This window comes from Telopea speciosissima, chromosome 4 (genome assembly GCF_018873765.1).
Source record: "Telopea speciosissima isolate NSW1024214 ecotype Mountain lineage chromosome 4, Tspe_v1, whole genome shotgun sequence".
Taxonomy (NCBI): Eukaryota; Viridiplantae; Streptophyta; class Magnoliopsida; order Proteales; family Proteaceae; genus Telopea; species Telopea speciosissima.
In genome coordinates, this window is record NC_057919.1 from 29350492 (window position 1) to 29422580 (window position 72089).

A 72089-nucleotide genomic window follows, 5' to 3' on the forward strand; every position below is an offset into this window, starting at 1 on the left:
CAGTCGACAACGAACCAATGCGATTTCCATTGAACATACTTCGTTCTCTTTTTTTCAACGTTACCATAACTGAATACAGAGATCCTATATCCAGGGAAATCTTGAAGATAAATGGAATCGAGTCGAGTTGCTCTGTGGACGTCTTCAACTCGATGGATGTCAACAGCTATGCATCCACTTGCCAGTTGAGCGAGCGTTTTTTCAATTCAGACTTGAGATGCTTTTACTGCTATAGTTTGTGCCAATAGCTACCAGGGAGTGGAGAAAATCCAAAACAAAGTTTTATAACTTTGGGGTTGGATAGACAAGTGTATTTGGGGAATTTACACCTTTAACAAATGAAGTAAAAGGTTTCCGCCAGCTCGTAGATAAATATTTTTCCACCATTCGGATTCGTCAGAAGTTTCAATAAAGATCTTGCCAAAAAAAAAATCTCAAACCTCAGAGATATAGACACTTATTAGGTAATTGTGAGTGAAGAGAACGCAAAGCTGGCTCAGAAATCATACCCCTGAAGATCTTAATTTGAAATGACTTTGAAAAAACGCTCGCTCGGCTATCAAGTGGATGCATAGTTATTGACATCCGTCGTTTTGGAGACATCCACAGAGCAACTCCACTCGATTCCATTTATCTTCAAGATTGACCCGGATATAGGATCTCTGTATTCAGTTATGGTAACGTCGAAAAAAAGACAACCGGGTATGTTCAATGAAAATCGCATTGGTTTGTCTTCGGCTGAACGCAAATGTGTCTGGGAGGGAAATAAAGAAATTATTTGAAAGGAAAAAGGTAACAGCGCTAGGATTCGGCTCCTCTCCAGGTATCTTCAGGTGGTAACGACGAGAAGGAGAACTTGACGTTGGGATTTCTTTAGAAAGAATTCAAATTTCAAAAACTCGTTCTCTCCATCGCATCCCCAATACGAGTTCTTGTTATCCGTTAATCCAAACTATTAGATTAGAGCCCCTCCACGTGTCGTTAATCTGTGCCGCGCTGGATAATTTTCAACGCACCCCTATGCTGGAGGGGAGCCGAATCCATAATCCCCCTACTCACAAGATTCCCCCTTTGTTTTTACTCCTTTTTTTTTTTTTGTCTTTTCTCTCTGTCTCTCTGTCTCTCTCTTTTCTTGAGACAAAATAAAAATGGGGGAGAGGAATTTGTTGGCTTTCTCCCCCTCAATCCTAACTTAATTTTTTTATATATGTCTAAAGTGCTCCTCAACTACCCTTGACCACCTCTTTTTAAGCAAATAGAGTAACTTATCTTGGGTATCCTTTTCTCCCACATTTACGGTTTGACCCCTTGACTGAAGTGAAGTTACCATAATATCCTTGGTTTTGACTCAGCATTTTTCTTGCTATCCTTTGACTAATGTGTTGTTATTTTTTTACCCTTGCTTCAATTCTAAACTCACCATATAATCCTTTCACCAATGTGTTGCTACCATTTTACCCTTATTTGCCATCCATTTTAGCCAATAGTCATACATTCAACCACTTTGACCTTGGTACCTTTATTTATTGAATTTACAGTCTTAGCGTTTTACTGATTCTCTTTTTACCAATTACACATGATTCACCCTCCATTTGAAATCTAGCCCAATCTGCCACATGAGCATCCACCTCATTTCTCCCTTCTTCCACTTGGCGCATGTAAAGAATAAGAGTATGATGGGTAATTTTCTCACGTTATTATCTTGTGAGATGAGTGTTGTATTTATACTTAAATTCTTACAAATGGTTTTACAAGAGAACTCTATCTATTTGTAGAGTTTGGATAAAAGTGAACCAGCTAGAGTGAAGGGATAAGAGCTACAACGATTTGAACTTGTCAAACTATTTCAAAATTCAAATGTTTGTTGTAGCCGATTTGAAATTTAAATTTGTATTCCTTAACATCCCCCCCTCAAGGTGAAGAGGAGCGGTTGCAGATCTTCAGCTTGTCACGTAGGAATACAAAGTGAGCCATTGATAATGGTTTGGTGAGGATATCGGCTAGCTGGTCCTTTGTTGAGATAAACTTGACTTGGAGCAGACCTTGTGAAACAAGATGTCGAACGTAGTGGAAATCCACCTCAATATGCTTCGTTCTTGCATGAAACAAGCGATTAGCAGTTAAATATGTAGTTCCCAAATTGTCACACCATAGCATCGATGATGAACTACTTGTGACTCCAAGTTCACCCAAGAGAGAGGAGATCCAGATTAGTTCAGCTATGGCATTTGCCAAGACCCTGTATTCAGACTTAGTTGATGACTGGGCAATAGTCTGTTGTTTTCTGGCAGACCAGGAGATCAGATTATTTATCATATATATAGCATAGTTGCTTGTGGACCGGCGATTATCTACACAACCAGCCCAATCCGCATTGGAGAATGCCATTAATTGAGTTGTTGAATTTCTAGTTATAAGTAGCCCATGTGTCACTGTGGCTTTTAGATAACGCAGAATGCGTTTGACAGCTTGCCAATGAATCTCTGTAGGAGCCTTTAAAAATTGACATACCTTATTTATTGAAAAGGAGATGTCTGGCCTTGTTAACGTGGCATATTGAAGAGCTCCAACTGTGCTACGGTATAGTGTAGAGTCCAATAATTTACCATCATACTTAAAGAGACGAGCTATAGTAGCCATGGGAGTCTGAACGGGTTTTATACCATCTAACCCTATTTTCTCCAACAAACCAGTAATATATTTTTGTTGAGATAATAGAATCCCCTATGAATGCTTGAGCACCTCCACACCCAAGAAATAATTTAATGGACCCAAGTCACGGAGTGCAAATTCCTTGCTAAGAGCCGAATCACTTGTTGAACCAAAGGTAGTGTCGAACCTGTGATAACTATATCATTTACATATACTAGAATGTAGATACATTGGGCACCAGTATTGAAGATGAATAAAGATGTATTTGTCTTGGATCCCTTATATCCCAACTTAAGCAGGTAAGAGCTCAATAGTTCGAACCAAGCCCTTGGTGTTTATTTTAAGCCATAAAGTGATTTTTGTAGTTTACAAACATGGTGATGTTGATCAGGATCTGCAAAGCCTGAAGGCTGAGCCATGTAAACATTTTCATGTAGTGCTCCATGTAGGAAAGCATTACTGATATCTAATTGATGCATGAGCCAATTATTGGAGGTAGCTAAAGAAAGCACTGTTCGGATAGTCGTTGGCTTGAGTACTGGACTGAATGTCTCTGTGTAATCAATCCCTTCTTGTTGATTATACCCCTTGGCCACAAGTCAAGCCTCATCATACCTTTCAATGGTCCCATCAGCCTTCCTTTTTATCTTAAAGATCCATTTGGACCCAACCACATTTTGTCTTAGATTGGGTGGGACCAAAATCCACGTGTCATTTTGTCGTAAGGCATTAAACTCCTTTAACATAATTTCAATCCAATGTGGATATTTTATTGCTTCAGTGTAGCAAGTAGGTTCTCTTTCGGTTGATGTATGGGCTAGGAAAGCAGAAGGCATTGGATACTTAGTTGAGGGTTTAGGATTGGTCCTTAACTGCATTGGATGAGTTCTTCTAGGCTGCTCAATGGAAGGTACATAAGCAGTAACCGGGACATTAGGTGGGGTTTGCTGGATCGGTATGTTGAGGTAGTGGAGAGTCAGCCATATTAATAGGTAATTGGGTTGTTGGTTTAGCCGGTTCTGGATAGGTTTGGTGGGTTTGTTCAGTTGGTGTAGGTAATAATGTGAAAATGGTTATGGCTGGTTCAGGAGGTGATTGGGGTGGGAAAGGATGTGGTAACATACCTTGAAGATAGCCGTGTGCACCAGTAGGTCCCAATAATGGTGTGGGAGTAGAAGAAATTGTTAACCAAGGTGTGGGCTGCTGTTCTGGAAAAACAAAAGGCTTAAAAGATGCATATGGAAAAGATGTCTCAATGAAGTTAATATGTCTAGCAATGTATGTTCTTTTTGTATAGAGGTCAAGACATTTATATCCCAAATGATTTGAACTATATCCAAGAAAAATGCAAGGGCTGAATCTAAAAGAGAATTTATGGGAGTTATAAGGCCTGAGTAATGGATAAGTAGCACACCCAAAAACTTTCAAAAATTTGTAATTTGGCTTTATATGAAATAAAACCTCAAGAGGAGAAGAGTTTTTGAGAGTAGGGGTAGGGAGACTGTTGATCAAGAAAATAGTAGTTTCAAAGGCATAGTTCCAGTACTGTAATGGTAGTAAAGCATGAGCAAGAATAGTAAGGCCATTGTCAACAATTTGAAGAATTTTACGCTCGACAACCCCATTCTGCTCATGTGTATGAGGGCATGCAATACGATGAATAATACCCCATTGGTTAAGAAACCTATTCAATTTTCTATATTCCCCTCCCCAGTCGAACTGAAAAGCCTTGATTTGCTTTAAAAATTGACGGTCCACCATGGCTTTAAATTGAGAGAACATAGAACAAACTTCAGATCTCTTAGTTATTGGATATAGCTAAGTATATTTAAAGAAATCGTCAATAAAAATAAAAAAATAGAGATGACCATTAGTGGAATAAATCGGCGTAGGGCTCCATACATCACTAAATATCAGTTTTAAAGGTGCAGTACTAATACTCCCAGTAAGTGGTAAAGAAATGCGATGAGTCTTTCCCATAAAACAAGGACATTTATTAAAAATGGTAGATGAGCAAGGTAATGAACCAGAAGTGATGACATTACGAACAATACGATTATGTGGATGCCCCAACCGAGCATGCCATTCATCAATGGAATTGCTTGCACTGATGTTGGCTTCTTTTGAATAGGCTTTATTCGGTAGAAGAAGACTAGGAAGTCGATACAAACCATCTTTAAGGGACCCTTGGAGCAGCGACACCTTCACCACCTGATCCTTCACAACAAAATGATAATGATGAAATTCAAAGAAACATGAATTATCCTTAGTGAAATGATAAACAGATAAAAGATTTTTAGTGATTGCAGGGACATGAAGAAGATTTGAAAATAGAAAATTCTTATGAGATGGAGAAGCAAAATTAGAAGACCAAATGTTAGTAATAGATAAACTCATGTCATTTCCAACATGCAATTTATCATTACTAGAGTAGTTTGAAGAAGTCTGAAGCATGGAGAGATCAGGGGTAATGTGATTGGTGGCAGCAGTGTCAAGGTACCAATCCTTCAAGGTCGGTGATGGAGAAGGCTGAAGACTAGTCATGTTTGCTGCTGGCTGATTGGGTGTAGATGAATTTGAAGAGTACCGAAAGTAGCACCTACTTGTCGTGTGATTGAACTTACCACATTTTTAATAGCGATCCCTTCTCTTGTTACACTGTCCCTGGCCACGATAGCCTTGGTGAGGAGTTGATGGTATTGGGAGAATGCCTTGTTGCATATTGACAGAGGAGATATTTGGCTTGAAGGGTTCAGTCCGAACTTGAGTGAGATTAGCTTCAACAATTGTCTAAGCAGTCTTCAAGCGCAGCTCATAACTAATGAGAAGTCAATGAAGGTCATGGAAAGAGGTTGGCTCAAGTTTGGTTGCAAGATCACCCACTATAGGTTTGAAATCAGGTCCTAGACTTTGAAAAACAATAGCATTGAGTTCTACCAGAGAAAGAGGCTTATTGACAGCAGCTAATTGATCAGCAATGTACTTGACTTCTTTGAGATAGGTAGAGACTGGCTTTTTGCTTTTAGAGGTGCTCTGCAATTGCATATGAAGCTGGAGAATACTCTTATGTGAGAGGGTACCAAAGGCAATCTCAAGAGCATGCCAAACCTCAGCGGCTGTGTTGAGTCCAACCACATATGGCAAGACCTCAGGTGTGAGAGAAGAAAGAAGCCAACTCATTACTAGTTGGTCCTTGTAGATCCAGTCATTATACACAGGATAGACAGTGGTAGGAGAGAGCGTCTCAGTCGTAGTAGAGGAAAAGTTCGAGACAACAGTGGGAGAATTCATCGGTGGGCATAAGTTGATGCTATCAATATACCCTAGCAGATCATGGGTGCATAAAAGGGGCATAAGCTGGGTTATCCATAATAAGAAGTTATCAGGAGAAAGCTTCAACGTGATCTGGTACTAAAAATTAGGAGTTGGGAGAGATGAAAATAGAGAAGCGGAAGACATTATGGCCACTAAGAGGATCGAGTGGTAGATGATACCATGTAAAGAATAAGAGTATGATGGGCAATTTTCTCACGTTATTATCTTGTGAGATGAGTGTTGTGTTGCATTTATACTTAAATTCTTACAAACGGTTTTACAAGAAAACTTTATTTGTTTGTAGAGTTTGGATAACAGTGAACCAGCTAGAGTGAATGGATAAGAGGTTACAATGATTTGAACTTGTCAAACTACGATGACATGTGTCATTCTAATCATCAAGTGGGGTCTACACCTAACTTGCAATAAAAAATAGAAGAAAATATCTCCCAATTGCTACTAAACAGACTTGAGCCTTCGAACTATGAGTTATAAAATGAGTTAACAACCATTGTACAATTAAATCACATGACTTTCTTACGCCCAAATAAAAGCATAACACACCTAGTTTATGTTTTCTTTGTTTGTCTCAAGATTTGTAGAATTATATTGTGTACTCGCACTCTACACTATGATTTTTAAGGAAAAATACCATCATGGCGTGCTATGATAAATTGTATCATAAACCTTTAAATTTTCTAACCTTACATGCATATTGCTTTCCCGTCCCCGATGTCCATTGGAAAGGTACTTGTTATACCTAACGGTACCAACAACGCATTATAGGCCATTTAGTATGTACAAAGTATCACACTATACTAGTGGAACACTATTTCTTGTAGAAGCAAAAAAGAGAAAGGTGGAGACACTAATGCTAAGGACTCTAAGAAATCATAAACTCACTCTGGAGTGCTTAAAAAATAAAATACACTACATTTTTATAGAATAAGGGATTACAATAAAAACAAAAAGGAAACACATACCTAGAGATAAATTACATCTTAGAATTCTCATAAGTGATTAAAGACCTAACATCCAAGCACACGATCACAACTACTACAAGTTTTGTATTCAGTACTCTATGTTATGAACAGTCTCTCCCTTCCCTTATTTATAGGTGATGGTAGGAGGAAGGAAAACATGTATGCTGCGCACCAAACCTCTCTTTTCTATTTTAGTGTGTGCCGTTCATCGTGCGTGCACACCAACCTCTTATTTTTTCAAGTTCATGAGCGCCTCTTCTCAAAACTTCATTTGAACTTGGTTGCCGACATAGAGAAAGGGATAGAGAAGTCATAATTGACTTTATTGAAGAATGAATAAAGCTACTTTATTAAGAAAAAAAAGGATGAAGGTTTTAATTTTTGTCATGGCCTCATAAAACTCCCAATCCCATATCGACTACCCTCTTGGAACTGTCTACATGGACCTGTGATAACAGGCAGTTCATTTCAGAAGGCATGATATGATACAAAAAGTTCAATGATACCCAAATTAAACTTAATGAATATTAGTTGGTAAGATCAAATGAGTAGGTTTACTCTGCCATAGTTTATCACTTGAGATCAACAATGATGTAGCATATAGAACCTTAGAGCCCAAGCTCTTGAAGGTCAAAGGTTTTATAGGGGAGTTGCTATAGATAATTTTCTAATATCTGCCATGAATTAGGCCCCACATCAATTCATTGTTAACTTGATTCAAAAATGGCATTTCAAAATGGCTTTATTTACCAAGTGGCATTTTGGCTGAGATTTTGTCACAAAGATGGTGTAGTGAAAAACATGTATGGATTTGGCCACCCTCTATACATCTTTGAGAGAGAGAGAGAGAGAGAGAGGTTGTGTTTGGTATGTATTCCAAGTCGATAATACATTTTTATCATCTTAGAATGCATTATCGACCTAGACTGGATTCCAAGGATGCATACCAAATGCAACCAAAGTAAGCTGGTTACTAAACCAGGTGGTATTCCAGGACCTTCAGTTCCATCTTGAAAAGGATTAACAAGTGGTTGCCCAGAAATAAATGATATTTATATACATAAGAGGTAAACTAAAGATACACATGCTTTAGATGAAGACAGGAAAAAAAATCACGCTAGGGATCTAATTGTTACTTCGTAATCAGAATACGATTCTACTGTATGAAAAGACTAACTTTAAAGAGAAAACTTGCTCTTTATGCTTTGCTGAATTATCCTCTCTCTGGCCCATGTTCTGACTTTTAATGTGCGATCAGTACCTATCAAAATCATAGAACTCTATGTTCTTGTACTTTTGGGATATTATTTCTGCTTGAACTTTTCTTGCTGTGTCAGTTGCACATCCAACAAGAATCAGAACAGATGTGCCAGCAAAACCACGAAATGCAGTCAAATGTGTCGTTTGTTCAATCACAGCAGGACCAGCAGCCAGTACTGCCAAAAAAGCAGAACCAAGAACTGATATCCGGCTAAGAACCTGCATCAACCAAAACCTGTATCATACCAATGTTCATGAATTGAGGAGCCATAACAAGACCTGGTTGTATTTATACGTCCAGAGGGTTGCATTATATCCCTCCCCCCCAACCCCCCAATACAAAACAAATTTTATTAGAAAGAGAAAATAGCTACACAAACATATACCACTATAAAAAGACCACATTATCACTACTGAAACAGCCAGGTTGGTTTTGAATAACTCCAATATTTTGCAAATCTACAAGTAAAAATATGAAACTAAACATTCTATCATTCTGTATAAACCTGAGAGTTCAATGTTATGATCTATTTCCTCTCTTTTCCTTTTTGAATAAAATTATAATCTATTTCCCTGTGTAAATTTTTTGTTTAACTTGCTTATAAGAATCTTTAACAGCTCAAGATGGAAACCTCTTTTTGTTTGTGGAAAAATGGAAATATCGAAGGCAAAGTTCACTGTTAAGTTTTTATGTGCAAGAGATAAGAGCCAACAAAAGATGTAAATGAGACAATGATACTAATGTTTGCACATGCCCAGAAGATATGTTAAGACGAGTTGGCAATGAAGGACCAAATATATGATGGTGTGAAGCAATAGACCTTTTTACTACTTCATTGTATTAAAGAAATGTCCCCTCACTAATTCGTTCGAAAAAAACTTCTTTGGGATGATATAGCCTGGATGTCAACATTTTTATCAAGAGAGCTTGCACCAAAACAAGGAAGATGGCAACATGATTAAGTTGAGAACTAATTACTGATTGAATGATTCAAACTTTATGCAATCAGGAGCCACCCATATTCTGTAAGCTCTCGGGATCACCAAGATTTAAGGAATCACAACATTTCATTTTTCGTTAAGTTGATAAATACTCACAGTTTTAATACATGCAGCAGTGCTTTTCCCCGGGCGAACAAGTGGGATGGATGCACCTTGACGCTTCAACTGTTCACTCACATCATCAGGGTCCAATTGTAGAAATGTGTAGTAGTAGTTGAAGAAGGCAATTAATAGAATATTTGTAGGGAGATATAGAGCACCTAAAAAAATTCATCTGGTTTTGTTAAACATAAAAGCAAGTGCAATCAGATTCCAGTAAAGCAATAGAATCTTTAGGTTCAAATAATGACTTCTATCTAGAACAGAAAAGCAGAATGTTTATAGAACAAAAAGAATAAAAAACAGATCCTTTTTCTTTTGAGGAGAATAACATAATTAGTTATTTTCTTTTTTTTATTTGACAGATTAAATGCCCAAACCAAATAATAAACATGTAACCTATTGTTTTGACTATAGTTGAAGACTTGTTTCAGTAGTTACAGAGCCTTTGTTGTAGGATGGATGTGTGGCAGCTAAGTTTTCCTTTGTTTTTAGGTATAGAAATGTAGAAGTTATGGTGATGTTTTAGTAGTCATGGTGACATTTATAATTTGTGGTAGTGTTTAAATATTTGTTATGAGTCATGGTGATGCTTATCATATGTGGTGATGTTTAAGTTGTTAAGAAGTTCTACTGATGGGGGTTTCTTATTGCTGGTTATAATTGATGATGACTCTTATGAGTCATAGATATTATAAATACACTGCCAGGATTCACAGTTTGCATATGCACACAAACTGTGAGCTAGTTTTTCTTCACTTCTACTTTTCTTCTTGTTTCTCTACTTCTTCTTATTCTCATCTGATCCTGGTTATTCCAGTTTGATTTTGTCACATGGTATCAGGGCGATGAAGAAGAAAAATGGACAGAAAATAAATAGACAAAGGGAGATTGTTTCCTGTCCGGCTCCGGGAGCATACGCTATGCCGGCAGGAAACACCCACCCACAGCCCCCTTTGGTATAATTAAAGGGGGGGGGGCAGGGAGGTCATTACACGGGGAGGAGAGAGACAGAAATAGTGGTCCGCGGGCGTAGGGTGATCCTGGACAGAAAATTTCTCTCATAGATAAAATAAATAAACAAATCCCCTGGGATGCTCTGTTTTTAGTTAGTTTCCTGTAACCTGCAACTCCTCATCTCTTTCTCAATCCTGCTCTGTTTAGCCTGAAACACAACCCATCATCTCTGATCATCTATTTCTCATAAATCCTACCCATAAACCCTCATTTCAGACCCTGTTTCATACACAAGTTGATACCATACTCTGTTCTGGCCGCAGGCAATATCAGAGTCAGATCTCATCGCACCGAGTTAACCTTTGAGTTTTCCCTTCAACTTGTGACCACAGATAGACCCTGCCAGGAACCCAACTCGACCTCAATTTCAGCCCCATCCAAGCATTAGTTGTGAGCAATCAATTTTCTCCCATCAAGTCCTAGTTCTGCCCTACTTTCTGGTTTCTCAGTTTCAATTTGTTCTGTCCAGTTTCTGAGTTCACAGTTTGTAACTATTCATCCACCTATTGCTGCTCTGCGTTGTTGTGAATCCTTGTTGATATCATAGACAAACAAGGAGTTTATGGAATGATTGTGGATGTTCCCCTGCGATAGATCTGCAGGTTCCTGTGATTGGGAAATCTGTTTTGCTAAATGTGATGCTGTGATGTGATTTGGTTCTATTTGATGTGCTGTTCTTCTCATGCTCTGTGATAAGAAGATTTAATACATTGAGTAAGATTACCTCCTTGTGGCACCCCTGTTTTGGGATGTTGTTCTGATCAGACATTTGGATTGTGATATAATATACTTAAGTAGTTGACAGATCACTTGAGCATGGAGTTGTGATCTATTTTTAAACCTATGACTATGTTACTGCTCTTCTCTATGCTCTGCAAATTAGAGTATCATGGATATCTCTAAATCCAGCCCTTGGATTTTGAAGATTTTTGTTGGTCTCTTCTATGCATCAGATATAGCATTCAACCAAAATTTGATCTGGTTCTACTCTGTGGATTGTGATTTCTTAAAGTTCCTAGTTTTTAGAACTTTAAGTTTCTGTTTTCTTATATATTTACTGTTGTGTACTATCCAGCAGTTGGATTAAAAAAATTCATATTTTAGACATCTATTCTATTCCTAAGAAGGTATATTCGACCAAGGTTTGACTTCCATCTAAGGTGTTGAATTTGACTTTCTGGTTGTGTTTTGTTCGGCCATCTCTTTATGTCATGCAGTTGGAGTTATTAGTTGCTCTTGAATTTGTGCTCTTGGCTGTAGTCGTTATGTGATCGGGTTCTCGTTGTTATAATCTGGGATCTTTGTCAATGTGTGGTGCTACATGGTTTTTTTTTTGTGGGGGGGGAGGGGGGGAGGGATTGGAGATGTTGAAGATTAGTTTGAAGATTATCTGATTGCTGGAGCTCATTTGCCAAGTCTCCTTAGAGATTATTACCTGTCTCCTACTATCCTTCATGAAGATTTTTGCCTGCGTCTTCCTAGTGAAGATTAGTTATCTGCCTTCTTTTTAAAGGTTATTGCCAGTGTCTCTTTATTGAAGATTAATAGCCTTGTCTTCTCATAGAATATTTTTAGCCCGCAACGATGAATTAATCATCTTCCTCTGGTAATATTTTTTGGGCTTTTGTTATTGCTGTTGAAGTGTTCTAGTCTGTAGCGATGATTAATTCGTCTGCCCTGCTATTATTTTTTGGGCTTCTACTGTTGTTGCTGTGCCATTGTCTGGCCTGCAGATGGTGTTGTCTACTGCTCATATTGATATCTGGATTTCTTCATGACGAATTTGATCTGTTGCTGCGCTGGTGGCTGCTATGTTTTGATGATGCTGTGACTGGAGGGAAGTTCTTTTTATGGCTACTGGATTCTACAACTGATATATATGTCCAAGTCTGCTTCTGCTGGTTGTGTCTGTTCTTTTTGTTTATGCTCCAACTTAAGGGGCAGCGTTGAGGTTATGGTGATGGTTAATCGTTATGGTGATGTTTTAGTAGTCATGGTGATGTTTACAATTTGCGGTAGTGTTATGTGTCATGACTATATTAATCATATGTGGTGATGTCTAAGTTGTTAAGTAGTTCTGCCGATTGGGGTTTCTTATTTCTAGTTACAATTGATAATGACTCTTATGACTCAGAAATATAATAAATACACTGCCAAGACTCACAGTTTGCTTATGCACACAAACAGTGAGCTAGTTTTTCTTCTCCCCTATTTTCTCTTCTTCTTTTATATCTCTTCTACTTTGCTTCTTGTCTTCACTTCTTCTTCTCATCTGATCCTGGCTATTCCAATTTGATTTGTCACAAGAAAAATGAGTATTCTTGAAAGTAATGAAACCGAGTATGTTAACAGGACAGTAGTTATTACAAAACTAGGGTGTAAGCTGATTGAAGAAAAATAGGTTACCTGATCATGGTTATACAATAAATAAGGTCTAACTTTTGACAGTCTTTTCATATTTCCAGTCCCCAGTGCGGGCAAAGGAGAAGGGTTGGTGCATCAAGTTGGTAGTCATCATCATAAAAACACAGAGCCAAACCTTTTAGCATGAATCATGAACATTTACTTCAAGTTGCATTGCGGTTATGGAACAGGATTTGTGTAGCTGATCCCATTTAGATGGGATAAGGCATAGTTGAGTAAAATAAATTGGGCTCGGAAGGTGGAAGCAAACTTACGGTTTAAGTGTGCATCAATGTTTCAAACGTTGAACGGGGATGGCTGGGTAAGCTGACCAAGGACATGAAACAAGACTAGTAAGTTTGAACCTAGACCAGACCAGTATAAGATCAGGTGACCCAAATGATCCAATAATGAGTTTTAAATCCTTGAGACCAAGTCTGCTGCACTTTTAAATAATTGCTTGCAAATCCTTTATCAAGCGAGTATGATGTCAACTAGGTGGCATTGTTATAGTCTGAAACCAAGTTTCAGACATTAGATGATCATAACAAATCTTATACAACTTACCATGTGGTATTTCTAATTCCTTAAATGAAATATAATGTTCCAAGTCTAAAGCCTCATATGTTGTCAGATGCCAAAGAACCATTATTAGAAGAGAGACTAATTCATCAATGGTATGTACCAACAAAAAATTCTGACAGTGATTCTTTTACCTCCTGGATTTAAAGCAACTGCAGCTTGTTGCAAAGTTGCCAGACCTGTGAAGCGTGCTAGTGTACCCGGAAGAGCCAATGATGACGTTGAAAATATAATCGGCATCACTCCGGAACTATTTACCTGCTTGACCATAATTGTCAATTTAATGTTGAAAAGAGTATACTATATAATTGTGCAAAAATGGAAATTTTCAAGACAAGAGTGATGTATAAATAGAAATTTACAATTCTAGCACCACTCTTCTTGGCTGGGGGCAGTGGGAATCTGTGTAGACTGGACCTCCATCATATAACTTTCATGATGCTTTGATAATTCAAGAAAGTGGTTATTTGTTATAAAAAAAAAAAAAATACAATTCCAAGTTCAATATTATGTTTCACACACACCCCTGGATAATCTCATATCTAACTGGTACACTTTTTCCATCATGGATAAAAGCCATGTAAAGGCTTAGGTGGTCCTTACTAATAGCAGTTTGATTCATCAAAAAAAGGAGAGGGACAAAAAAAAAAGCATCCACATCTGAGGAAAAGCATAGAGAACTTGGAAATGATTTGCATTGCGGCAGACTTGACATGGAATTGGACAAGCCAGCCCTGAGAGTTTCAGCATACTGAGATGTCCTTACAGATGTGAAGCAGGAGAAAATTAAATTTCCTATATTGGAAATGTAGCTGCCTAAAACATGTAATGTTTTGTTTGTTGATTGTTTTCCAAATTTGATTATAAATTGTATAATTTCCTTAATTTGGTTGATAAGCTTCCTTGCATTTGTATACCGAATTTGTATTGTCTTGTCAAAATATATTGTAAGTATTGATGGAGTCGAACACGAATTAAAATGAATTAATTATTACGAACCTGTTCTAACAGCATCTCTAAGCATTAAAACTAAAATTCTATTGGGAAAAAAAAAGTGTCAACAGACAAGAACCAACTTCACAAACCTTAAAGGGAAGATAGGCAGATTTCTGAAGTCCCCCGCTTTTACTAATGTATCTTGAGGCATAGTTAAGTGGGATTTTCCTCTCAGCTTCCTGAAACACTTTGTTAAGACCATTGTTAATAAAGCTCTATCTTCAAGACTTCAACAAACAATAATGAAAAAAAGCACAAGAACTTACCTGGACATACACAATACCAAGGACTAGCAAGAAGAAAGAAATAACGATGGCAATGAGGCCAACATAGTTTCCATCCTGAAATGCTTCTACAACTGTCCTACCAAATGATGCAGGCAAGTATGAAATAATGCTTGTGAAGATCAGAAGGGATGTTCCATTGCCAAGTTTAAGATCAGAGATCCGTTCCCCAATGTAGGTTGTAAGGACTGAACCAAGAGTCAACAGTGTCACTGATGATAGCACCCACTGTGTACTGAAGTCATTGACATAAGGGCGTAGGTATACTACTTGACCAATAGCCTGGAAGAGAAATTACAAAGGAATTGTTAGAAAAGTTATACAGAACAATAATCAGAGTACACATTGTAAACAATGCTCAAGGGAGGCAACTTGGCATGAACCTGCTGACGGGTGCTTAGGTAGGGAGGACAACTGAACTATGTCATGAACTGTCAAAGAGCTTAATGGTTTCTTCTGAAGTTTTGAAATCTATTTATTTGAAATTCGATGTCAGTATATTTTCATGGGGCTCAAAACTTCTGCACATCTAGAAGGCTTCAATTTGATGTGTGTCTAACTTGTGTTTCTGTGTCATTAGCAATTTTTTTTATTTTATAATGTTCATGTTAGTTCCAAAGAAGGTCTAGAATTAGTATGTTTATCATCTCCTCACCTACATTCTACATAGTAAATTCAAAGAGTTTAGTGGCACTCCAGAAATTCTGAAAACTTTCATCGAAATAAAAGTCAGTTTTTTTATTTTAAGACGCAAAACTTCACCACATAATCTAGAAGTTTCAATTTGATGTGTCTAACATGTCTCTCCGTGCTATTAGGAATTTCAACTTTTACCAAAATGAACCTACTAGTTACGAAGGTGGTCTTGAACCAGTAGGATTATCCTCTCCTCACCTACATTCAATAAACATTCACAACATCTAAGAAAGAAGGACATCAAGTAACAGTCGCAGTTCCTAAATTACCATGAAACTTGAAAGAGATCAGAGAGTTTAGTTTTAACTTACACAAAACCCATCAATATATGGCACTTTACCTGTACTACTGCAAACCCAACTGAGGCATAGCGAGTATACTGAAGAACTTTCTTCCTCCCTGCTTCACCTTCTCGTTTTTGAAGTTCTTGCAACTTTGGGTAGATCTGTGTAAGAAGCTGAAATACAATCTGTGCATTGATATAAGGAACAATACCAAGGGAGCAGATCCCCAACCGACCTATGCCTCCACCTGAAAATGTATCCAAGGTGCCCAACAGACTGCTCTGATCCAAATTACCAACAAAAGCCTCTCGGTTGACGCCACCTAACGGTACATAGATTCCAAGTCGAGAAAGAGCTAAATACCCTAACAGTTTGAGAAACTTTCCAGGTAGTGGTCCTTTAAAAAAGTCACCAAAATCAATTGAACTGTCTTCGATTGCAGCTGCAAAAATCAAAGCTAGTCAGCAAGGAATAAAGGGCAAAGACACAGTATTGTAAATTTGACATAGTTACAGTAACAAAGTTATTGGTTAAGTACCAAACCTGCCACTCCCTTAGCTGAAGAAGGTTTGTCTCTTTTTGTACTTGATGTGCTCTCAAACATTTGGGAAAACAAGTCTGCAACACGTTGCCAAGGAGCTCTGAGATCCAAAGAGGGATCTAGATTGATACCCAAGGGATCAAAATCCGAACCATCACATCTGCTAAGAAATTATTGTTAACAAGAAGCCAAAAGGAAGGGACGAAATCAACTAAATTTTCTTCAGCAGGAAGATCTTTCACTTAACCACCAGCCAGCCAATGGCAGAGGAGAACATTTACAGTAACTGAAGTACTGAACTATGTTTCTTTATTCTATGGAAAGAGCCATAAGTACAAGAAGCCCGAAGCCTAGCAGTTACTATAGATGACATTGACAAATAATAGACTATGTTTTGAATTGGACGCGAGTAGAGCTGACAAATAGATTTGAGCTCAAATGGGCAGAGTTGCAGAGAGAGACCTCAATAATTTTCAATAATTTCTATAAAATTAAAATTACATTATGATTACCCAGAGCTAAGTTTCTGACAAGAAGTTCACAGATTCGAAAACTGAACAACAGAAGGCAAAGACAGAAGAGAAGAAACTACAAATAAGCGAAATTTCAAGAAAAAATAAAATACCCAGATAGGAAAAAGAATCCAAAAATACAATATCCATTTGGATTATTAATTTAAAACACAAACTGGAAGAGAAATTTAAAAGGGTACCTGTTGCAGGGAAGAGGGAGTTTCCAAGCGTAGTTGTTTTTGGTTTTCTCTCAACAGCAAAGCTCGCCCTGCAAGTCGAATTCCATGGTCTGGTAGAGGTTCTTCGATTGCAGGAGAGCGTAGGGAGATTGAATAAGACCGTTAAAGAAGCTTCTTTGACAGTTAACAACATTATCTCCGCTATCTCTCCTTCTCCCTCTACCTCTTCTTTTAGCCTCTCTCTCATCTGTCATAACATTGCTGAGAGATCAATCACCACAGGGATAAGCTCACTGGGTTCCAATCATTACCGTCAGATCCGAATCTTTGTATTACTCGTATCATACTGAAATTCAAATATTAAAGATTCTTATTGATACCAATCTGACGGTCGAAATCTCTTCCCCATTGAGTATATAGTCTCTTGGCAACGTTTCCAGTCGCAGAGACTTGACTTTGATAGAGACAGAAGCTGAGAGACTGAGAGACTGAGAGACACAGAGAGAGAGAGAGAGAGAGAGAGAGAGAGAGAAAGATGAACAAGAAGAAGATATTCAAGTTAGCAAAAGGGTTCAGAGGGAGAGCAAAGAACTGTATAAGGATAGCGAGGAAAGGGTGGAGAAGGCTTTGCAGTATTCTTATAGAGATCGACGCAACAAGAAGAGGGACATGCGTTCCCTTTGGATCGAAAGAATCAACGCTGGCACCCGTCTTCATGGAGTAAGTTTCTTGTGTATAATTTTTTTCTTTTATGGTTACCTGGGTCATCCATAAAAGTTAAAGAGAGGCTTCCTCATGAACTGGGTTTTGGATTTATGAGGAATTTCTGTAGTTTCAGACATGGATGTAGAAAGAACATAATGGATATACATGCAATCTGTTTGAATTATTTTCCCACTAACTTTTAGAAATGATGCATAATTCATCCTACTTCGACCCAAATACAAATGGTTTGACTAGAATATGTCATGATATTGTGTTTAGGTCATTGCTCTGATATCCTTAGGTGTAATCATTTCTCATACAGGGTTACTGTTTAACAATTTTCGTTTACAACAATTCAATGATCATTGATGCAGTTATGCATAGGAATTAGGATTTTTTTTTTTTTTGAGTTAAAATTTATAACTTTCTTTTTTAATTTTTGGTAGAGTCGTAGATAGAGATAGAGTAGAGTTTGTTTCAGTTTGAGCCCAATATAGAATCAAAGTCTATTTCACTTTCAAGATAGGATTAGGACCTATTCTATAAAACAACATATCTGGATTTTGGAAATTGAATGAAACTTTTTATGGGTGTGCTGCCAAGAGCTGCGAGTGTGCAGGTTCTGCAATCCCTCCTCTCTGTTCTTCTTCCTCCTTCCAGGTTAACTCCTCCTTACTCTCTCTTCCTTTTCTTCTTAATCTCTATTGTTAATTCTCTGATTTCCTTGATTATTTTGCTGCTTTGTTTATTGCTGTTGGGTTATTTCCTATCGCCATTACTGTTGGGCGGCCTGCAACGACATGATTGCAGAACCTTCAAATGAGTCCCTTCGAGCCTGAGTTTTTGGGCATAGTTTGCCCGCCCTTGGGCGACTGGCATTCCAGAATTTCATCCTTTCAAGGACCCCTCTAGTGAAAGATATCAACCTGACAGTAAATCTGGATCTGAAGTTAACGCCTTCCCTGGTTTCAAAATTCTTTTATTGATTCTTAGATTGCTAAGCTGAATGTTTGCTAGTTGGAACTTAGGGATCAGTGACTTAGCATCATAAATCTGAAATTACACAATATTTGATTGGGCATTATTGTTGCTGGAACAATTTGAGTAAAACTTGTTCATCATATTTCTTTCATTGAACACTTCTGAATGTATGCAAGGTGTAGTAGAACTAATGGTTGGGATTGTTCCATCACAAGGCTGTTGTCATCCTTCTTCTTTCATTAACGAAATTTGAACGATTTGTGTAAGCTGCAGATTAGAGATTCGACACGGAGAAGTGGAATTAATTGTGCTATCATTCCTGAAAAGGAGAAAAATTTGAACACATGAAACTCTCGACCATGGAAACAAATCTTGGCGGCTGAGACTCGGTTTCGCAGCTGACCGAGACAAAACCTTGGGGAGTTTAAAAATACCAGTTTCAAAATATTTCGGAAATTCGATAGTTTCGACCAAAAACCACCAAGTTTCGACCAATTTTAACCAATGTCAACCAACCCAGTTTCGGTAGTTTCGACCAGTTTTGACCAGCCCATAAAATGTTGAGTTTTACCCAAAAAATACCAGGTTTCGACCATCTGGCTGATCAAAACCTAGGTCAGCACCGAATTCTTTATCCTTGCTCTAGACTCAATAGTTAGTTCCAGGATAGTATGCACAATCCAAAAGGCCAAGAATTACACTAGATGAGCGTTTGAAATTTATTTGTAAGTAGTGAGCTTCAGTTCCTAATGTTAAATTTAGAAGAAACTGTGGGTTTACATAACTCAGGATGGTTGCTTCTACTACTTTAGTTTCAGGATTAATGAAACAGTTAATTCAAGTACTTAGGGATATATCAAAAGGTGTCTGGTTCTGTTTCTTTAGCTGCTAATTTGGGCTAGTGAACAAAGCATTCTTCAGTAAGTCTGGGTTATGTGAAGGGGTTTCTATTGCTTCTAATTGACTGTATGGAGCTGATGATTAATCTCTAAAATCCTCTGATTTTTGTCCTAATCAAGTTTTGAAGATTAGAGGTCGATGTCACTGATGATTACTCAACAGAGCCTTAGTCAATTTAGTCCCATTAATCAAGTAAAACAGTAAGATTTTTATGGTTTCTCAGTTAAAATTTGTTTGCATATGGTTTATATAAGTACTAATAAATGTACTGAGTAGTGAATTGAACTTGTTGTTGCACTTATGTCCCAAAAAATACATTATAGCCACTTGCAGTAGAATAACCAAGTCATATTAGTCCATCAGAAAAATAAGACAAGCTCATAGCTTCTAATTATTGCTGCTGGCTGCTTCTTGCTTCCTTTCATTGCCTGTTTTGATTGATGGGGTTGTACTTTGAATAATTTTCTGTAGTTGGAGATGTCTCCCTTCAAGGTCCTACATTTCCTTTGCAACTAAATGCACTAAAAATTATACTTTTTTCTTTGCATTACCCTCTGAGGGAAACCAAGCAGCTACTTCGAAAGTGCAACTTCTTTTTTCCCCTTTACTCTCCTTTTCTTTTCAATTACTAACTTTTTGTTGTAATATTGGGTGTAATATGGGTACATCATAATTGTCAAGGCGTCTAGGCGCCTTGGGCACCTAGGTGGACGCCTTGATTTTGGACCCTCTCTAACACCTTGGGTCGCCTAGACGCCGTGACAACTATGATGTGTATAAGGGTAAATCTGCCCATAGGGGCATTATTGTACTTGTACCTATATGTCACTTATTATAAATAGAATAGGGCTGTCATACCGGCAATCTAATCATTTCTCTCAATCAAACATGGTATCGGAGCTGAGTTCCACCTTAAAATCCCAGCTCTAGCCGCAGCCGACTCTCTCAACTCTCTCCTCCCTTGGTTTCACCTTCAGCCTCTCACCTTCTCTTCTCCGACTTCTCTCTCTCTCTCTCGCTCTCTCGTCTTCTACTTCTACTTTCGGCACATCTATCCTAGGCCACCGAGGGTCTTCCCCTTACCTATTGGGCTCTGAAGTCTCCCATGAATACTGATCTGAGACACCCATATGCCTAAATTGATTTTCTTTAGGGTTTTGAGATCAACTGTTTCGGGTTTTGAGGCCTAGATTGATTTTTCAGGGTTTTGAACCCTCTTTCAACCTTTTGTTAGTCCTTTGCGTTGATCATCGATCTCTTCAAGGTCTCATCTCTCCTTCGATAAACCTCTTTCTCATCAACCTGAGTGATTACTATGTCAGCTGACTCTATTTCATCCGCTGGAATTGAAGGATCGAGTCTTGGGACTCATAATGATTTTCCTTCTATTCCCTGTCAGTTCTGTTCGATTGCATGGGAGCAATTATTTGATGTGGTCTCACTCCCGTTTCCTCTCCATTGATTCACATGGCTATACAAGGTATTTGACAGGTGAAACTGCAAAGCCTACTACGGTTGATGCTTCACAGAGGAAGTGGAGTTCAGATAACTCCTTGGTCATGGCCTTTCTCATCAACTCTATACAAGCTTAGATTGCTTGAGGTAATCTCTTATTGGGTACTGCAGCCAAGATTTGTAAAGCAGCTTAGGATACATACTATTAGGTTGGGAATGATGACCAGGTTTATGAGTTGCGCAAGAAGCTTCATAAAACCAAGCAGAAGGACTTGACTCTTTCCATACTATTTTGAGTTGCGTAGGCTGTGGCAGAAGCTTAACTTTTATAACACTTTTCAGGCAACCTATGTTGCTGATGCTACTGCCTTCAAGAAACAAGAAGATAAGTTTCGGGTTTATGATTTTCTTGCTAGGCTAAATGTTGAGTATGATCAAATTCGGGCCCACGTACTTAGCCGGGACCCTTTCCCTACCTTAGAGCAGTCTTATTCAATGATTCAGTTGGAGGACAGCCGCTGCAATGCTATGTTACAACATACTACTCAGGACCGATAAACTTTACTCTTTGGGTCCACTCAGCTTCAAGGTGGTCCCCCTCGATCCAGTGATCGTTCTACTGATCGTGTCTGCTCTGATAGGGAACCAGTCAGGTGTAACTACCGTGGCAAGGAACTTCATACCAAGGACTTCTACTGGAAGCTGCACGGTCGACCTACCCCCTTGTCCTCATGAGGCCAAGGCCGTGGCCGTGGTCGATCCTCCCAAGCTGCACATCACACAGAGGCTTCTGAACCGGCTCATGATAGTACCAGTTCATCTCTTTCCTAGGATGAGCTTGTTATGCTTAGGTGTTTGATGAATCACTTGGATCCTTCCACTGCTCCCACTTCCGCCTCTATATCTACTCTGGTTTGCTCTGACTCCCACCTTGCTTACTCAGGAATTTCTTTTGGTGGTCATTGTGCATCGGTTGTCTCTCATCCTTGGATTATCGACTTTGGTGCCACTGGTTATCGACTGGCTCCTCTAGTCTCTTTTTCAGTATTCCCTTTGTTCTAGTAAAGACAAGGTGCGAGTGACCAATGGTCCCCTCTCCACTATTTCTGGAAAGGGTTTATCATTTGTTCTCCCTCTTTATCCTTACCACCTATTCTTCATGTTCCAGATTTTTCTAATAACCTTCTTTCTATTAATCGTCTTACCACTAATCTGAATTGTAAAGTGACCTTGCCCCTTCTCACTGTGTTTTTCAGGATCTGGTGACAGAAAAACGATTGGCTGTGGTAGGGTGCATGGTGAAGATGTGCCTCCAGCTTTTCCTATTCGTGGCTCTAACTCTACTTCTCTAGTTCCTTCAGTCTAGGGGGAGTCTTCTCCTGTTCACATTCAGCTTCCCATGAAAGTTTATGTCTATCATCACTGTGAGCAACAAATAGACACCACTCCAGTGGTACCTGTGACACCTGCACCACCACCTAGCCAGCTCCTAATCCAGGTCTTAACTCTTGGTCAGGTAATACTCACTCTGATTCTCCTATTCTCCTAATATTTCTGACCCATCTTGTGATTTACCCATTGTTGTTCGAAAGGGAACGAGATCTTGTACTTAACACCCTATTGCTAATGTGGTTTCGTACAACTCTCTTTCTCCTTCATATCATACCTTTGTGTTTTCCTTGTCATCTATTTCTATTCCCCAGATTGGTAGGAAGCTATCACGGAACTGTAGTGGAAGGCAACCATGATTGAAGAAATGCAAACCCTGAAAAAGAATGGTATTTGGGATCTGGTCTTTCTTCCACCACAGAAAAGGACAATCAATGCAAACGGGTTTTCACCATAAAGCAAAATATGGATGGGACAGTGGACCGGTACAAGGCCAGACTGGTTGTAAGAGGATTTACCCAAACTTATGGTTTGGATTACTAGGAGATGTTCACATCAATTGCAAAAATGAATACCATTTGTGTGATTCTTTCTTGTGTTGTGAATCTAAGATGGGATTTCAATAACTTGACGTCAAGAATGCATTTCTTCATGGTGAATTGGAAGAAGTGTATATTGAAATTCCTCCTGGTTTCTCGTGTCAGAAAACCAAGGGAAAGGTTTGAAAGCTCAGGAGGGCTCTGTATGGGTTGAAGCAGTCTCTTCATGCCTGGTTTGGGAGATTTCACAAAGCTATGGTGTCTGTAGGTTACACTCAAAGCAATGTTGATCACACCCTGTTTATTAGGCGGACTGGTTCCAAGATTGCTATCCTCATTGTGTACGTTGATGACATTGTTGTTACTGGGAGTGACACAGGAAATTTATCGTCTAAAGATTACCTTGGTCTGGAGTTTGAGATCAAGGACTTAGGTAAGCTGGGTTACTATCTTGGTATTAAGGTTGCTACCAAGGGTATCCTTTCTATCTCAATCATAGTTGTCACGGCCTCTAGGCGACCTAAGGTGCTGGAGAGGGTCCAAAAGCAAGTGACACCAAAATGGCGATCAAGGTGTCCAAGGCGGTCGCCTAGGTGACGACTAGGCAATGCCTTGACAACTATGATCTCAATGGACGTTTACCCTTGACTACCTATCTGAGACAGGGATGCTGGGTTGTAGGCCTTCAGATACTCCTCTTGAATCGAATGTTCATCTCACTAGTAAGACTGGTGATCCAGTGGATAAGGGACAGTATCAGCGATTGGTTAGAAAGCTGATTTACTTATCGACATTACCTTTGATGTTAGCATGGTAAGCCAGTATATGCATGATCCTTACTCCTCACACTTAGAAGTTGTGTTCCGGATCTTGCGCTACTTGAAGTCTGCACTAAGAAAGGGAATCCTTCTCTCTTCTTATGGCCACTTACGAGTTGAGGGCACTCTTAGATGATCGGTGATCTACCACCGGTTATGGCACTTTTGTGGAAGGCAACCTGGTTACTTGTAGGAGTAAGAAGCAGGCAGTTGTTGCTCGGTCCAGTATTGAAGCTGAATTTCATGCCATGTCTCATGGCATCTGTGAGTTGATGTGGCTTCAAGGTATCTTGAAAGACTTGGACCCTTGCTGTTTCCCTTCCTATGATGCTTTATTGTGACAGCAAGTCTATGATTAGTATTGCTAACAGTCTAGTCCAGCATGATCATACCAAGCATGTGGAGATTGATCGTCATTTCATCAAAGAAAAGTTAGATCAAGGATTGATTTTTATTCGTTTTGTAAAATCTGGAGATTAGTTAGCAGATGTTTTTACAAAAGGGTTAAGTAGAAAGTTGTTTTATCCTATTGTATGCAAGTTGGGCATGTGTGACATCTATGCACCAACTTGAGGGGGGGGGGGTAATATGGGTATCTGTCCATAGGGGCATTATTGTATTCATAGTTGTCAAGGCGTCCAGGCGCCTTGGTCAACTTGGGCTCCTTGGTCGCCTAGGCGGGCGCCTTGTTCGTCTAGCTGGTGTCGCCTTAAACTTTGGCCCTCTCCACCGCCTTGGGTCGCCTAACCGCCGTGACAACTATGATTGTATTTACCTACATGTCACTTATTATAAATAGAATAGGGCTGTGATACCGGCAGTCTATTCATTCCTCTCAATCAAACACTTTCCTTTCCCCTTCCCTTACAACCTGGACATCCAAAAAGAGCATAGGAGATGTGAGCATAGATGTCAAGAAAACAAGGACAGTTTTACTAATGCAGATTCCTACTTGAAGCAATTTGAATTGAATGTATATGAGTGTGAAAACACTTTACTTTCCCTTTCCCTTACAACCTGGACATCCAAAAAGAGCATAGAGGATATGAGCATAGATGTCAAGAAAACAAGGACAGTTTTGCTAATGCAGATTCCAACTTGAAGCAATTTGAATGGAATGTACATGAGTGTGAAACTGTCGATTAGATTACAAGGAGTAAGTGAATTGGATATTTGAAAATGTAATAGTGGCTGAGGTGAAAATCTGGATATGAACAGCTAGGTTATGAGAAAAGTATACTTTTTTCGATTCCCCCCCCCCCTTGTTGGAGCAGGTGGTTTCATATAGGGGTTCCTAATGTAATTATTGATGCAACTTCTTTCATGTTCCTACTTCAAAGTAGTTGGGGATTTTGGAAGATTGAGGGATTATCATGTGGAAGTTAAATGGTTTTTTAGTTCTCCAATGCACTGTGATGGGTGATTTTTTCACCTTTGGTCTTGATATTGGTGTGAATCTGCCAATCAGTTTCGTCTTGATACACTTGCACCTCATTTTCTCCTTCCAGCTCATCTTGGTTGAGATTGTTTTTGAATCTATGAACCTTCATCTCAGCTACTCATATTGGAGGTGGAAGAAGGGAGGAGTGGGTTATGCTAAGTCCTATATAACAAGGTGTTCCTTTAAGTCAATAGGTAACGATATGAGATCCCAGTACTAAGTTGATGGATTTACTATTACATAATTTAGGATGAATTACATAGAAACCTTGTGTATTGGTGTCAGACTCAGATACTAAGTTAAATAAGTTGTGCTTATCAGATCTGAGATATTAGCACATCCATACATCTACTCTATATATTGGGGTCTTTAAGGAGTGCTGCATGCAGATTTTATTGTCAAAATTATTTTTGGCTGGAAGAATGACAATTAATCTTCTGAAATCAGAAAAATCTCTGATTTCAGAATATAGGCAAAATAGGAGAGAAACTAAAACAGAACTCTGCTTAAATAGAACTGGTTTAGGGGGGGTGTAGGTAGGATGAACCCTAGGTTCAGGCTAAATTATAGTTCAAAATATCCTTTCGTTTTGGTGTTTCGACCAGGTCGAAATCATTGAAACATTGCGAGTCCAATGGAGCTGACTTGCATTGTCCTTCATCTACATGACATATACATGCCACGTCATAGTGTTCGAGAAGAAACGAGAGTAGTCCTCCACAGCTGCCTTGTAAATGGTCTCATCTACATATTGCATGTAACCTATCCTAGGGTATAGGTCACCATAATATGAAGAACCAACCATTGAGCCACTTTCATAAGATGAGAACAGATGCATGTGCGGCTGGTGAGCTGGGTAGGAGAAGAAGCTGTCGAGGAATGACCTGAAATAGTTGAATGTAGCCAAATCTTCACCGGTAAGCAGAAATTGATCTCTTTGAGTGATGTGGCAACCTTCAACAGTGTATTCCAGTAGTATGGATTATGGAATGGTGATGTGGCAAAAAAAATCAAGGTTCCAGCAATTTTCCCTTTCTCCAGGTTGAAACCAATGAAAAGTCGAAGTTTTGTCGAAATTTCGAAATCTCGCAAGACCGTGCCTTTTTATATAAGACTTTTTATCAATTCAGCGAGATGGTACAAACAGTACCGAAATCTCGCCGAAATTTCGGTCAAAACTGTGCAGGTCTTATATTTCGAATGTAATTTCGTTTTGAGCAGGTCGAGATCTCCGAGATTTTTGAAATTTCAGCTAAATTTCGCTGAGTTTTCGAACTATGGGCTAAACACCCCTCGAATAAGATCCCAAGCAAACCCAAATCAAAATATAGACAAAGTCAACCTTCTCAGATGAAGATGAGAATTTAACAATCTAATGGGGGACAGAATAGGAGACTCCCTTGAACATCATATCCAGCAGGTCTGTTCACAAAGCAAACCATTAAGTACCATTAAAAGGATAAAATTTGAAACATAAAATTGAGTTGTGAAGCCTGCACGGGGTAAACCTTCTCATGCCATAACCATATGCATCCCGGCTTTGTTTGTTAGCAGCAGGTTCAAGGTATCCAGCATGAGGTTCCTGAAATTTATCGTTACACAATCAAATAAACAATCAACTCGGAACTAGATACCCAAGAGCAAACAGAAACTGGATTTACCATATCTGAGTACGGACGCTTAGATCCAGAAGCAGCACCATACAGTTGGCCTTGGTACCTAGATGAAGATGCAGCATACCCCTGCGCATAAGTATTCCCATAAGTGGTAGAAGCTGCACCGTAGTTTGGCCTTGGCTTCCCAGATTGAGGTTTGTTCCTTCGACTCCCAAAACTATTGTTTGGTGGCCTACCATGCATATTGCCTACAGATTTGAAGGTAAAACATAGAGGAAAAGATAGAAAGAAATCAGAATTGCAGGGGGAAAAAGAGAAGAAGCCATGAGAAAAAGAAGAAGGGGGGGGGGGGGGGGGAAGAGTGCACACGCACAAACTCATAAAAATCAAGGTTCCAGCAATTTTCCCTTTCTCCAGGTTGAAACCAATGAAAAGTCGAAGTTTTGTCGAAATTTCGAAATCTCGCAAGACCGTGCCTTTTTATATAAGACTTTTTATCAATTCAGCGAGATGGTACAAACAGTACCGAAATCTCGCCGAAATTTCGGTCAAAACTGTGCAGGTCTTATATTTCGAATGTAATTTCGTTTTGAGCAGGTCGAGATCTCCGAGATTTTTGAAATTTCAGCTAAATTTCGCTGAGTTTTCGAACTATGGGCTAAACACCCCTCGAATAAGATCCCAAGCAAACCCAAATCAAAATATAGACAAAGTCAACCTTCTCAGATGAAGATGAGAATTTAACAATCTAATGGGGGACAGAATAGGAGACTCCCTTGAACATCATATCCAGCAGGTCTGTTCACAAAGCAAACCATTAAGTACCATTAAAAGGATAAAATTTGAAACATAAAATTGAGTTGTGAAGCCTGCACGGGGTAAACCTTCTCATGCCATAACCATATGCATCCCGGCTTTGTTTGTTAGCAGCAGGTTCAAGGTATCCAGCATGAGGTTCCTGAAATTTATCGTTACACAATCAAATAAACAATCAACTCGGAACTAGATACCCAAGAGCAAACAGAAACTGGATTTACCATATCTGAGTACGGACGCTTAGATCCAGAAGCAGCACCATACAGTTGGCCTTGGTACCTAGATGAAGATGCAGCATACCCCTGCGCATAAGTATTCCCATAAGTGGTAGAAGCTGCACCGTAGTTTGGCCTTGGCTTCCCAGATTGAGGTTTGTTCCTTCGACTCCCAAAACTATTGTTTGGTGGCCTACCATGCATATTGCCTACAGATTTGAAGGTAAAACATAGAGGAAAAGATAGAAAGAAATCAGAATTGCAGGGGGAAAAAGAGAAGAAGCCATGAGAAAAAGAAGAAGGGGGGGGGGGGGGGGAAGAGTGCACACGCACAAACTCATAAACTCAATTCATTCTTTTCCATTTTTCAATGATGGGGGATTACATCATATATAAAGAAAAAGAAAAGACTCCTAAAAAATTAAAACTTGGGTGCCTCTAACTAAAACTTATCCAAAGAGGGAAACTAAAAACAATTCAAAACCAAATATCCTACATAACTAACTTCTAAAATAAAGAGCGAATAAAATAAACTAAAACACATTATTTCCCCAAATAAGATAAATTCCTAAAATCCTAATAGATCCAAAAATTCAAATTGGACCCGATTCAAATGAGTTTGGGTTGGTCCAAGGTAGCGCACCAATTGGGTCAGCCCGGTCCAAGATTCTCCTGCATCACAATCACTCACAAATATATAGATTAGGTGAACTTTAGAATACAACAACAATCTGATGGTTAACTTAAGAGTAATTACAGAGTAACCAAATGTGAAACAGAAATTCAACAACAGGATAAAACTTAATTACTCAAGATCAGGAAATCAGATCAGCTTATAAAGTTGGTTGAGTGCCCCTCTTTTATGGGGTAGAATCAATGCTGAAAATTTCAGCCAGATCCAATGGACAAATCTGCTGATGTGGACAACTCCTAGTGGAACTAGGATAAGCTAAAACCACTCAAACAAGGCATCGTATGACTGATCTGATTGCAGATTTAATATGCCCAACAGAAACTCAGTATATGTTAATAATATCAGAATAAACAGAGCAGTAAATATCAGATATTGAACAGCCTTCATAGTAGCAAGAATCAAATCCCACTTGTAGTAGGATGTGTATCATTCACTCAGCAGATTCGGGAACTGATAACAGAATAGTATTTAGAATATAGACCATGAAGATTTTCTGAAATCAGAACACGAATCAGACTTGTAGAAGTCTAGATTCCAGCAATCCTAATATAAGTAGGATAACCTTATTGCATGGGAAAAAAGGAGGATAATAGAAAGAAGAAAGATAACTATGGCTTCCCACCAAGAACAAGGATCAGAATCTTACTGTCCTCCAAGGATATCCCACCCTCTACTGAATCGCACAACACTCCATTGCAGAGAAACAAACTTTTATTCATCAAATCATCCATGAGCCTTGGCTCTTTACAAGCTATTTATAAAAACTAAATCATAATCCTAATCTAAACAAGATACGGATCCGGGGTTCCAATAACCTGATTCGGATCACTTATGGTCCCACCCTTAATAATAGACTACTATCAATTGAAACGAATGGCAACCTCGTAATTTATTGGAGATTTAAATCACATGAAAAGGGTACAAAGAGGAAAAGTCATGGACAAGGTGAGAAGGGAAAACTTGGAAGAAAATATAAAATAGAGGATATGAGTGAAATAGAGATAAAGGAAAGGGTATTATTGGAAACTAAAAAGAATGAAATAAATGGATAATTAATAGAATCGTGGGAAAAGGGGAAAGACTACAATGTCCTCAACCATCGACGATAACCAGGAAGAGATAAAAAGAGAGGCAAAAACTAGTAGCTTGCGAGACTTTGAATCCCCTTTATACGATCATGGTTTGGTCTGAAATTCTTGGAGATGGAGAGACGTCGCAACTAGCAGTTCTCCTAAGGGCAACGAAAGATCTGCCAAAACAGCAAGCAAAAACAAAGGTTTAGAACCTGCAACTACTCTTAATGTAAGACTGGATCATGAAGGACCTAGCCCCAGGCAGGATCTTCTTAAACAAAGTTTAATGTTGGTTTGCTCTTCAAAAACTGGGCAACAATTGATGAACTTGTAATAGATATTCCTTAATCAATTGCAGAAATTGTAGCAGAACACACAATGAAATAGAAACAAAGAAGAAAATAAAAAAATAGAAGGATAATTTGGATTGAGCCTCTCACACTCTCTCCTGGGTCTCTCAACCACGGCCTCTCTCCGTATAGCACTGCATGTCACAGCCATCTGAGTCTCATCCCAGAATAAAAGAAAAGGCTCAAGCCAATATTTCATTAATCAAATTTGTGTACAAGGCTGTAGACCCTTACAAATTTATATAGAAGACTAAAAAACAGATTCAAACACTAAAAAGGAAAGGCCTAACCTAATCCTTAACTAATATGGTTAATATAAATTGACTAGGAACTAAAATAATTAAAGAAACTGACTCATAACAGGACTTTAACTGAACTAATGAAGCAAATCCCGTTTTCCTACTTTCTATCCATATTTTAGGCTCATTAAATTAGCCAATTACAAAGTAAACGTATGGGATCAAAAGCCCAACACCTACATAACCCAACCCAAAGCTTATTTTCAATAAAATAAGCCCGTAGGTGACTTATCTGCATCAACTCCTGTCAGTATGTTAGCAATAGCCGGTATGAATCTGTCTTGGATCTCACAGCAGGAGAATTCTTTGGGGCTGAAACTCTGAGGTCTCAATCACCTAAAGAGGGGCAGTCTACGCCCAGATTACCAGGCCCAATCGACTTGGGATAATGATCTGATGAGAACCTTTTTTCTGAATCTGGTTCTACCACTCAACAGAGATAAACTAGAAGTTACATACAATGGAAGGTCACGATGACAGCAATTAATATTGGAAAAAGAAATAAGAACAGAAAAGGAAGAAATAGAGATGAATAATAGGAGCACACTCACCAGTTCTTGGGTACAACCAACAACAACTCAGCCTTATCCCAACTAAATGGGGTTGGCTACATGGATCCTTGCCCTCCAATCACCACTTCACCTAAGGTCATTTTAGGTCTGCCCCTGGCTCTTTTAGTTCCTTCAATCTGAATTAAATCACTCCTCTGTACTGGAGTATCCAAAGGCTTCCGTTGAACATGGCCATGCCACCTCCAAACAAATTTCTCGTAGCTTATCATGTATCGGAGCTATTCCCAAACCAGCTCTAATATGATTATTCCTTATTTTTTCCTTCATAGTTTTGCCACTCATCCATCTAAACATTCTCATCTAACTGCCCAACATTCTGCACCATACATCATAGTCGGTCATACGACTGTCCTATAAAATTTTCCTTTTTAAAATAGTAGGTCAATCACTCAAAACTCTAGACACACCTCTCTTCATCAATCCTAATTTAGTTCTCTGTTAAACATTGTCCTCTAAATCACCTTCTTTATTTTTTTGGTAATGAATCACCTTCTTTATTTATGATTGAGCCAAGATACCTAAAATAATCACTTTGCTGTATCTCCCTCTCATCAAGTTTCCCCACCTCGTTATCCATCCTAGTGTAGCCAAAGTTACACACCATATACTCCATCTTTGTTCTACTTAATTTAAAACCTTTTGATTCCAAGGTTGATCTCCATAACTCTAACTTGGTGTTAATCCTTGCTTTTGTATCATCCACCAAAACAATATCATCAACAAAAAGCATACACAAAGGAACCTCATCTTGAATGTCTCTTGTTAAATCATCCATGATAAGCACAAACAAATAAGGGCATAAAGCTGATCCTTGATGTAATGCAATTATAATTGGAAATTCACAATCTTGTCCCCCCATTGGTCTTACACTTTTCACCGCACCATCGTACATATCTTTTATTATGTCCACATATTTACTTGAAACACTTCTCTTCTCTAGTACTTGTCATATTAACTCTCTAGGGACTCTGTCATAAGCTTTTTCTAGGTCAATAAAGACCATTTGGAGATCCTTCTTACAATCTCTAAATCTTTTCATAAATCTCCTAATTAGGTAAATAGCTTCTGTCGTGGATCTTCCTGGCATAAGACCAAATTGGTTCTCCGTAATAGTAGTTTCTTGTCTCAAGTGGTTTTAATAGCCCTCTCCCATAATTTCATAGTATGACTCATTAGTTTTGTGCTCTATAGTTATTGTAGCTCCCTATATCACCTTTGTTTTTATAAATCGAAACCACAATGCTTCTCCTCCATTCATCTGGCATTTAAAGAGGAAATAAAGACTCCGAACGAAACTTTAAAACTGAAATTAAACTTGACTCTAACTTGGATCAAACTGAAATAAAATCCTAAATCAATCCTATCACTAATTAGCCCATTAAAACTAAAACAGAAAATTACAAGATAAGTCCAAATAATAACAAATTAAATAAATAAATAAAGATATCCTGTTGGGCCAAAAATCAATTTTTACCCAGTTCATTTCCATCTAGGTTCCCCAACATGGGTCGCTCCAAGAAATTGTCCTTGCATCAAAACAGGAAAGTAAAATCCTGTTCTTAAGCAACATAAATAAGAAGCATAATAATAAAAGGAAACCTTCTCATGCAAGGTGAGGGAATTAAAAGCCTATTAAACGACTTGAAATTAAAAAGAACTAATCCTAATCCCGTATTCCTACCTTCTACCCATATTTTATGCCAATTAAAGTGGCACATTACAATTAAAACATATGGAATTAAAGTCCCAACACATATATGACCCAACCCAAGGCTTATTTATAATAAAATAAGCCCATTAGGTGACATATCTACATCAAATCTCCCCTGATTGACAAAAAACTCGACCTTGAGTTTTGCTAAATTGAGGAATCGACTTTATGTGATAAACATCCATCTTCAAATCATAAGAGAACTGTGGTAGCTCCGGGATGTTAGGAATGTAGTCTTCAAGGCATGGAGCTTTCCTCTTCAAAGAACTTTGGTGGTATGATGAACTCTATGAGCTCAGTCTCTGAATCAGCATCAATCTTGAATGTCATATCCATAGAGTCTTCAACTTTTGGAGCCTTCTCATCGAAGGATTGAGCCACGAACTCTACCTCTTCAAGAACATCATCATGTATGTTGGTGATTTCCTGTGGAGTGTCCTTGACCACTACCTCATCTTCTACTGTTTCAATTTTGTCTGCTTTGAGTCTTCAACTTAAACCTCTTCAGTGGAATCTGCTATTTGTTAATCGTCTGTCTTTGAAGCTTCAAGCACTGTTTATTCCGTGTCATCACCAGTTGCTAGAATCTCTTCAACGCTAACTTCGACTTCAAGTTCTTTTTCTGTGAATGGAGGTCTCTTCGCTTCCCATGGAGGTGCTATAGATGATTCTGGAATGCCAAAATGTCGCTGTACCCAATCCATTTGTATATCCAGAGATTCGCTGCTTCGCTCTATTGGTACCACTATATCAAACAGACTCTTGATAATATCAGCCAATTGTTGCATTGAAACTTGATCTCCTGTTGGTTTAGTAATTGGATTAGCCACAACTCATACCAATTTGGTGGGGGAGGGGGTTGGTTAGATGAACCCTAGGGTCAGGCTAAACACCCCTTAGACTGGATCCCAAGCAAACCTAAATAAAGATGTCAACAAAAGTCAACCTTCTCGATGAAGGTGAGACTTTAACAATCACTCACAAATAGATAGAATAGGTGAACTTTAGAATACAAAAGCAATCTGATGGTTAGATTAAGAGTAATTAAAGAGTAGCCAAATCTGAAAAGAAATTCAAGTAAAGGAGAAAACTTAATTACTCAAGAGCAGAAAATCGGACCAGCTTATTAAGCTGGTCAAGTGCCCCTTTTATGGGGTAGAACCAATGCTGAAAATTTCAGCTAGATCCAATGGACAAACCTGCTGGTGTGGACAACTCCTAGTGGAACTAGGATAAGTTTAAACCAATCAAACAAGGCATCGTATGACTGATCTGATTACAGATTTAATATGCCCAACAGAAACTCAGTATATGTGAATAATATCACAGTAAACAGAGCAGTAAATATCAGATATAGAACAGCCTTCAAAATAGCAAGAATCAAACCCCACTTGTAGTAGGATTTGTATCATTCACGCAGCAGATTCAGAATCTGATAACAGAATGATATTTAGAATATAGACCATGAAGATTTTCTGAAATCAGAACACAAATCAGACTTGTACAAGTCTAGATTCCAGCAATCCTAGTATATGTATGATAGCGTTATTGCAGGGGAAAAAGGAGGAGAATAGAAAGAAGAAAGATAACTATGGCTTCCCACTAAGAACAAGGATCAGAATCTCACCATCCTCCAAGAATCTCCCCCCTCTACTGAATCTCTCCATTGCAGAGACAAACTTTTATTCATCAAATCGTCTGTGAGCCTTGGCTCTTTACAAGCTATTTATAAAAACTAAAGCATAATCATATGAACAGGAAAGTAAAATCCTATTGCTAAGCAACATAAATAAGAATCATAATAGAAAAAGGAAACCTTCTCACCCAAGATGAGGGAATTCAAAATCTATTAAACAACTTAAAATTAAAAAGAACTAACTAAGCCTAATCCTGTATGCCTACCTTCTACCCATATTCTAGGCCTATTAATTTGGCACATTACAATGAAAACACATGGGATCAAATGCCCAACACATACATAACCCAACCCAAGGCTTATTTCTAATAACATAAGCCCATTGGGTGACTTACCTGCATCAAGAACTACATAATAGACTAGGAATAGGATTTCTACCGAAGGAGTTCCGAAATTCCTGAAACGACAAGCTATTCTTCTTTTTCTGGCATTGCTACTGGTGCCTAGATACTGCTTCATTCAGTTAGAATATGATGTCTATCATCTGATGCAAACAGATGTTTTGATTAATTGCAATTCAGTGGGCCTAGATGCTCACCTTATAGAGGATCATTTGGGGATTGATGAAAATATGAAATTACAGCTAATGGTTTCTCGTAAACTTCTTGGAGTGGATCATCCCCATAGTCAACTTAGATTCTTAATGGGGGGGATTAGATCAATTCGTCTCTGCATATATCTTATCAAAGTTCAGTTGTTCTTTTCATATATGAAGTTCTAGACTGGTATCTGTCCAAGTAATGTTCTGGATTAACTGCATGTCAACCTTCTCCATTTCACTGTATGATGTTAAGGTTCTACTATTTCTGTCATATGTGTATGTGTGTGTGTGTGTTTTTTTATAGTTTCTTTCCTTATGTTTATTTATTTATTTATTTCTCTTGTGTCAGGTAAACTATGGTAATTTCATGCATGGGCTGGTAAAGGAGAATATCCAATTAAACAGGAAAGTTCTATCAGAGCTCTCGATGCATGAGCCATATAGCTTCAAGGCCCTCGTAGACATCTCACAGAATGCCTTCCCTGGAAACAAGAAAGTGGAAGTTCTTCCCAAAAAGGAAGGCCTTGCATTACTTATTTAACTTTCCATTTTGATCAATCTCCTAGATAATGTGTTTAGAGTGTTTATGAAACTGGAAAGCTCAGAACTCCTTTTATAGGTTTCTACAATTTTGTTGGAAGTCTCTGGGTTCGTGGGTTCTTTATCACCACGGTTATCTTTAACATGTCTGGGAGATGTTGAGGGCTGAAGAAAGACATTGTAGTGGTGGGAAGAGTTCTAGGTGAAAGGAGGGAGAGAAGTGGAAGAGAGATTTTTCTTTATAGTGCTTCAGCTACTGCTTTACCCTGTTTTTGATAAATTATGATGCACTTACTTTCTTTTTGGTGTTAAATCTGATGTAGTTAACTGCATTTTGTCTTTTAAACTTCTCATTTGATATCTCCCAATGTTCCACATAACCATGTAGGTTTTCGTCTCTGAAAGGCATTCTCAATTTGTGCCTTTTTCATGAAAGCATGCTTATTAATCTGAACTTTTAATTGCTATTGAAGTTGGATGATTTACAGTTGTACCAAGTATCTTAAGATTGTTAATGAAGAAGCAACTTGAATGGGTGATAGAGGTTGTATGATAAAACTAAGAGGTGACTTGTATGGCTAATAGATTTCAACTGATCCTGGAATTACATACATACCACAGAGATGGTTTGGGTGTGTTTTCCATAATATCCTTCATAAATCTAATAGCATGAAAATGAAATTTCTGCTCTTTTGCTTAAGATCTGTATGAGTTAGGTTGCATAATCATAACAGCTCAATTCAACCCAGCCTTTTCCCCAACTAAATGGGGTTGTGGAATGAAATCATTCTCTCATAAAAGGAACTCATTGCTACTTCTCACAGATATGATTTCTTTCTGTGTGGTTTCCAAACTCACCCTTAAAAGAGTAGGATAAAGAAATTCCTTGTATTTTAGCTGAAAGATTTAAATAGATAGCTGGATCATACCAATCTTATTAACTTCTCTTTTCTATTTAAGCTTAAGGGGGTGTTCTCAGTGCGTGAGGCTCCTGCCACTGCGGGGTCTAAGGAGGGTTCTTACCCTTTGCAAAGATGATGTTTTCAGACTCGAATCCATAACCACTTGGTCACAATGGAGCAATTTTACCGCTTCACAAAGGCTCGCCCTCTTCCTTTATATTCAAGTTTCTGATACAAAATTTGTTTTCCAGAAAAGTATATTCTAGACTAGAGATCTCAAACATTGGAGAGGACTTGGTAAACAAGTAAAGAACAAACAATAGGGAAAGAGGGAATCCAAATCCCGTCGAATCCGTCTCCAAAGATACCTCCAACCAAACACGACCTTAAGATTATGGTTGGGTCTAATACAACAACCTCATGAGAAGTAGAGAAATGGGCCGAAGAAGATAAAAAGGGGTGAAGAAAGGAAAACTTCTGAGGACAACCAAATACCAGAATGGTTATATATGGAGGAAAAAAATAATCAAGATTTATATTTGCGTCTGCCGGGAGTCGAACCCGGGTCTATTGCTTGGAAGGCAATTATCCTAACCGTTGGACTACAAACGCTTTTGTCTTATAATTAGTACTAACAAAAATTTCAATCGTATTCATAAATTTGTTAAATGGTCAAACCACGAGATTGTTGAGGGACCCTGACCCAATACAGTGATATGATACACTGATACCAGTTGATTTTTTAGGTAAGACCGTTGGTATTGGCTGCAAGGATCGACATCTCGATTTTGAGGCCGGTTTCAGTTTGAGATATAACAGATTTCAATTGTAACTTGGTATTTTTTCTAGGATAACTTGAAACCTTGGTTTTAAGGCCCAAAAAGTGTTTCAAAATGGTACTTATGGTTTTGACCTAAGTTGGTAATGTACGCTGAATCATGTGTACACTAACCGTATTATAAATAAGGAAAATTACTTGGACACCCCCTATACTATGACCATTTTGCTTAGATTTCTCAAAATTTAAAAAAATTACTTGAACACCCCCTGCACTTTACTATATCTTTCAATTAGCCTTGTCCGTTAGAGAATCACCGTTTGCTTTGGTTAAATATTTTTTAAATACCTAAACTATCCTTTAGGTATAGTGAAGTGACCTATTTACCCTTTTCCCTTTACTACCCTAAATGAATAACAATACCTAATTCTATCCTCCGCCCTCCACTCTCTACTCTCCACTCTCCAATCTCCACTCTGAACCAGTCCGTAAGACAAGTTGCAGTCGCCGGAGTTGATGAACTAACCGTGTACCATCCTTGATGAAGTAACCGGAGTTGATGAAGTAAACCGTGCATCCATCCTTGTGAGCATACCGCCGGTTAGGTAAGAAAACCCTAACCTGACTGAATCTCAATCTATATCTCTATTCTTAGACCCTTGTGAGCATACCGTCGGTCAGGTTTAGTCTCATGCCTGAATGTTTTTAGGGTTTTTCCTTGCCGGAAAATCCAACAATTAGCTTTCGCCCCTGTATTGAATCAATTCGATTTCTTCCCCATGAAAAAGTTATTTTACCATGAAATCAATTTGATTTCTTCCCATGTATTGAAAAAGGGATTTTACCATGAAATCAATTCGATTTCTTCCCCTGTATTGAATCAATTTTCTGAAATTAACTGGTTTTAGTGGCTGAAATTATATTGTGAAATTAATTGGTTCTGTTCCAATTTTCAAAAATCACTGTTTGACAGAAGTTTAAGCAACGCCGCGCGGAGATGGTGGCGCAATGCCACACCAGGATTTGCTTGGAGGAGAGGCCATGGTTTCCTTTCCATAGACGCCTGAGAAGCTGAGGGGGCTAATGTTGGTTTCCTCTGAGATACAGGGGCACTGCCGATTTAGATAGCCCAAGATCAGATAGTTTAATTGTAGCTAGTTTCAGTTGAATATAGCTTCAAGCTCTGAACTTCTTGGTTAAAGCAAGTAGCCTGTTATATACATTTGCCAAGACAGTCTAATTTGAAAAAAAAAACTAAGTTAAATGTTACCAATCTAGCTAGCTTACCAGGGTTGTCTGCTCGGAATCTAATGGCAGCCCATCCATTCTTAGGGACTCCAATCGTATTAATTTCAGGTGGATCAACCAAGTTGTACCCTTTAGGATCTACAGTCTTGTTAAAGTTCCCAAAACCCCATCCAACCCAATAAAAATGAAACCCATGAGGGTGCATTGGATGGTTCTCCCCTGCATTCAAATTAGTCCCTTGAAACACAACTTCCACTGTTGAGTTGAAGTGTACCACCTTCACTTTTGATGCATTCAAATTAGTCCCTTGAACCATTGGGTTGATGACTCTACCATATTTTTGCTTGTGTTTCAAGAGTTATGAATTTATGGTTATAAGAACTTGCAAAGGAATACAAGGTAGATATTGGTTAAAAGCATTCTCCATGATAACAAACCTTCCAGAAAGGATATTACCCTGGCCACCACACTGCCGGGGGGATCCAAATGTGCTCACCATAGTCACTGTGTAAACCATTGAAAGGCAGAGCTTCAGAGCCTCTAAACATGATCATATTTTATCAGTTAATGTAAGATCTCTCCTGTGTAGTATTCTTTACATGATATTTAAAGAATTTTCTCTAAATGGAATTTCTGAATTTGTTTTAGATGGTTGAGCATTTATGGTTATAGTTAGAGATTGATTGTGAATTTCAAAATCCTAGAATCTATTCTGAGAATGCATATCAAACACAAGATAAAGCCCCTTTTTGTGGTTTTAATGTATGATAGTGTGTAAATTTGATGCAATATTGGGTCTGAAACTTATCAACAACTAGATTCACTCTTGCGGAGGAAAACAGATTAAGAAACTCACCTGCGAGGCAGTGACACCAGAAACTTCAATTACAGATCCTTTCTTCAGCTTTGTACTCTGCAAATCAACTTGCTTTTCATGTAAGTTCTCAATTTCTTCGACTGGCCATTGAACCAATTGCTTCCCAGACTTGTTGAGCCAAATATTCCTCGGAATTGCCTGCAAACAGAACCAGTAGATAAAACATAGTCACTTCTAGTCCTCATAGTACACAGGTAGTACTTGGGACTAAGAAGGATGTTCATGATGAATTGTTTTGTTTGCACTCTGCTTTCATTTGTTTTTAGTGCTATCTTCCTTGGGTCTTGGTTATTCAACTCTGGGACCTTTAAGTTACTTGTAATGAGTATAGGATGCTGAGATACAAGAAGCTACTTGTAGCCTATAAATGATTCTATGTGGCAGTTAAGGGTGTAAAATATGTTAGTTTCAAAAGGGATTTCAAGTAGAATGATCTTTGAGAGAATAAAAAAAGTGAGACATCTGTCCAATTAGTGATTTCTTTTTGTTTGTTGGCCATTTGTGGTTAAATTCTCTTTGTACTGTAGATATAATTGTGATGATTGCTTTTTTATTCTAAATTTGAACTGTATTCTCTATTGAATATGATGTTCTTGATGAGTGTCCCTCTAATGTATTATGTTTGTTTTCCTTAATTGTCCAGCACTGAGTATGGAGTATCTAATTTATTTCCACTGGAATGGTATAGTGAGAAGAAAATGGTTTGACCCAAATAGATATGGGTATGTGGACATGGTCTTTGACATCTATAATTCAGTCATTGACCATGTCCCTATAGGACATAATGTGAAATTCAAGGTCAGAAGTACACACTCGAGACAGGGTAAAGTGGAAGTGACAAATGATAACACTCTGTATCAATATTTTACTTCTCATGGTTTGGATGACAAAAATTTATGTGTTTATGATGTTGAAGCAAGTCCTTCTGACAGTGAGACTTGTACAGTAAATGGGTTTCCCAACAGTATAGTGTACAGAGAAAGTCAAAGAGAAAAGGAAAGGCAAAGAGATATGGAAGTGGAATTTGATTCCATAGTTGATGATTATGGTTAGACTAGTTTGCTACGAGATAGTGTTTGGTGTAATAGGGCAAAGCATAATGTCAGAAGGGGTGGTGGTGTAGTGGTAGTGGTGATGGTAATGGTAGTATTATTGCCAGAGGTACTGTCGATTCCAAGTATCCTGATCATGGAAAAGCAATTGCAAAGACCAAGAGTATTACTGTACCAAGTGGAAAAGCTACTAGTACAAGCTTTGCAACTAGTAGTGGATTGAAAAAAACTACAGATGTTGGTGAGACTCCTACCAGGAGGGTGACCAGGAGTGCTAGTAAGACTCCTACAAGGAGGGTGACCAGGAGTGCTAGTAAGACTCCTATAAGGAGTGCTACTAGGACTCTGACCAGGATTGCTACCAGAAGTGCTTCCAGGAGTGATTCTTTGTAATCTGCTAACTCTTCAAGTGATGACTTAGATTAGACACAACTCAGTAATGAGGTGAGTGATGAGAGGAGTATGTTCATTCTCAGATATGATGACAGACAAGACATGTCTGAAAATCCAAGATTCAAGAGGCTTTTTGTTTGCTTCAAAGCATGCAGTGAAGGGTTTTTGAGGGGATGTAGACCTTTTTATAGGACTTGATGGCTACCATCTGAAGGGAAAATATGGAGGGGTTTTATTATCAGCTATTTCTGTTGATGGGAACAACTCATTGTATCCTGTTGCATATGAAATAGAAGAGGTTGAATGCAAAAATAGCTGGTTGTTTTTCCTAGAGATGTTAGCAAAGGCTCTCCACAATGGTACAAATGATTTGATCTTTATGTCAGATAGACAGAAGGTAAAAAATCTAAGTTCATAGTTATGGATTTATTCAATTGTTTGGTCAAATGATTACCCATAAATGATTGACTTTGATTCTCTATTTTTATATGTTGTAGGGACTGTCAGATGCCATTACTCTAACATTTCCACATGCACATCAAAGGTGTTGCAGTAGGCATTTATACCAAAATTTCAAGTCAAAATTTCCTGGATTGTTATTGAAAAATCATTTTTGGGCAGCCTCGAGATCCTACATTCATACTGTGTTTGAAAGGAAAATGAATGCAGTGAAGGAGATTGATAATTATGCCTACCTGTGGTTGATGAGAAATAAGCCAGATATGTGGGCTAGACATACTTTTGATAATACAGCAAGAAGTGATCATATTACAAATAATATGAGTGAGTCCTTCAACAACTGGATTACAGATCTGAGGAACAAACCAATTCTCATATTGGTTGATGAATTAAGGACCAAACTGATGGACAGATTTTATAAAATGTATGCAAGGGGATGCACCTATGATGATACAGTAACACCAAAAGCTAGAAGCAAGTTAAATAAGGTCCAACAAGAGTCCAGGAGCTTTCGGGTCTTACTAGCAGATGACTTTCAGTATGAGGTGACAAACAACTTTATAAGTAGATGTGTGGTCAATTTGAAAGATCGTACATGTTGTTGCAAAGTATGGGAGTCTACTGGTATGCCATGCAAACATGCAGCAACAGCTATCTTACACAAAAGGAATTTGCTTGAGACATATTGTGATGCATATTACAATATGCAGAAGTATATGGCAGCATACTCTGGGTTCATTGCCCCACTTCCTGCTCTGGATGGGTTGAGAGAAGATGTTATGAACTATGTAGTGTAACCTCTTCATTTGAAAAGGATGTCTGGTAGACCCCATGTCAATAGAAGAAGGGAACAAGATGAGGTTCCTACTGCTGAATTCAGAAAGAGTAGTCGAACTGTCAAATGTGACAACTGCAAGCAGTTGGGCCACAATAAGAGGAGATGTGAGAGAGCACTAGTAAAGGACAAGAGAGCATCTAGTAGGACAAAGGCTGTTGTGCAGGTATAATTTCTTAATGTTTTATCCTATGTTTATGTTTGAGTATGCTATTCTGAGCCATGAAGTACTGATGAGGTTTAATTTCATTCTATTATAGGAAAAAGGCCAGGGAGCACCAGTTAAGGACAGTAGAGCATCTAGTAGTAGGACTAAGGCGGTTGTGCAGGTATATTTATTGTATTTTTTTATCTTATAATGCATACTTATCTGAGCCATGAATTATTGATGTGGTTTAATTTCATGCTAATATAGGACAAAGTCCAGAGGGAATCAGTGAAGGAAAAAGAGAGGATCTAGTAGTAGGACTAAGGTTATTGTGCCGGTATATATATTGGATTTTTTAATCCTATAATGCACTGAGCCATGAAGTACTGATGAAGTTTAATTTCATGCTAATATAGGACAAAGTCCAGAGAGAATCAGTGAAAGAAAAGAGAGGATCTAGTACTAGAACAATTGGTTTGAAGGTATAATTTTGATTCAACAACTGTATTTGAGCATCTTTCATTACTTAAGGTTTTGATTGATGAAATTCATTTTCATATAGAGAAAAACAAGAAGTGAGACCTAGACCCAAGAGGAGGCATGCAGCTCTCAGAGAGTTACTAGATCGCATGCATCTAATGTGACCACAGCTGAGTGTCTAGAAGACAAGATAAGGGACAGAATGGCTGCCAAGATTGCAAGGAGGAAAACAAAAAAATTAGAAAATAAGAATAAATGAAGAGTAGTTGTTGTTTATTTCAAACATTGGGAATGAATGTATTATATTTGAGAAACAAGACAGAAATTTGGGTTTGTTTTATGGAATGTGTATTTAATTCTCTTTAGGTAATGGAAGTTTATTTTGGGAGTTGACATTAATGTAAGATGACCTATGGATTGTGATATGGATGTTTAGTTCATGGATTCAACAAGTTGTTTTGTTCATGTATTCAATATGGCAGCCATGACCTATGGATTGTGATATAGATTGGGAAGGAGATGGTTTGTTATTCTTTTTATTTGGATTCAACATGATGTTTAGTTCCCTTTTTTTGTTAATTGGAGTCAGCAAGATGTCCTGTTATTAGATTGGAAAATGGATGATGAATATGGAGTGCATCCATTTTCCAATCCATTTACTTTGTTTTGCAACCAGGTAATGAAGTATCTCTTATATGAGCATCCCAACATAATGTCTATTTCCTGGATATAAATGCCTTGATAGGATTACACAATACCATAAAGAATCAGAAACAAATTTGTGAACCAAGAAAACATTCCATTACTTCTCCAACCATTTCAATCCCATTTTAACAGTCTCAAAAACATAAGTACCAGTGCCTACAAATGTTGTTCTTCATCATACTTTCACATTCACATTAATTTCACAATAACAGTTACAATGATTACAAGAAAGAAAACAAACACAAATTGACCAAAGCACTTAATTGATTCATTGAACTTCTCCAACATCAGCAATCTCAGCTTCACATTTTGCGTCTTCTCATTCGATTGTTGCCTTTTAGAAGGATTGGGATTGTTCATTGGTGCTTCTATGACTGGAGAATCAGTAGGGTATGGGTTAATGGGATCACACCAAGAGATAAACCCACATTTGTTATTAGGACCTCCACATGCATAATAAAGTTTGCGCTTATTATCCACAGACTCCGATATCCTCACAACAGCTCTTACTCCACATCTGCAAATCATATTAACATATTTTGGACTTTCATACTTCTTGTCACACACACTTGAAGAAGACATTACATCTGCAAAAAAAAGAGTAGCAGTTACAACTAAAACAAAATTGAAGAGAATAAATCTGATTGATAGAGAAAAAGAGTAAAACTAAAGAAGACATTATATCTGCAGGGGTCTGTTCCACATTGTTATTGTTTTGCCACTACTTTAGTGAAAGATTTACAATGGCAGCATCTCCTGGCATCTTAAAGAACTGAATTAATGTTTTGAGGTTTCAGCTTAGTTACATACATAGGAAATTGAATTACATTTCAAGGTATCAGCTCAGTTGTAGGTTCTCTGTTAGTAAAGTCATTTTTATGGCTTCTTGAAGGCACAAAATTATCAGGACTCAAGGAACATATCCTCAATTATAGACCGCAAAATGGGCAGCAGTTTCACAACTGAAGGCATGAAAGAGTTCATACAGCTGACTGTCCACTATGGAATTCTCTAGTGAGAGGAGGACTACCATGAACCATGTGGTAGCAGAACTGGATCGGATACTCGATAGAGAAATGAGCTTGACAACAATCATGGGTGAAGGCACCACCACTGTCACTCTGGCAAGCTGAACTTCCTACAAGACCGTGAGATCAGAAATTTCCTTTTTACTACAATCAAAAGATCTGATTGTCCTACCTGAGTTTTACACATCGAATGGCCCCACATTGGAAACTCATGAACATTGGGTGAGAAAAACAACCATCAAGCTAAAATTTTAACAAAAGAAAAGAAAGAAAAAATCCTAGTTCGTGAGTACTAATCTACTGGGATTTCTTTCTTTCCATTTTAAAGAGCAGAGCAAAGAAGGGATGAGAGGGGAATCAGAAACAGCAGAGCAGAGAATTGGATTGAAGGGCTTGGGGAGTCTCTCAGGGCCTGCCGTGAGTTTAAAGGTCAAAACATAATGTTGGCAGCAAGGGTTTCTCTCAGGGCCTGTCGTGGCTTCAAACATTGAATCAAAACACAATGGGAGCACTAATTCCCTTTTACAAAAGGAACAAAACCTTGAGGATTTTCCCTAGTTTCAAATCGTCTGGAGAAGAGAGGTAAGGTAGAGCATATACGAAGAGAGGAAAAGAAGAGAAATACCTCTCTGAGAGTTGCAGCAGTCAATTCTTGCCGGAAATTTGGGACTTTTTCACTCTATCCTGTCGCCGGCGATGCAGCACTGCCAAGCTTCTTCTCCAATGGTTCCAAGATTTTGGTTTCAATTTCTTAGTGTATTTTAAGGTTAAAACATGTAAAGGGTAAGTGTGTAATTTACACTTTACAAGTTTTTTAGGGTAAAAACATGTAAAGGGTAAGTATGTCATTTACACTTTACAAGTTTCAATATAAGGGTAAAAAAGACATTTCCATTCACGCTCTAACAGCAGACTAACACCGTCAGGTTTCTGGGGGTGTCAAGTAATTTTTTCAAACGTTGGTAATCGTAAGCAAAATGGTCATAGTACAAGGGGTGTCCAAGTAATTTTCCCTTATAAATACTAAGTCTACATATAATTTAGCTATTGGAAATGTAAATAAGTTATTAAAACAATCAAAACATACATTAGAATGGAAAAACAAGCATTCATAATACAACACTCACTACTCAATTCCATTAGAAGTTTCTTGGCGAGTCCAACCCACGAGTTGTGTACCTGAAGATGTCGTAGTTGCTCCTCGGAATGCAATACATATGTATCCAAGGTATGTTTTGGGCCCAATTGTTCTGATGGTCCAATGGGATTTTGGGGGGGGGGGGGAGGAGGAAATGGATTACCTTCAAGCTCCAATCTTTCAATCTAAAGTGTAGAAGGGTTGAATGCTGATAAAAATGCAAAAACAAGTGAACAATGAAGAGATTTGTGCTAAAAATTGAAGTTTTTGGCCAAAAAAAGCTTGTAGGAGTCTAAACCTATTGAACTGCGACAGGTTTTGATGGGGATGGGGTATTTAAAGTATATGGTTCAATCAGTTTCGATCGAACCAAGTCGATTGAACCATGGTTGGATGGATAGGTATCGGCTAGTTCCAATCCAGATTTGGCTGATCTGTATGATCCAATGCCAATACCTTTGATATCTCCAAAATCAGTCAGAACATGGATCTTATTGGTCAAACTTCAAACCAATTTGAGAACAGGTTAAAAAAATGTAGGGGAGAGTTTCTGTCCGGGAGCATGACCCCTGTGCCAATGGGAGTACGCGCATAAGCATCAATAGGGGTGAGATTTCCGCCTTTCATAAGGAGCAGGGTGGTCATCATTTTACAAAGCCTATGTCTGGGCGCATGAGCATGCTAATGTGAGGAGGAAAGAGAGAGACACAAAAGTGCTAGCGCATCCTACCCCAGTGGCTAGTTCAAAGGACCTTTTCCCTCAGAAAATTATGGGCATTATAAGAATACTATCTCTTAATAGTGGAATCTAGTTGTGTATGTTTAAATTGGGAGACAGAACACTACCAGGCTTTATAACGTATGCTAGTGCCTCCCTATGTCTATCTCTCTCCTCTTTTCTATGAAATGACATATAAGTTCCTATACCATGGGAGGAGAGAGGTAGACACAAAGAGGCGCTAGTACACTATTGAGCCTGATAGGAAACTCAATCCCTTGTACATTTCTTCATTTTGAATACAATTTTAAATCATTTTTTCTTATTTTTTTGCCAATAAACTTGACTTGTGAGATGAATGTGGGAATCTATCAAATTGGACCATCCTATTTGTGGTAGCAAGCTGTAATAGATGTCACAATCCTCATGAAGTTTCCCTAAGTATCTAAGGTTAGGTTATCATCACATGAGATCATTAATGTACATTTATTAGATGGGGCTTCAAATATTAGATTATGGGTTATAGATGAAATGTTGTAACTTTATAACCTAGTTGTACTTTATCTAATGATCCACTAATTTTAATCTATTTGTCCACTAATTAAGATTCTTCTACCACTTACCAAAACCACATCCTTCCAACTAAAAAATCTAACACTGATGATTTAATGTAATGATGAGATTCAATCTATAGGCAATGAATGAGATATCACAGCTGCCTTTGTTCTTAAATTTATGGGTTTTACCGCCATGCCATGCCATCACCATCACATAATCAAAAATTATTATCAACTAAATTGCCAACTATGCAACAAAGTATGAGTATTTAATGGGGTCTGGTCTAGAAGCAAGGCCACCACCCTCAAGCTCAAACCCACCAAGTCCCAGAATAAATTATGATAAATTATATCCTTTGGTATTTCTCTTTTCCAATTTATAGGGAAGTCTCATGTTTCATCATTTATGGAAGTTGAAATGTCCACATATTTTGTGGAGATTTCGATTTGTCCCATCTCTTGAGTTGGATGTGAAGTTAAAAATCTGAAATTCCAAAAAAAAGTAATAATAATAATTTGCTTAATGAAACATATTGACATATTAAACTATTTGAATCATTGCACAAATTTTGAAGTAGAATTCTTAGCTCTAATTTATGATCTTTTGAAAGGCAAGGAGTTGTTTACCAAAAAAAAAAAAAAAAAAGAAAGCCAAGGAGTTGGGAACACCATTTTTCACTTTAACAATTCTTGTTGTCCGTTGAATAGAAATTGTTCCATTGCTTTCGAGAGGCCAACCCAGTAGCAGACTACCTTGCCAAGAAAGCGGTAAAGTGTGATTCTTCAATAGAGATGATAGCTTTGGCCAAGATTTCGTTTCATCTAGGTAGTGAGTTAAGGGGTTCCCTACTGATGGCAATGCCAAAAGTGGGGTCCTTTTCCCTACTGTATGTTTTTTCTGTATCTATCTGGGTGTCCCTAGACATTAATCATGTAACTTTTTTTCCTTTTTCTCATGGACCTTTAGCCAAAAAAAAAAAAAAAAAAGAGATTAAACATAACAAGTAGACCAATTTTCTACAATTTTGGTCTTGAAATTTATCAATCCAAAGTCCAAACTAAGCCTTATCTACTTCAAATTTATCTCAGTTGACTCTCCTTTATCACAAGTCTGGTCTGCTCAATTTCAAACCCAGTTCAACCCTCACAAGTAAAAAAAAAAAATAGGGAAAAAGAACTGGGGGTGGGGGGAATGACTGCCCCGCCCCCATGAAAGGCAAAAATGTCCACCCTTATTGATGCTTCCACACATGTTTCCATTGGTACCGCACCCATGCTCCCCCACAAAGAACTGTCTCCCAAAAAAGTATTTGCAGCCCAAGACCAACGACGCGGTGGACTGGGCTGCGGATTGGGCTGCAAAGGGTCCTTATGACTTGTCTAATTCAGCTGAATGTTTCTTAGGCTGAGCATCTGATTCTAGATTCGGAACCATTATGAGACAAACAAAAAGTATATTTGTATGATTTTGTGAAAGATTATGAAACCCAAAATCTTAGATTAAGTGGGGGATTATTAAATCCAAGCCTTCATAATCCCATATTATGGAATCCAAATGCTTACCAACCCCCCATCCCCAAGAGAAAAATGTTTAGCCAAGCATGACCTCACTCTCACTAAGTCAAATTCAAGACAAGTAATTGATTTTACTGGCAGAAATTGAAAAAGAAATTGGTAGAATTATGTAATTAAAATCATTGTTTGAGTTTCAATAATTTCTCTTTAGAATGAAACCTGTGTCACCTGTTAATTCAATAACTTGGTCAAGTTTGCTCTGAATTGTCTTAAGACCCATTCAAGGTTGAGTCCAGTAGAAGTAGTTTAAGTAATGTTTTACAGAGTTGTTATCAAATTACAAACAATGTTCTACAAGTAATCCCCTTAGAGTCAATATTTTCTGAGCAAATTCTTCTAGAAATTATTACTGTTAGTTGTTCTATAAATAATGTATCTTATTGTCTTGTAACCATAGTGGTGGCCCCAACTTGGCACCCAAAAAAATAAAATTCCAGTAACCAACAAGTTTGTTTATGGTAATAGTCTTTCTAATTAAAGTTGTGTTTGTTATGCTTTGTCTCGGAATAGATTCTTGGTTTAGAAGTCATTTTAAAGTGAAAAAATTAGAAAAAAATTAGATTTTAAAATGCGTTAAACCCAGAATTTATTCCTAGAATGCATACCAATATAGCCAACGTATGTTTTATTGATTTCTATAGATACGGTATCTTGAATTTATCTTACAAAAGCATCCTCATATTTTACAAAATAAAAAGAAAGAAAAAAAACGGAAAAAGAAATTTCATCCAATACAGAAAAGGACTTTTTAAAAAGAAAGCCACCAAAGTTGAGTACCTGCTAACCAGTTTTTTCTACTCATTAACCATCAAATGTTAATAAGGATCCTGGATTGGATATCGGTATCAGCTCAAGGGTAATATTATCCACACAAAAAAAAAAACTTAATTTTTGATAAGTGAAAGTAAAATTGACCGATTCGGCCAATTCAATACCAATACGTCGGTCCTTATTAAGGATCGATGAAATCAAGCTTATTTTTAATCTAGGATATGATTGAGGTTTATATCCTAATCCTTTGAACATGAAGCAAAATGAGAAATCATCATGGCCATAATATTGGTTCTCTTTTACATGTAATTAAATCATCTAATTAACTCACCTTTACTTCATTACTTATTGGTACGTACTAATCTTGAATTTGCACTCATTCTTAACTTTTATCACACATCTGCTATGACATCTCATTATTTCCTTTCAGATTTTATACCCAAACAAGGAGAGAAACACTCATTCTTAAATGACATATTTGTTTGCTTGTTCACATACCAATTCTACTATAAAGGTCTCTCACGCCCGGGAACCCTTTTAACCTTGGGACCACAACACTATTATCTCAGACTGGACCCTATAAATATAGGGGAAGAGTTTATAGTGTTCGGAAACGTGGCCCCTACCCTGCAATGGGAACATGCACAAAAGCATCAATAGGGATAGAATTTTTGCCTTTCAAGGAGATAAGGTAGTCATTTCTCTCTATCTTAGTCTGGGCGCAGGAACCACGCTCTCGAACAGAATCCGTTATCTCATATATATAGCTAGGGGAGCCATTCTTTGTGGGGGAACAAAGGGGCCCCACATGCTGGCACCTCGGGGGTGAGATTAGCTTTCATAGGGGTGGGGCGGTCATTTCTCCCCCCTCCCACACACACACTGTGTCTGGGCATGGTGGCTCTCTCTCTCTCTCTCTCTCTCTCATTAAGACAAGCATTATATGGCTTAAGGTGTTTGGTAGTTTTGCTGAGGAATGGAGATCAAGAGGTTGTTGGTTTCCCGCACTCTTTAAATTAGGCTTGTCCATGAATGTAACACCGGCCCTCAACAACCAGACATTACAAGTGCATCACCCATACCCAAATGGGGCCCATTTAAACATTGGAATGACACGTAAGACATAGGCGATGATATGAGATGAATAGTGTCTCACAAGTCACAAGTCACAACCATTAGAAAGCCATAGTTAGAGTAGATGTTAGGTAACTCAGCCCTAGTGATGAATTTAGCTCGTCTCCAAGGAGCCCAACACGTCAAAGATGCTGCCTGCCGCTGGGCTGTATCGCACACATCCTTAGGCGTACGTGGAGATCTGTGCGGTATAGCTCAACCGCTGGATGCCCCTTGGCAGCACCTTGGGTGCTGGGCTCCCTAGAGACGATCATGATCCCCTAGTGATTCTCCTAGCTCTAAATTGTACGTGGCCATTGGCCACTTCTTGCGGCCAGTTTTCATTCGCACATGTCTATATTCATGAGACCCCTACCTAATGCTAAATAAAGGTGTTTTCTTTCAACAAATTCCTATAGATTTTAATATTTTTTCAAAGGGAAGGAATTCTTTGTGGAGGGGTGTGGCCTCTGCGCGTATATGGAGGGGCCAATAAGAGCACATGCAGAGGCATCATAGGGGTAGTCATTTCACCCCCTTTGTGCCTGGGCATGGGCGGTACACACTTCACCATAGGAAACTTTTCTCCTTTTTCGAAATACCATCATGATGCCTTCTCCTACCCATCCCACACCCACGGCGAATAGATTTCAATTCACCGTGGGTGGAGGGGAACAGGGAACTCGGTTAGTGAAGAGATGGCATCACTTTAAGGCGGTTATTGGATGAGACTAAGTGGGTACTGTAATAGGGGGATAATTATGACCTCAAAACTTTCGTATTAAAATCCTCTGTAGTACCGGCGGGGCGGCAGTGCACATCCGACGGCACAGCAGAGGCCATGTGGCACAGCAGAGGCCATGTGTGCCACCTGGCCTCTGTTGTGCCGTCGAATGTGCACTCCCACCCCGCCGGTACTGCAGAAGATCCTGGTCCAAAACTTTCTGCTATATTTGAAGGGAGAAAATTGATTTACATATAATTAAATGTAGAAGTGGTAAGGAAAGACATGCATAGCTTTTAATATTCTGTTACCCTTTTGTACTCCCACAAAGAAAATCATTCTTCAACAATAGAAATGAAGAAGCATTTTGAAAATGCTTTTACACTCCAAGAGCACTCAGCTCACAATACTTCTCGAAACTTCCCAAGACCTTAGTTCATGCTCAGCTCAACCGAAGACAATCGGTCGACCCTCTGCCGATTCTAATTCTGATTCAACCAGAAATCTGTCAAAATCAGGCTGAAAGTAGAATCAAGAATCGAACCTAACTGATTTTGATCCGATTTGGCCGGATCCAATTCCGATTCTTCAAACAATGATTATATCCATCGGGCCATAAAATGTTCCCTGTTGACAGAAACACTTAATACACTCCAACAATACAGAAGTATTAACAAACACTGCCGTTGCTTGCCCAAATCAGATGGAATTAGCGACGTTGGTTTCATAATTAGAAACAATATAACATATTCCTCTAATAGTCTGTATATCTGTCCTCCCATGAATCATCATGACTATGTTTGAATGAAAATTGGTTACAAGAAGTGGAATGGCCACTCCATCCGGGTTCCATTCTCCTCTTCCTACCTTCTGTTCCATCATTTTCACTTATGGGAAAAGGTTGGGTAGGCCGCTAGGGTACTCAGCATGTGTTATTCTCTCTCTTTTCGTTTTAAATAATATGGCCTTACCCTTCTGTGTCTAGCCCTGTGATTGGTAGGGATGTAAATGGATATTTAAAAATGCGAATTTGATTCCCATTCGTATTCGTTTAGAGGTATCAATATCTGTTTAAGGATATACGCAAAAATCTTTGAATAGTCCAGAAAAAAAATTTATCCAATCCAAATTGAAACCCAAGTAATAATAAAAAAATTAAATAACTAATGATCTTGCGGGATTTTGAAGGTTCATCAAGTTCTAAGGAATGAGGAAATGAGAATCATTAGACTACAACAACTGAGAGACATGGATTGCAAGTGAATCATATCTGTGTAAGGGAGGAAGGTTTGGATTACACAAGTCAAGGATTTAAACGGATAGTAGAAAATCCAAATTCGATTTGCATTCGTATCCGTTTAAGGATATTTGTATTTGATCATGAAATATCCGGATCCTATCACATCCGATTCATATCCAATCCGTTTACATCTCTAGTGATTCATCTCTAGTGATTGGTTCATGCTGCTAGCCTACTGAAAACTAATGAGTGGACACACTGGTATGCTAGAGAGGATGCAGATCCGGATACGGATCGGGTCGGGCACCGCAAGCCGGACCCAAAACTGAACCATTTTATAGATGACATACCAAAAGTTATGGGGACCATGTCACATTAAGTGTGTTAGGACTACCAGTCAGCCAAGCAACTGTGCTGATGAAGCTGTCCAAATAAGAACAGGGCAAACACATGTTGTACCTGAATCCAAAAATGCAGAAAGATACCAAGGATAGAGGGACCCACAATGCATTAGAGAGAGCATGAGCTATTTTGGCCCACCATCATGAAACCAACCACAATTGAAGGGAAGTTATGTTGTTGGGTATTTACTATAAACCTCAGTTTCTCACTCTTTCTTTTCTGAATCTCTCTCAATCTTATCCTCTTTCACTACCTGCCGACACTTTTATTTACCAAACCAAACACATATACCAAGAGAAGCTAAAAGGAACATAAAAACAAAGAAACCAAAGCAAGAAAGCAACAGAGGAAGAAAGAAAGTATGCCCATGAGATTCCTTTTTTTTTTTTTTTTAACTTTAACTGAACTAATGTTGAATATACAAATAGTTATTGTTGTTATACATCTCTGAGAGTAAAATTTTGGAATTGAGAACCAAACAACTAAGTAACCCTCCTCAACAAGTTTTTGGACTTATTAAATACAAGATGGGCTGAATCTTAAAATACAAAACCACACCCAAGCATATGAATAGATAGAAAAAGACTTTGCATCTACCTATAGTAACAACAACTTCAAGAGTTGAAGATGAAGAATCAAAGAAGTGGAAGAAGAAGAATGTCCTATGTGACAATTGCCACCCAAAAAAAAAAATGTAAAGTGAGGGAGAAAAAAAAGGAAAAGTAATAAATGGAGAAAGAGAGTAAGAATTTTTATCTGGGCACTTCAAAACAGGATAAGAAAAGGGGGGAAAAAACTTATTATTTGGGTTGGAGAATCCTCCTTAGAATTACCCAATTGCATGCAAGGACAAAGAACAGAACTTCCTCTTGAGCTTGAAACTGATATTAAGGAAATGCTGCCACAATTCACATCAGACAGCCATAAACATATATGGGTATTGCTGTTTTTGATCCTTCTTTTTTCTCCTGCTTAATTTGTTGTTGACTCTTTTTTTTTTTTTTTTATCCTTGCAGCAATATTAACTCATTTGCTCCCCAATTAGATCAAGACCCACAAGGAGGAATGTCACACCTTGGAAGAGTAAGAAGTAGAAATGAATTCCTTGGGCTGATAACAGGCTCCTGACTGATGCTGTGAGTAAGAGGAAAGCAAGAGCTAGCTCTTTCTTGTAGATTTTGTTGACCTTCTTAGCTGGAGGTGGGGGAGGTGATGCTTGCTGTTCCTTCAATTTGTTCAATTCAGAGAGCTCACTCTCAGATACTCCTCTGTGGATCTGTGGTTGTTGGTTTATGGTCTTTGATTCACTTTCCGCAATAGCCAGGAGATCCGATTCCGAGGACCTACCCGCCTTCTTGGTGACAACCCACTCATATGAACTCCCTAACTGGAATAATCCTGATACCATGGCATTGAATTTGGTAACTGACATGGTGTTCTCAAACAAGAGATAGGGTACGATAAATGGGAAAGATTTTGGGGCTGGAAGGATGTTAAGGAATGACATGAAGACAGGAATATAACAGATGACCCAAAGGGGAAGCTCAGCTTCTGGAACAAACATTGTTAGAGGAAGAATAATGCAGAACAATGTGAATGAATAGAATGGGAGGATCAGCTTCCTCAAGAGAAAGAATAGTAGTACTAAGTTTGATTTCTTCCAGAATGATATCTGCAATAGAATGATATCAAGTGTGGTGTGTGAATCAGAAACACTGCTGCAATTTACTAATAATAATAGATATTAATGCAGAGGGAAAGAGAAAAAAATTTACCTTGGAAGTTAGAATAGCTGGAAGACACAATCGGAAAAGTTGCATTGGACCAGAGTGCCACCTGTGTTGTTGTTTCCTGTAAGCTTCATAAGACTCTGGAACTTCACAGAGAACCTGTAATGAAATTGGTAAATCATACAGGGAACAATCACCAAATGTATTCAATTCAACAATGAAAACAAAAAAAAAAATTACCTTGACATCATTAAGAAAGATAAACTTCCAACCATGGAGATGAGCACGAACAGCTATATCCATATCCTCTACAGTTGTCCTTTCTAGCCAGCCCCCAGAATCCTCTAGGGCTTTGATTCTCCATACCCCAGCAGTCCCATTAAAACCAAAGAAATTTAGGAAAACCCCATTAACCTGCTGCTCTACTTCAAAGTGGAAACAAAGATTAATGTTTTGGAGGCGAGTCAATAGGTTCTCATCTTTGTTCACAAAGGACCAACGAGCTTGAACCAATCCCAATTCAGGATTGCCCTGCAACACCAAATTACAAGCAATAAACAACAAGTATTCTCATCTTTGTCACTTAAATAAAGCTCTTTCGAGCTTATTTTACCTTAAAATGTGGAACAGTGAGCTTAAGGAAATCTGGGTTTGGTTGAAAATCTGCATCAAAGATTGCAACGAACTCGTAATCCTTCACATAATCACAACCCATTGCAGAATTGAGATTCCCAGCTTTGTAACCAGTTCTAACCAAACGATGGCGATAAATAATGTTTACACCACGTTGACTCCATTTCGAGACTTCCCCTCTGATTAAGGACATGATACTCTCATCATCAGAATCATCAAGAACTTGAATCAATAAACGATCTTTTGGCCAATCAAGCTGGCAGATGGCGGAGATAGATTGATCATATACCTGAAAGAGTTGGGTTAATATGAAATTGTTATCAAATATCAACAGTAGATAGAAGAAATTTGTCTCTACATGTACTGTTATACCTAACTGTTGCATGATTTCAGGCTAAAAATATTCTAACAGATCTGCAAGGAATTAAATAGAGTTTGAAGAACCATCGACAAAAAGCAAAGAACAAGGTTGGTTTCAGTCAGTATCTTACCTCTCTCTCATTACACATGGGAATCTGAACAAGAACCATAGGGTATTCATACCCAGAACTCTCGACATCCTCAGACTTGAAAGTATCCTCTTCAATTCTGGGCTTAATTTTCTTATACTTGATCCAGAACATTCCAACACTCAATATTAATCGGTCCAAAGACTGGATTATGAAGAGAGCAACACAGAAATTGGAGAGAGATTGAATTGGAGGAGCAATGTAGTCTGCTCTGAATTCCAACCAGGCAACATAGACCATGTGGAACCATCCCTGGATCTCATCAGTCTTGGGGATATGCAAATTGGAGTTCTGGAAATAATGCCAGCCCTTGAAGTGTGCGATTACCTCGAAAGTCAGAACTGCTAAAGAAACCAATAAGAAGCCTCTGATGAATCTGAACAGCATTCTGCCCCTAATAATCTTGTCGCCACTCTCCATGGCTACTCCCTGACCTAAGAAGAGTCTTTTTTTAATGGCACCAAGCAAAGCCCAAAGCAGGTTTGCTAGCCAGGTGAGACATCCAACTGCTCTATGAGCCCTGAGGAGCAAAACCCAAGTGAACTGCTTTGCATTTTTCCCTCTGTCCTTGTCCACTGGCTGAAATGGGACATCAGGACCATCAATCTCCACAACAGAGTAGTTTGGGTTCTCCATGGTCACAACCACTGGAGTTCCTTTTCTTGTTTCCTTAGCCCACCAAGCAGAAAAATCCAATCTTGGAGCCATTTCCTCCCTCTGATGGATTGGAAACTCAAGAGGACGAAACAGACTCCCAAACCAAGAAGCAGAACCCTATAACCTCTAAAAACCCAACAAATCTTCAAAACCCAAAAGGGTTAGATCTCAAAGACAAGAAAACCATGACAACCCATTTTGAGGTTTCAATACTGAAAACCAGATCCCAGAGTCAGAAACCTCAAAAACCCTTCTCAACTCTCTTGCATTCCAGTACCAATGCAGCAAGGAAAGGACAAAGAAGAGTTGAAGGGTTTTTTTTTTTTTTTTTTCTTAGGCTCAACAAGCTACTCAAGCAGAGGAATACACCATAATGGAGGAAGGTATCTGCAGTTGTAAAGCTCTAAACCATGTGGCTTTTATTCAATAAATCCTAGCAAAACACAATCCTCCTTTTAACTTTATAGTTTCTACCAGGGAATCGATTAGATTCGAATAATTCTTCTCCTAAGTAAATCAAGCAAGACCGTAAAGAAAAAAAAGAAAAAAGTATTAAAGAACATCAACTAAACCAACTAACCAGACCAGGTAAGTTAGAGTAAAAGATAATACTGAAACTGATAAACTCACCCCCATTTAGGGTTTTGAATGTGGAAGAGAATTATATGTAGCAGAAGATGATGAGAAATAAATTAGAAAAATTGAGTGGACAGTAATAAAATATCAGACAATGCAGATTGCAGATCCCCAACTGGCCTCGATTGTCCCCAAATCTAAGCTCTTATAGTGAATTATCCAGTCCATTTTAGCTCACCATTTCAGCCAATTTCCTTTAATATGTCCTAAACTTCCTTAAAACCAGCTAATCTTACACTGTAATATATTATACTCTTACCAATAAAATTTAGAAAGAAAGGAAAAGTTGAATATAAGGAGAAATTTCTTTTGTTTTTTAGCTACATTTTTTTTTGTTTGATAACTTGTTTTTTAGCTCCTCAAAATGTAATTTTTGTTATTAAAAAAAGAATGTTCTCTTACTTTTTTTAACTTAAACAATGTAAATTGTAAAATTAAAAATTTTAAAAGCAAATAAAAAGAATATTTATATATATATATCAACAACAGAAAAAGAGTTGCAACCCTGTCCAACATCTGCATAGCATTCACATAAACACTCGCACATGATGGATGTACTCATGCAAGCTAGCAATAGAGATAATGCTAGAATATTCTCATGGGTGGTAACTATTTCCACACCCTTTCTTCCCCTTATATTTCAAAGTAAAAAATTACTTTCTAGTAAAACTAGACAACAAATTTTATTTTTTTTTTTTAAATTCCTTAATTTTTTATCATACACGGTTGTGTAAACCGTGTATGTGTATGTGAGAGGGTGGGAATTTCAAAGCATTAATTAATGGGTGGGGATTTATGACTTTTCCAACTCTTTATGAGAGACCCTCTCACATTACACGGCTTACACAGTGTGTATGAAAACTTTTCCCATTTTTGTAAAATAAATTAAGATTTTTTTTTAACTTTTTTGACTGATCTAGGCCGATACAAAGACCGATTCCTAAAATTGATATTTTTCGTTTTTTGGCACCAACCAAGGATTTAGGAATCCATAAAAAAGACGTACCCAGTTCAAGATTCTCCTATTACTACGAGTCTGGTGAGGGTCATAATGTACATAGTTTTACCTCTACTTTCATAGAAAGGCTATTTCAAGAGTCAAACCCATGACCACTTGGTCACAATGGATCAAGTTTATTGTTGCACCAAGGCCTGCCCTTGATTTAGGAATAGATATTAGGTGCATTATCGATCTTAGCAAATATCGATCCACATCGGCCCATATTGGTCTAGATCAGACGAATCTATCCTTGGTTTTTCTTCAAAAATCAGATTTTTGTAACATTTTCACTTTGGTCCATACCGATCCATTGGTATTGGATCAATATCAGCCTTCACCAATGTCGATAGGAATCAGTCTCAAACCATAGCACGAAATGGAGATCAGGGTTTTACTTATCGGTATCGGTCTTTGTTGATACCATTCCAGATCGGCCTGGACCGATCAAGTTTACCCCTGTTTTCTAAAAAAATATTATTTTTTTTTACATTTTCACCTCCACCAATACAGGATCAGCCAATAATCGGTATCAGTCTCCATCGATACCAATACGAATCGACCGGATCAGCTGATCTGATATCGATTCCTCAAAGCATGGTGGAAATGACCATGTACCCCTCCTGTATGATACTCCATCCAGCACTCCCATTGGTGCTGCCCGCTATCTTACTGCACACAGGCGGTGTGCCTATCCGTCTTCCTAAAATTATATATGATTATTCCTTTAAATTAACTTTATACAAATGTATTCTTTGTTAATCTTCTTGGGTAATTGTTCCTTAATTAACTGGGTAGTGAGGTTGCGTATTGAATTATTAGTTGTAAATTACTCAGTGTTTCAGTCGTACTAATAGTTTTCAATTAACCCTTTTAGTTATAATAAAATTAAAATTAAAACTGATGTATTAATATGTGGTGATGATGTAAGCGCTTGGGTCTGAGCCACTCTTTGGTATCTTTTGAAGTTTAAAGAGCCAAGAAGACTCTTCTTCTTGGTTCCCTTTCCGCCATTGACGACAATAAAGTGAGGAAAGCAATTCCTCGGCAATTCATCGTTTGTTATATAAACATCAAAGGAGATGTTAGTGGTGTTGAGCATTAAGACTCAATAAAAAATCTTTTACTATTTTATTGCTCCAAACAAAGGCCCTAATCATATCGATAAATGATTCATGGTTAATGGTTATTTTGAAAATGAATAATGATTTCCGGCTTTTCACTTCTGTTTGCGTCTGAAAAAAATAAAATACTTGGTTAGGTTTTGAGAAATGCACCAATTTTTTTTGATAAAATGCATCAGATTAATGTTGTTTAGGTTGACATTATTTGATCTAATTAGAAAATTCAAATTGAATATAACAGTATATGTATCCTTATTCTATAAGCTTTCGAACGGATACAGATAGCTAGTTTTCAAAAATCGAATTTTCAAATACAAATTCCCTTCAAATAAGAATAAGAATCGAATACAGATTTTAGATTATCTGTTTATATTACTAGTGGAAACTGGAGAGTGGAATGTGAGTTTGAAGAAAATAGCGTTGTAGTCTCATTATCTGAGTTGAATGACAGAGAACTAGAGAAGACGAGAAGGTGAAAGGCTGAATCCACTACCCCATTAGGGTTGATGTTGAAGTGTTGTATCTCAAATTACATAGATATCGTCATGAATCTTTTTTCAATTAATAATTTGTAATATATTGTGAATGGATAAGGGCATTTTAGTCATATAAAAGCTTATAATCACCATTTTTTAGTCAACTACTGAGATAGATTGGGAGTGAATCATGTTTGTCGGGGGAGGAAGGTCTAGGTTATACAATTCAAGGATGTAAACGGATAATCGAAAATCTGAATTCGATTCACATCTGTATCCATTTAGGGATACCCGTATTCGGTCATGAAATATCCGGATCCGATCACATCCAATTCGTATCTGATCAATATTTGATATGTATACTTCTCTAGTTCAAACAAGAGTTAGTAAGTGTAGACACAAGGTTGAATAGGTTCTAGTCTAACTATTATTATGAACCACATCATTGTAGGGTCGATAATATGGTACACAATATCAAATTTAGAAGAACCCAACCAACAAAGTTCTTGATCGATTATCATACATATTACTGTCAGTGTGGCGTTCCTAGAACGTCAAGGCTCTATATCCCTACATGATACATGCTGGTTAAGATAATAGGACATACAAGGTTCCCTTAGCAAGGTGCACCTATATACCTCTCACCACACCTTCGCATAAAATGATGAAACGATACACATATGTATCATTTTTTATATACCCACAGGTACGAGTTTAATGAGTTGTGGTTTTGTGGGTACCACAACCTCTGGGGAATCGGTGTTTGGCGATCCACCCTTGTGGGGTGGCGGTCTAAAGCGTTGTTACTTATCGGAGTCCCTTGACGACGAGGAGGTTTGGGATCATGCTATATGTACATACAAAATAAATGGAGTCACTACCTAAGATTCGATCCCAAGTGTCCAGTAGAGGGGGGGAATTTTCCTAGACTAGGTGTTACATCTTTAGAGTTAAATAAACAAAATCATTGTCTGGGCATGTAGCTCCTGCACCGGCATAGGGCCAATGAGAGCACAAATAAGAGAATCAGTTGGAATGAGATTTTTGACTTTGTTGAGGATTGAACTATAGAAACAAGCAATCCTACGTCTCAGCGTAGGAACCACGCTACTAGTTAGCATTTTTTTTTTTTTTCAAACAAATTATAGCATTTAGATGGCTTTCAAAAAAACCTTTTTAGAAAAATCGTGCTTAACTCGTTTGTCAAGTGCTCACTTGTTGAACGCTTGATCACAGAGTCAAGTCCTGAAAATAGCGATAAGACTGTGTTTTCTTTTAACATACAATATCAATTCAACTCTCATGATTAGTTGAGTGCATGGGGTGGGAGCACACCTATCCCTCTTCTAAATCGCCGATTTTTTACCGATTTGATCAGGCACAATATCACCGACAGTTCAAACCTGGCCGACAGCATGAACACCATTCCCAATCCACCCCACATAGAATGTGTCTATTCTGCCATGCACATGCTCATGCTGACGTGGAAATTTGATAGACAAAAAATTAAAAATATCCATCCTACAAAACAAAAAAAAACAAACCCATCCTCATCGTTCATGACCCCCCACAGGCACGTGCATCCATCCTCACCGTTCAGTCAACCCAAAATGCAGACATTAGGGACCGGCCCCACTTAGACACCCTGTTATCTTTTGGAACTACTGAACATGGGATGTCTCCCTTTTGATACCGATCTAACGGTTGAAGGTGGATATTCACGTGAAATAAACCACTTCATTGAATGGTCAACATACTACACATGTTAATTGGTATGATGCCAGGCATATCCAAGCTCCCGCCAAGTTTAGGGGTGGACCACCAAATTTAGCCCACCCACCCCCCCCCCCTCTCTCTCTTTCAAAATTGAAGTGTTGGTATCGGATCAAATCGGTATCGGTTGAGGCCGATATTAGTACTTGGATGATCCTGGATTGGGTACCAGTATCTAACCAATGGTAAAATCATTAAAAAACAATTTTTTAACGAAAAGGGATAAAATTGATTGATCTAGATCAATATCGATCGATCCAAATAACTATCAGTTATACTAATACTGATACAGATACCGATATCTCAATCCTCTTTCTCTCTCTCTCTCCAAACAAGTCAGTGGACTGCCAACTGTTTGATGTGTGAACATAGTTGCTTAACCGTTAAATCCGGGAAAGGAAGATCAAGGGGAAGGTCAACCTTAGTGAATTTATTCCAATTTTAACTGAAAAAAAATTATAATAATTGAGAATAATTTATAAAATTGAAGAGGTTAGTTCTCCAACACCGACACCCACACCAGAAGATCACGGCATGCATGAGACACACAGAAAAAGTTTTTAAGAAATGAGAGGGTTGGTGTGTTAAGACTTGTGATTGGAGATAGAAACTTCCAATCACTTACTCATTAAATGCCACGTGGGGTTTTGATTTCATATTTATTAAAATATATATATATATACATATACAATAGGGAAATTTAAAATAATTAAGGGACCCTTCTATGCTTTTACTTTGGGTAAGAGGACCCCTCCTCTATGCTTTGCAGCTATGAAATCAATTTCCTTACTAGGGAAAAAAAAACCCCCCTAAAAATATGGATATTCGATTTACGATCAGTCAGGTATCGGCCTTGATCGATATCAATATGATTCGATCGATCCAATACTGATACCTCAATCCATGGTTAAAAGTTAGAACTAGAATTTAAACTAAGGAGGTGTGTTTGGCTGGATTATTGTGGATCAATTCTAGAATTATACCCAAAAATTCTCAGAATTCAGAAATTTTGTTCGGAGGCTAATTTTTGAAATTCTAGAGATTGGATTAGTTAATAGAATTCAAGGATTGAAATCCAATCCAAACAGGTGAATTTTAAGTGGTTGAATCACAAAAATCAAAATATATTGGTCAAGTCAACTTTCTATCCTCTAAGCCACTTACGCAACTTAACCCAGCTTGAAGGCCAAGTTTTGCTTAGCTGTGGATTTTGGATTTCAATAGAAGGGCCCCGCAAGCCATGATTCGCGTTAAAAAGAATTCTTCTGGTGCAGGATTTCAAAATTTTCACAAAAATATGACTCAGAATTCTATGTGAGGGAGCATAGCCCTGTGCACCGTGGGGCCAATGAGAGCATGCATATTGGTATCATGGGGTGGGATTTCTGGATCTGATTCCTGTGCATGAGTGGAGAGCCCAATGAGACATCTGACGGCTGGGCTATGCCACACACATCTCAAAACATGCCCAGTCAGCCGTTGGGATGTGTGGAGCATAGCCCTGCGGTCGGATAGAATTTTTATCACCTACGGTTCCCTTGCCCGGTACGGTTCCATAGTGCCTCTAATAAAAGGAGGGTGGATTCCACCCAAGCAGTGTGTTCTGTCAAGGGTGGAATGGTCATTTCAGCCCCCCTATGAGAGGAACCGTACAACCGTACCGGTCAACGAACCTCAAGGGATAAAGGTCCCAGTCAGATACCTCATTGGGTTCTCTATTCAGTGGAGAGGAGCCCAATCCGGGATTTATGCTTTCAAGAGGGTGTATCATTTCACCCCCTCCCTCTATGTCTGAGCATGGACGGTACTTTTCTCTGAAAAATAATTAAGGATAAAGGTTAGGCACGCTAGCATTGTCTGCCTCTCTCCTCAACCCCCCGTGGAAATGTCCCCTAAATCCCTCCCTTCCCAACCCCCACCCCCTTGGTTAAGCTACTAGCTCCACAAATGTTAACGGTGTGCCCAATCTCCGCCCAATAATTAAATATGTATTTTTAAATGAATCAACTCAAATGACCCAATTGTTGAACCATTAGAATTGGACCAAGCCACCAAAATATATGGTATGAGGTATGGCTGTTAAACAGTTTACTTTCGGTGTAAATGGTTCGGTGCGGTTTGGTTCAATAAAGTTTTTTTAGATATTAAAACTGAACCGTTTAATAAAACCGAACCATTTAATAAACGGTTTCACATGTTGAAACCGAAAACCATTTATATATAGGGTTTAAATGGTTTTTTGACACTTTTTATTCAAACAACTACTTTACATTACATGTCTTTTAATTTTTATTGAAATTATTGTATGAATTAATTTTTATATATTTTCTTTAAATAATTATTTATTTGTACCATTACATATTTATTAATTATTTATTATTATCATTACATATTATTAATATTTGTTTCGATTTGATTTTGACACCCTTAATTAGTACAACGTAGAAACATGATCACTTCTAGCTTATAGAACTGGAAATACTAAATAAACATTGGATCCTACTTCTTCATTAATTCCATTTCTTAAACTTCTCTCTCTTATGTCTTTCTAGTTGAAATAAGAGCTTATTTTAAAGTTTCTTTCTTTCTAAAGTCCTTCTAGTTGAAACTATAGCTTAGTTTAAAGGATCTTTAATTGGTATATGATGACATTTCATGTACCTATCCTTCATTAGCTTTCATTATTTCTGTAAACCACTTAACTAATAACAATTTTTATATGGTTGACAACCTCACTAATAAGATTTAGTTTTTTCTTGCCCTCTTCATTTTGAATTTTTTTAAAAAAAAAAAAAATTAGATATGGATTCAATAGTCAAAACCACCGTTTAAAGACACGTTCATGATCCTTGTTCCATGGATCTTAATTTCTACTATGTATTTTCTGTAAACCACTTAATTAATAATAATTTTTAAATGTTTGACAATCTCACTAATAAGATTGTATTTCTTTTTGCCATTTCATCTATGATCCTTGTTTTATGGATTAAAAAAAAAATAATAATAATAATAATTATTATTATTATTATTATATTTTGATTGGATCATAGGTATTTTTAATTGATACTTTTATTTTTATTATACAAAGTTGGAGATGAAGTGTTGATCTGTGAACACATGAATTCATCATGGTTGAGGTGTAGCATAGGACATTTATTTTGGCTAAAGATCAGCTAAATGATATATTAAAAACAAAAATGAATGATGTGTGCAAATATCTATGGCCAATGGATATGCGTCACGTGGCATCTTCGAATAAGCATGTAAACAATCAACCACATGATCAAAAAGAACTCTCTAAAAAACAGAAGCAAATCTATCAAAGAAATCATTATAATTGACAATTAATCACATTCCTATTATGACTCACGCATATCCTCGAATCTCAAGGAGAAAAGGAAGTAGTCCATCGAATCAGGGACTCTATCTCCATCAAAATCCTTGTTGTATCTGAGTTATTTGATCATCAAGGGATCTACACCATGAACCCTATATATGACAGTCAAAGCGTGAGGTAAGGGATCTTGAACAATTCTTCTATTTCCCACTATTTGTTCTACTAGTATTACTGGCTTGATCGTCGGAGAGTTCCCCCCCAAAAATCAACTCTAGCTCCTTACTCCTTGTCTTTCGGGTATCGTACGTGGATCGCTTGTACAGGCATTCCAAACGAAGAAGTATATAACAAATTTGTCTTGTAACTCCACCTTCAACATCCAACATTACCATCAGCAAAGCACAAGAAAAACACAAAATAGAGAATCAATCTTACGGTAAGTATCCACATTCGGCATGGCCACTAGCAGAATCCCCATCCCATGCAATATTACAATATCACACTACAAATTCTTAGACATAATAAATCATATCTCAAATCAAAACCTTGATCTTTCTTGGGAATCCTAGATGATATCTTGATCAACAAAATTAGGATGGAAGGACCATTTGAATGAATTTTTCGACGCAACATTTTTCTTTACTAATGAGTCAACAACAAAATTTGCTTCCCTGTAACAATGGGATATCTTTCATGTAATTGAAACATGAAACTGCATTAGAGGAGCACATTTCTGTTGCAGCATCCAAGGAATGATTCTTAAGGGAATTGAATTAGGAACAGTAGTGGCCAGTTGCTTTGAAACTAATAGATCTCTATAACGATCAATATAAATCCATGTAGCCAAATGCACCAAAGGAGAACCCCTACTAACTTCCTTTTCTCTCTGGTACATAACTCATGCATATTTGAGAATAAGGGTGTCAATCAGTTCAGTTTCGGTTATTCGATTTGGTTTCGATTTAGTTCAAGATATAAAATGTAGAAACCAAAACTGAATTGAACCTAGAATAGTAACACATTTTCAAAATCAAACCAAACCGACTCGTCTTGGTTTGGTTTCGGTTTTACTCGGTTTCATAATTGGTTCCTTATTTGGTTTTAATTCGGTTTCATATTCGACTTAGATCATGATCAAATTTAGGCCAACTTTCTCCATCTTTACCAGTGAAAAAACACATCTTATTTGTTAGGGTTATAATTCATCAAATCTTATTAAAGTATTAAAAAGGACTATAATTTATTATCCACATTTAATTGTATTATTAAAAAAATGGGACTAAGTTTCCCTCCACCCATATAGGACAGTTTACCCACCATCCTAGGATTCACAAACCCCTCCTAGGGTTTTATTATGTTACAAAATATCCTCCTGATACCCTTTCCCGCCCTCTCCCACCCTGCAGTGAATGGGATCTCATTCACCATGGGTGGAGGAAAACTCGGTCCTTAAAAAAGCGTATAACTTTACTCAGTTACTTATTCAGTTTGAAAATATGTAATTTGGTTTGGTTTAGCAATTTTAGTCATGAAATCAAAACCGAATCGAGAAAATATTCTAGATTTCGAAAACCAAAACCAACCAAATTAATTTGGTCTGATTCAATTCAATTTTAAACGGCCAGTTTCGATTTTCTATTTCGGTCCTAAATTGACGACCTCAGTTGAGATACTAAGAAAATATAACTTGAAGATATCGAAAAACTGTTGTTATACCTTCTATTAGAACAAACACCAAACAAAACACGAACAAAAACGAAAACAAAGAAAGATAACACAAAGATTTAAGGGAAAATTACATGATTAGCTACTTTTGGGTTTTCATTTACAAAACTGTCCACCCTATGTTTGAGTTAACAAAAATAGACAAAAATAAGTTTAGTTTTACAAAACTAGACAAAACAGTGACTCTCCTTCCTTCCTCGGCAGTTCCCCTCTGAAAAAATTTCTTTTTTTTTCTTCTGTTACTTGGGGTAGCAGAGAATGGCGGTGGTTGAGACAAGGGTAGGGCTGCAGGGAACGGACGATACCCGGGCGAGAAGGCAATGACAGGGGTAAAAATGTCTAAAAAAGTAAGTGTGGGAGGGAGAGACACTATTTTGTCCAATTCTGTAAACCTTAACATGTTTTTGTCTATTTTTGTTAACTCAAACATAGGGTGGACAGTTTTGTAAATGAAAACCCAAAAGTAGCTAATCATGTAATTTTTCCAAGATTTAACGTGTTTCACATACCAATATAGTGTGCTACGTCCACGGGTGCAGTCGAAGATGTTTCACAATGTAAATAAGATAAAGTTACAATGGAGATCTCTCTAGAACACCAAAAAACGGCGTTGTTGCTCTCTCCCAGAAATCCTAAGTCGAAAACCCCAAATCTCACTCACTTTACAACAAAGTAAGTAAAGAATATAGATACTCCTCCATCGAATGGGGTTGATCCATCGGGTTAGGTCGAACCGTACCATGGAGGCCAAACCTTCCGCTATCATCACAGATCTCAGAAAAAATTCCATTTGAGTTGCCACCAAAAAATGTCAGAGCAGATCATTCTTCGAAACAATTAAAAAAATTCGAGACATACATAATACCTTCGATGAGAAAATGCATTCTAGAAAAATATGATTGAAGCTTTGAATTGCATGAAAGCATAGAATGCATCTCGAAGTAGGAGGTAACCCTTTTTCGAGCAATGATTGTCACTAGTAGGCAGCTTCTAATGCATGATTCTCCAACCAAAAGTTGATTGTAAAAGCTGAAGATAATCTACCCAAACAATAGAGATCTAGGGAGGCTTTGATGATGTATTTCGAATCCCATTCCAAATTTCCAAGCCCTTTTTTATTTTTTTTGTGATAAGTATTCTAAGTCCTCTCAATAGCTCTAGACTGAGAGAGTTTCTAAATTTGCTTATCCTCTACTTTCTAGTTAAGGAGTTGAGTCTCCACTTTTGTAGCAAAAACATTTTTCAAGAAAAATTGATGATACTGAAAGAAAAGAAAATACCAGTTAGATAGGAAACATAAAAGGAACTACATCTTCTTATAATTGAAGATTAATAAGCTTTTCAGTCTTAGCCCTTAGAGCCTACCTAGTTATGCATGGGCTAATGAGACTCCTCACCCCATATCGATATCTTGCATTAGGATACACACGTTAGAGAAACACATAATTACATACATAATCGATAAGATTTTGACAATCAGTTCAAACTTCAATCAATGTCTGATTATGTAGCGTCTGCATTAATGCGAGGATCAATAAAAATACACACAAGAAACATCAACATAGATGTGATTTGTAAATTAATAGGGGGCAAAGCAGTACTTTCATGCACTAACTCCTAAGAGAGAGAGAGAGATTATGTACAAACATAATAAAGTATGGTAGGGTTTTTATTCTCACGAGTGTGAAAGCTCTATCATCATCAGCATATGAAAGCTAGAAAGGATAAAAAGAAACCAAGAAAACAAAAGGTAAGAGCAAACACAAGAAATCGTCCAGCTATCTTTTATTTACTGGTTCACCTAAAAAGGACAAAAAGAAGAAGAATGGATTGGTTATTAGCTTCCCCGGGGTTACAGGAGAAATGTCTCATCAAATGTGGTCCCCCGGCCATTCAATGTATCCATCAGATTTTACAACTGTGATTAATTGATAGGATAGGACTGTTTGGACCATTAACAACAAGTCTGCTTTCTTTTAACATAAAAACCAAAAAACAAAAAAACATCAACTCTTGTGTCGAAATTAGGGTGAAACAGGGCAGAGTTGGGTTGGGTTTTTTAAAACCCTAAGCTTAATTCTCAATCCTATTAGCTCAACTCAAGCTCAACCCGGACCTAAGTTGTCCAGGTGGGACAAGCCCAACCCTGCCAGGCTCAGTCTAGCCTAGCCCGGTCCTAATTGATCCTAATCAAGTCAGGTTGGGCAGTGTTGGCCCTGATTGACCCTGATTTTGTTAGGACTTGATTGATCCTCGTTGACTAGTCTCATGTGATTGGGTATTGGTTTGTTTCATACTCAATTGACTGTTAGATTTTTCTTTGAGTTAAAAAACTTAGTCCAATCTTAAAATTTTAAATACTTTTGTTTAATAGATAACGAACCTATTTTTTTTGGTAAATCAATAGATAATTAGATATTACACAAAAATTGTAAAATATAATCAATAAATTGATTTTTTTTTGGTAAAGGTAATCAATAAATTATAAAGCATAACTTAACACAAGGCCGGGCTAGACTTAACCCGAAACCTCAACCCTGACCCAGTCCGACCCTGATCCCGAACCTAAAAATTTCAACCCTAACCCACCTTCAGAGTTGAAAATTCCAACTCAGACCCCTGTTTGGGCTCATGGCGAGCTCAGGACTACAGAGCCAAACTTTCACCCCTAGTCGAAATACTTTCACGCGTGCAACTGGTGAAAATGGAACCAACATTGTTTTGCCTAAAGGGAAATGTCATAACTTTCAAATCTCGAAACCTCAATGAAGTTCATGGGTTACATAAACATTATTAGAAATCACTCTTGTAAGAACAAAAACACTTTGAAAGAAGAAAATATAAAAAAAAAAACCTTTGAATTGTACAAACTAATTTGGACCCAAAATCTCTTAGTTTGCTTGGAAGACCTATTAGGCAACCCATTGAAAATGACTTTTCCTAATATCAATCTTGAGTTGGGATCTGCCAAGGCAGAGTTAGATTCTATTCAAGGTGTCATTGAGTTGCAGGGGATGAACGATGACCTAGTAGACATAAAGATGTCGAGATGGAAACCAAGACAATTGCAGTTCCAAAGGAAGCCTCTACGAAATTTATTGCTACCAAATTTATTTAAGCAAATTTCTGCTCAACAAATGGATAACCAAGGCTAAACTTCTGGCTTACATTGTGTTTTTTTTATGGTAATTAAAAAAAAAACATAGCTTAAAGTTGTGATATATAATATGTTTTTTTTATTTGGCTTACATTGTGTTAAATGTTGGGGCCCCTTTGATAACCTTTCAAGAAACATGTTTTTCCATTTTTTGGTTCCAAGAGACGAAAAAACACCCAAAAATTGATAAAACCGTTTCGTTTCTAATGTTTTTTGAAACAAAAATCAAAATTTATGGATATTTATGAATCAAAAAACAAGAAACAAGTTTTAGGTGTTTTTGTATTGCTTGAAACAAAACAAAGGAAAGTGTGCCCGACAAAACCCTATCTCTCAAAAGAAAAAATGACTACCAAGCTTGAACATTGTTCTCACCACTGTTGTCCCAACTAGAGGTCACCGCTGCTATCCTAACCGGAGCTAACCGTTTTTGTCCCTCCGCCATCCAAGTACTCCTGTAATCTCTGCAACACTCATCCCATTAAAAAACCTCTCTCTATTTCTCTCTCTCTCTCTTTCGTTTATGGTCACTGGTTCAGAAACTCTAGAATAATGATGGTATGAAAATCAGGGTTTTGGGTTTCTGCGATTAGTAAAACACAAGCTTACCGGCATAGCTTTGCCCCTTTAATGGTTCTCAAATCAACCTCATTGTTCGTAGGGCTGTAAACGGACCGGATTCGGCTCAGATAGTGCTATATCCGCATCCGCATCCGATTAGCTATCGGACGGATTCGGATAGTGCTAAACGGATACAGACACAGATACGGATTGGATATTTTATCCGTGTACATGTAAATATAGCTTTTCGGATAGCTATAGCCTATCCATATCTGCATCCGTTTAGTTTTCGAATGGATTTGGATAGTACTAAACGGATACGGAAACGGATTTTGGCTATTCATTTACACCCCTAATTGTTCGTAACTGTGTTGGTACGTTCCTCCCCCTCCCCCCTTGTTATTTGTTTTTTCCCACAATCTTATGCTCCTTTGCCTCTGCTTCTGGTTGGAACTTGAAACTCTGTTGTTAAAGCCATGTCTGCTTCTTAGCTTGTATTTCTTTTGTCCATTCCCTTGTTGATTTTTCATTATTGTGTGTTCCTCTTTTGCTCCTCTCTTTTTAAATTTGTTTCACGGAGTAATTATTTGTTTATTTCGGCCTTTCTCTCTCTATCTCTCGTTTCTCTTCTTTTGTGAATGTTGGTTTCGCAACCCAAAGATGTGAGCTGAAGGTTTGTAATCTTATGTAAAAGATTGGAAATCTCCTTGATTGTGAATTTTTCATCTCATGATTATTTTGCGAGAAGAGAAATCATAGATCGTTGTCGTGACTCATGACCATAAAAATGGGGAAAATTTAAAGTAGGTTTGTTATATTGGGTTTGAAATTTGACCTTTGTTTTTTCTTTCTATGATCTAGACTGAAATTACATAGAAAGAAATTTGTTGGAAATCTGGGAATTTGATATTGCATGTTAGAGATTTTGCGAGTTATGGTAAATACAAATTCATATCTTTTGCAATTGTTGGATTTAACCTGAATTATTTTGTTTAATAAATTCAGATTGTTTGTCCTATGTTGTGATACGCTATATTCAATTTTTATTAGCTAAAGTACATTATTCAAACTTTTAATTTTGATTGTAATATCACAAAAATCAGATTTTGATTTAGGAAAGTAGTAGGACAATAAATTGGTAATAGAATAAGAACATGTTTTCGAAAACAGATTTTATCAAACATTATTACTATTTCAATTGTGTTTTGAAAACGTTTCCAGAAGAGATTTACCAAATGTTACAAAAGCTGTTTCTTAGCATAGAAACGAAAACAACTGTTTCTACTGTTTAGAAAGGATATCAAACGGTCCCTTAATGTTAATGACACATAGCTTACTTAGTATATAAAAATGTCTAAATCTTGTACAAAACAGCTTAAATTTGTGATATATAATAATGTTAAAAAAAAAAAACTTAAAAAGTTTTGGCCTTTTTGTAAACACAAATGTATAGTAACCCGAATTCAAATTGGACTAAAATTGAAACACGAATCCGATAACACATCAATATGAAAGATCAGTAAAAAACCAAAACCGATGTTCCTTATTGGATCATGTTTTAAGTTCACTTATTCTCACATCGAAACCAATGAAACCAAACTGAAACCACATCACAGTTCAAACTGACCGATTGACACCCATACTTTAAATGATGGGGTTTGTTTGTGGGCTGTGTGACCCAAATGTTACTTTTAAATGTCGATTGGAAGACTGGAAACAATGATGTCCTTCATGCTTTGTTTCTCCTTTTTCAACATTGTAACGACAAACACGTGAACATGTGTTGTAGGAGAGAGAAAAAGATGACAAATTATTACATCTTTATTATCCAATATACCACGTGGCATGATTTAATTGATGATTACATCTTGATTACCCAAAGATGGTCCGGCCGGCCCGTCTTACAACCTGGGCTGTTCAAAATATGGGCTCCCAACATATTGGGCCTGAAACCAGCCCAATTTACCAATTTTTGGCCCAACATTTTAGTCGAATTCATGCATTAAAATCAGCCCAATTGACTATTTGAAGGATCGCTGTTAGGGCCGGACCAGACCGGGCCATCTCTGCGTCGCTTAACAAGATGGTCACACTAAACCTTTAATTTTATTTTTTTTTAAAGTCCCTTAATTAGTTGGAACCCTTACTGTCTCTGTCTGTTACAATCTCCACAATTGACAAGGATTAGCATTGTTGGGACAGAATAGTGCCTTCCTAATAAGATAGTCCAGCCCTTAATTGGTCCATGCTGAATAGTTAAGAGTTGATACTTTAATCTATGTGGTTTGCAACTACCCACAACTTTCATTTTTGGGTAACATTTCACTCCCAAGGCACAGATTTCATTTCAATGTGAACTGGACTTATAAACAGATCAAATGGTCTAGTTCCACTAGTTATTAAGTGAACAAACATGCGCCAAGCTCATATTTAATGACCTGCACTATAGACCCGGAAGGGGGTGACAAGGGGGAC

At 37.8% G+C, this 72089-nt stretch overlaps 2 protein-coding genes, 1 non-coding gene and 1 pseudogene across 3 annotated transcripts; 1 reads left to right on the forward strand and 3 right to left on the reverse strand.

Annotated features, from left to right (window-relative positions):
• Positions 1-8056: 8056 nt before the first annotated feature.
• On the reverse strand, positions 8057-17067 carry LOC122658721 (preprotein translocase subunit SCY1, chloroplastic). Its single transcript, XM_043853808.1, is given in 9 exon segments — positions 8057-8429; positions 9309-9472; positions 13448-13571; positions 14399-14488; positions 14576-14875; positions 15630-16015; positions 16117-16274; positions 16827-16866; positions 16869-17067. Coding segments are annotated over 9 exon segments (1671 nt in total). The 5' UTR covers positions 17053-17067; the 3' UTR covers positions 8057-8204.
• A 229-nt stretch (positions 17068-17296) lies between these two features.
• Positions 17297-35284, forward strand: LOC122660222 (annotated as a pseudogene).
• Positions 35285-36598: 1314 nt separating this feature from the next.
• On the reverse strand, positions 36599-36670 carry TRNAG-UCC. Its single transcript has one exon. It is a non-coding gene; the product is annotated as a tRNA-Gly (tRNA).
• Positions 36671-52716: 16046 nt separating this feature from the next.
• Positions 52717-56408, reverse strand: LOC122659635 (probable xyloglucan glycosyltransferase 5). Its single transcript, XM_043854730.1, has 5 exons — positions 55154-56408; positions 54643-54951; positions 54270-54560; positions 54075-54188; positions 52717-53971 (listed from the first exon to the last, which is right to left on the reverse strand). The coding sequence occupies exons 1-5, from the start codon at positions 55877-55879 to the stop codon at positions 53321-53323; spliced, it is 2091 nt and encodes a 696-aa protein (XP_043710665.1). The 5' UTR covers positions 55880-56408; the 3' UTR covers positions 52717-53320.
• Between the last annotated feature and the right edge of the window lie 15681 nt (positions 56409-72089).

Coding starts and splice junctions, on each gene's coding strand:
- LOC122659635 (XM_043854730.1), bottom strand. CDS start 55,879: ATGGCTCCAAGATTGGATTTTTCTGCTTGGTGGGCTAAGGAAACAAGA. Junction 54,189..54,269: donor TCTTTCTTAATGATGTCAAG/GTAATTTTTTTT, acceptor ATTTCATTACAG/GTTCTCTGTGAAGTTCCAGA. Junction 53,972..54,074: donor CAGCTATTCTAACTTCCAAG/GTAAATTTTTTT, acceptor ATTCTATTGCAG/ATATCATTCTGGAAGAAATC.